The sequence below is a fragment of the Ostrinia nubilalis genome, chromosome 9 (assembly GCF_963855985.1).
Source record: "Ostrinia nubilalis chromosome 9, ilOstNubi1.1, whole genome shotgun sequence".
NCBI lineage: Eukaryota > Metazoa > Arthropoda > Insecta > Lepidoptera > Crambidae > Ostrinia > Ostrinia nubilalis.
The window spans coordinates 7,083,484-7,139,277 of record NC_087096.1 but is presented as its reverse complement, the minus strand read 5'-3'; the positions used below and the strand labels follow the sequence as shown (position 1 = coordinate 7,139,277).

At 36.0% G+C, this 55,794-nt stretch overlaps 3 protein-coding genes across 4 annotated transcripts; 1 reads left to right on the top strand and 2 right to left on the bottom strand.

The window, feature by feature from the left end:
• Positions 1 to 1,138: 1,138 nt before the first annotated feature.
• Positions 1,139 to 40,889, top strand: LOC135074520 (putative inorganic phosphate cotransporter). The gene is made up of 8 exons (XM_063968837.1): positions 1,139 to 1,373; positions 35,938 to 36,125; positions 37,130 to 37,369; positions 38,363 to 38,572; positions 38,838 to 39,002; positions 39,445 to 39,661; positions 40,087 to 40,325; positions 40,697 to 40,889. Exons 1-8 carry the CDS (start codon positions 1,244 to 1,246, stop codon positions 40,883 to 40,885), a joined length of 1,578 nt encoding a protein of 525 aa, XP_063824907.1. The 5' UTR covers positions 1,139 to 1,243; the 3' UTR covers positions 40,886 to 40,889.
• A 567-nt stretch (positions 40,890 to 41,456) lies between these two features.
• LOC135074519 (RAD50-interacting protein 1-like) lies at positions 41,457 to 44,224 on the bottom strand. Of its 2 annotated transcripts, none has more exons than XM_063968834.1 (3): positions 44,070 to 44,224; positions 43,012 to 43,139; positions 41,457 to 42,592 (listed from the first exon to the last, which is right to left on the bottom strand). In XM_063968834.1, the coding sequence occupies exons 1-3, from the start codon at positions 44,214 to 44,216 to the stop codon at positions 42,382 to 42,384; spliced, it is 486 nt and encodes a 161-aa protein (XP_063824904.1). In that variant the 5' UTR covers positions 44,217 to 44,224; the 3' UTR covers positions 41,457 to 42,381. The 2 variants fall into 2 exon arrangements, with proteins under 2 accessions (XP_063824904.1, XP_063824906.1); XM_063968836.1 differs by lacking the exon at positions 44,070 to 44,224 and adding an exon at positions 43,561 to 43,723.
• Positions 44,225 to 44,555: 331 nt separating this feature from the next.
• LOC135074829 (RAD50-interacting protein 1) lies at positions 44,556 to 51,781 on the bottom strand. Its single transcript, XM_063969211.1, has 13 exons — positions 51,569 to 51,781; positions 51,245 to 51,486; positions 50,824 to 50,979; positions 50,472 to 50,644; positions 50,179 to 50,393; positions 49,551 to 49,797; positions 48,669 to 48,846; positions 48,002 to 48,197; positions 47,516 to 47,648; positions 46,675 to 46,728; positions 46,337 to 46,467; positions 45,670 to 45,878; positions 44,556 to 44,754 (listed from the first exon to the last, which is right to left on the bottom strand). The coding sequence occupies exons 1-13, from the start codon at positions 51,698 to 51,700 to the stop codon at positions 44,556 to 44,558; spliced, it is 2,265 nt and encodes a 754-aa protein (XP_063825281.1). The 5' UTR covers positions 51,701 to 51,781.
• Between the last annotated feature and the right edge of the window lie 4,013 nt (positions 51,782 to 55,794).

The following is a 55,794-nucleotide window of genomic DNA, read 5'->3' as shown; positions in this document are numbered from 1 at the left end:
TAATGGCAACCAAACCTTTCTGGGAGGTTTATTTCTGCCAATGTCGAGTGAAAATTGACATAGTTATCAATAGAAAGTGGGTGTTTTAGTTCTATTGATTTTTCATGGATTCCGTGGAGTTAAGTATGAATCATGTATTTCCTCCGCCATTTTCCGCAGTTTGGCACCTCACGTCACATCATTTTACCGAAGTCAGCCCTATAGCTTCGGCGCAGTGCCGATCACTGACGTTTGTCAACAAAATGGTGCTTGACTCTTGAGGCAGGCTAATTTACACCATATTGTTAATGACATTGAGCATACATTTTTTTAAATACCTTTGCGAAGTAAAACTTCTGTACGTAGTACTTATTTTTATTCTGTGCTTTTACGCAAAAATCAATAACCTACTTTTAAACTGTTAATAATTGACATTTGTAAGGATTCCCAGTTCTTTCGTCGTACAGTAGATACGTATCAATTGTAGTGTTTTGGTTGTGAAGCAAGCAGTATTATCGCGTTTGTTGACAACCGATAATGTTCAGTGCTAAGTATTTTTCCGCTAGTAAATAAACGTTAAGGCTTACGGCCGTTACGGATGTAGGACATAGCTGGGAGATTCTGGTATTTTTCCAAATTAGAATTACAATTTTGACATGAGGCATCCTTTGTTTCTGTCACTTTTGACAAAATTTTGAATTTCGTCAGATTATAATCTGTTGTTTACAATCTCACGTGTTATATTATAAACTGACGGAGTTATAATTTCACGTTGGCATCTACAGTTTGGTCCATGCTAGGAGTAAAAAGCAATTAACAGTAAATTATGTAAATAATTAGGTAGGTAGGTACTGATGGAATTAGAGTACAGTCGATAGCACAACAACAGATAAGATGCTTTCTTGATATGCTGTCGTCTGTACCTATCCATATTTCTTTAGTGACATTATTTATTGTTTGTTTTTAAGGTGAAATTAATCACTATTTCTTGTTGATTTACAAACTATCACGTTAACCGGATTTATACAAAAAAATATCTCATTACAACGTAACTCGTAAATGTAGTTGTTTGCTTGAGAATTACCCAATTAATTATTGCTAGCATTTTATCAGTAAACACACAATTAATTTCATAAGTATAACTTCTCGGTCAGTCGCGAGTGCGGTTGGTGATACGGTGCCGTGGAATGTCTGCATATAAAAACATTAAAATTAAATACAAGACATCTTTGTTTATAAAAATATATTATAGAAAGAAACCAAAATGAATGTGCTGCAGAAAGTTTTGGCGGGAAAATCAATACTTAATGTAGTGCAGAAGACGGAGGCGGATCCTGTTGCTGAATGGACACCCCTGTTGAGAGAACAAAACGATGGAAGTTTTTCAAGAAGAGGTAGTGTTTAGTCTCTAAAATACCTATATATTTATTTATACCCGTAGGATTTAAACTCCTTAGACGACGTTTTTTATTTACACGAATCTCAATTCGAACATTAGATACAAAAAAACTTTAGTTTGACGAATAACAAAGAACATCAGATCTTAACATCTTTCTAGTTTAGTAGGTTTCATAAGGTAGAGCGCACTTAATTTTTCTTACTTAAGATTTTAGAGAACGGGCAGTAGCGCTTTCTGGAAAACATCAATCGTTTAAACTGCGATCTCCAATCCACCTGCCAAGCGAGGGGATTATGTCAAAACCCTCCACTATAGTGGAGGATGCTCATAGTCCAGCAGTGGACTGTAAAGAGCTGCTGATGATGAAAGATTTTAAGCGAAAAGTTCAGTTATTTATGTTTTCAGAAAATAGTATCCTATTAATAGTAGCTCATTCGGTAGGTATACTTTTATTTCTTACAAGACCATTAAAAACAAGTTACAAATACACTTAGGTATTTCAAAAAAACCATTATACATCGAAAATAAACCCAAATAAAGAAAAAAAAGTATATTACGAGTTTATGTAAGTATTTAATCATCCGTAACAACAAATAGTTTGGGTAAATAAATCTGTTATCACACCACTGATAATGATGCGCCACGCGATGTGCGTTAAAGATAGCTAAATAATGATTCAAGGTAAATTTTCAGGTGTATGATACTTAAGTTATGGGGTCAAGTGCACAGATGACACAGGTCGTTGTTCTTACGGCATATGGCTGAGCAAAACCATAGCTGAGCCACACGGAATTTTTTTTTGTTCTGAATGGACTACGACTGGACTGGCCTATTTTTAATATACTATTAAAGGAAGTTCGGTATTTGATCAGTGAGCCTTATTTTTGGCAAATGCAAATAATTGCACATTATGAAACATAAATTCCGCATTGTAGGTACTTGTTTTTTAATGTATTTGTTATTGTCATTGTTTGTCTCATGACTCATAAATTATGTACTTTTGGTAAGTAAACAGATGACCTAACGGTAGATGTGCTTATTATCTACCTAAGGGAAAGTTACAAATAATGTAAAATATCGACTATAGTTCGTATTAAGTATTAAGAAATGACGAGCCTTGATTAGCGGGTTTTTGGAGTATACCAATCGTAAGGTTGATTTTGAGTGTTTCATATGCGAATAATCGAATAACCGATTTACAAAATCGAGTACCTAATAAAGTGCACTGAACTGAAGGAATTTAAATTAAACCTTAGCTAGCAATGACAGCCCGCATGACATTAAAATTTTATTAGATTTAGGTATATGAAAATGTTAATTTAACCGCTAATCACATCGTAACCAATAATCTTATTGACACAGTAACCCAGTTTAACAATTTGCAAATGAAGCATAATTCAACATTTTCTGCGACTACTAAATAAGCAATTTACCTTGAACTAAAGTTAAAGCCCTTCGTATTAAGCAAGTAAAATACTGAGGTAAAATATGTAAACATTGTGCGATAACATATACACAAGTGACAGTATTAACGATGAGAGAAGTGTGCCAAGCGCAAAAGTTCCATCGCAAACGAATGCAGGCTTCATTTAAGGCGAAGACATCAATCACTGAAGAAATAAAAGGATTAATGAGAGAAAACAGTTAAAATAATCGATGTATCTGTTACAGTCATAACACATAATTAATCGGTAAAAACTACTTTTAACTATAAAATCAGTCAAAAGAGATTTTAACTGATTCACACCGTCAAAACAACTTTTGAATGAATTTTCCAGTCAAAAATGGTTTTGACCGATTATTAGTTTTGACTGTAACATATTCATCAAAACATACTCAACATCAAATAAACTGCACCTTCCGCGACGCGAACTTTAAACATTTTCTTCTGACACAGTCATGGTGCCCCAACAATATTGGTGTTATTTGAAAGCACAATAAATATCCTTAAAGAAAAACACATTTAATTTCTTAATAAATGATTAACATAATTATACCATAAATGTGACTTGAAAAAGGACCTCACTTTGGGCTCACCTCTGGGATCAATTAGACCTATGGTTATAAAACCAAATAATGATCACACGTGTCTTCTTTAACAGATGGATAGCGATTAATCCCAACTTAACAGTTTCATAGCCATAAAAATTGACTCAAGCGTAACTACCTATTTTTTGAACAAGTGACTCTGGATCCTTCTAAAGACACATTTTTGGGGTAAAAACCTTTACTTTAATGAAATAAAGTTTAGAACTAGGCTTTTAAATGGTGCCAATATTGGTGGGAAGTGTGGATGCATACGTTTGAAAGTGCTTGTCGCGGGAGGTGCGATTTATTTGATGTCGAGTGTATAAGTAACTATTATAAAATTACCAAAAACTTTCTATAAAGTGATTTATTTCAGTCACCTAACCATTTACCAGGTTGGTTTTAAATACTAATGATTCTCTTCTTAAATAAAAAAAAATATAAGTAAGTCGACGACACCTATCCAAAGTAATTTAATTAGGTACATCTGTGTAGTTTTTATGTTAGGTAAATTCTGAAAATTACAGTTAAAGTTTTGTTTTCCTTTACATTATCATAATAAATAAACACAGTACCAAATTATTAGGAATATTTTAATTAAATCTGAAAGATCTTAGCCTTATTAACTAGCAGATAAGAGGCCGGTGCACTTTCCATATAGAGTCGGGTCATTGGAGGATTTTTATTTTATTACTCGAATGTTACAATGTAAGGAATTAGGTAAGCTGGCTGGAATTTATGTAGTTATCGTTTTCAATAAAATATGAAGAAAATTTAAACTGTCTTAAAAAATGTAAGTGAGACAGTCAGATTTTAAGAAACTTGACCAAATTGACCAAGTCTGTAGAGTTAGTAACATACATACTAGGGTGGTCCTTATTCCTACGAAAAAAAAATTTTTTCTTATATTTTGCGGGGCACCACGTAATTTGAATATATACCATATGAAAGTCTTTCATTATTTTTTTTTTAATTTTTAAAAGACATTTAGGGGTCGCTACCAAGGTTTGAATTTTAAGTAAAAACACAAAATCTATATTTGTTAGATTCATTTATTTTTAGCCAAAGCCAAATAAAAATATTACAAAATTATTGTTGTTGCTATGAACTAAGATATTATGTACAATGTACATTATTTGAATCAATTATTTTTAAGAGATAAGTGTTTACTTGTTAGTATCTCGACGCGTCGGTACCATGGTCGGTACAGAAGAGGGGTTGAGGGGAGAAGGGGACAAGAAGCGATTGTCTATTCTATCTATGCGATGTTCATTTGCACCTAAAATGTGATATAAACACTTAAATAAAACATTTATGAAACCATGATTTAAGATCTTCAAAGCTTTTTGTAAATATTTTGACAGCTGGTAGCGACCTCTAAATCTTAACCAAAAAAAAAAAAAATGCTAATTTCATATTTAGAGGTATATAATCGAATGAGAAAGTGCCCCGGGGAGAATTCAAAAGTCCAAAAATAAGGACCACCCTAATACATACACGTCTCTGGTCCAAAAACTCGTTCGTCGTCATAAGTTGTGAGATCCTGTGTAGATAGAACCACGTCGTCGACCTACGTATAATTTTACAAAGCTAATATGGCATCTAAAATAGCAGGATGTTTTAGAATTTCCCTTTTAGAACCTTAAAGAGTTTTGATGTTCTGAGTAGTGGTACTGCATAAAAGCATTACTTCAATGAGGAAGCATTTAATTCAGCACTTAATCGATTAAACTTTATTTATTTTTATTATGTTCAACACTGATTATTAATAATGGTAATACTTATTCTTAATTACATTCTACACGGCGATATAGATGTTTAATGCATGAAATTAATTAATTGACATCGCAAAGAATGTTGTTAATAAGCGAGTCGTTTTCAAATACTCGTAGTTATATCTATTATGTTACTTGCTTAACAACATCTGTTTCAAACCAGCCAAGTGTAAAGGGATTAAAACAAATTAGAAAGATGTCTATAAATAAACCTTAATCGATGGTTCGTGCAATTACCATTGGAGTTACTAATGCCTAATTATTTTCAATCTTTCTACAATAGTCAGTCTTTGGCTATTCCTTAGGATGACATCTCTACATTTTAATCATTGTCCTCTCATTAAGTTTAAAAGGTTTATAGCTCTGTGTTTTATTATTAAAATGAAAGAAGAACTTGGGTTACTATCATTATATGGAACGTAATAAATATTACCTGAAAAATCTTGAAAATAACGCACGGAAATAGTCTCGCTTGAACAAACAAAAAAATATAATAAAACCATTTTTTCCCAAGCGATCTCACCGTGGCGAGGGACGGCACAATTTAATTTTAGAATGAGGAAATAAGTTTTTCCGCCGGCGCCAACAGTCGCCACCGGAGTACCGGATACCTAGTTGGTTACTAAACTGTGTGCTAACCTTGACACTTTCGCCAGGTTTTCAATCGATTTGATTTTCAATTACTAGACTATAGTATGACGTGTTCAATTTACAAATAACTACCTAGATATATTTCATACATTTTTTCTTTTAGAAATTTTCTTAATTCCGCTTTAAATCAAAATCTTATAAAAAATCAAATTCTTATAAAAGCGAAAGGTCTTGTAGTTTCTGAGATTTCGTGATGAGAGTCAGTGACCTTTCGCTTTTACACTTTTAGCACTTTTAGCACTTGCTAGGAGTCTCAAATTTTGAACGTAGGCGCTCAATAAGACGGGATTTTGCAAAATTCAACCCCTAAGGGGGTAAAACAGGATCCACATGTACGAAGTCGCGGGCGGCCGCTAGTACAGTGATAAAGGGGAAAACTGCTACTTTTGGTATAGTGTTTGTTACGAATCAGGAAAATTACACTTCTCTCAATACCTATTAAGTTAATCTTTGTTACCAGTTTCGATGTAAATAACATCCAGAGCGCAAGTCACTGCTTAAAACTTGAGTTAATGAATACCAACATTTTTTTCAGTGTACTAATCAATCGCTATTCGAATCGATTTCATTCGATCACTCGCGGAAATTGTTCGATCAGAGTTCGTTATCCGCGAACAAAAGAGCCTATTCACGAATACAAATGCCTCACCGCGAGGAATCCCCGTGTAATCGAGTTCACGTGTTGTTTACAAATTGACAGTTATTATGATTCTTGCAGTGGTACTTAGACCACAGTAGGCCACAGTAAGCCAGGAGTGAATAGGCACTGGGAACCTTTATACCATCCGAGACAACATTAACACATCTATCTACTTTTAACATTAGGTGAGTTGTTGTCAACGAAAAAATATTAACTATTTGAAATATACATAACGGATGCAAAGATATCAATGATATCGCTAAAATATTCGAACGAAAAACACATTAACTGGTGAAAATCATAGAGTCACGACTGGTCACAGGATCCTTTGGATACCATTCCGATGGCAACAACCAACAACTAACAACATCTCGCGATGTTTGCCTATCTATTTACCTTATTAAATGTAAATTATTCGTCTGACATACATAAATTATTCACGGAAATTTCAATTAACAGACGACTGCATACCAAGCTTAACAATGTACCATCTTATTTAGTTGTAATACGTACGATTTTGCATCGAAAATTTACAGTTTGATGTGTGGCAGGTTCTATAGTGTATTTGTATGCCTTTGTATATAAAATAAAGGAAGCCTTCCTAAGCTGGCTATCACGTCACATGTTTTGCAAAAGGTGAAATAATGCCACGATGATGACAATAAAGCAATTGTGATATTTCGCACGACACTATAAATAACTCAATTATTATTCCGTGATTAAATTGTGATCCGATTTTTATCACTAAAACCATGTTAGGTCCTTATTTTCTAAGATCATTTAGCTAAATAGCACAGATTCTTGAGCTCGCTTTTATTTCTGATTAGGTATCTTCTGATACTTAAAAATTTTCCTTACAAAACATTTTACGGGATACCTACTCTACTCGAACCAAAATTATACCTAACGCTTCGGGATAGTCTAAAAAGCTCAACTCATTATGTCATAGAATTTGGACTCCTGATCTTTGAAAATCAGTAGGTAAATAGAAGAAATTCCATGTTCCAAGTAGGTACGCTAGTAATTTACTCATCTTAGGATCATATTCTTCATCTTCAATAGCCAAACCAATCACACCTTATTTGTTATGCATAATTTTAAAATGCACGTAAACATATTGTAATTAGCGAAAACACATTAATAACTGTTAAAAATATTAAAATTCGACCACAAAAACCTTCGCCGAACCATAAATCGTACATGAAGTTTCTATTTTCGTAGACTAATTTGCTATTTTGGAAGTCAAGGCAATGAAGTTTTGCCGTAAAATTAATTCGAATCAGAAGAGTAAACTGTACAGTCAGCGTCAGAAAATTTGTGACATCCAAAGTAGGCAAAAAGTTGGCAACCGTCTTTGTTACAATGAGGATCATTTCGATTTTTAGCTGTGAATGCAGATTTATAGGGCTAAGAAATCCTTAATACACAGTCCAAAAATTTTTGTTCTACGACAAAAATTGACGAAGTTATGGCCAAATTACTAAAAAAGTTCACTGACCGCCCGGCGCGCCGCGGGGACGATGACGTCACTATATCCGATCCGAACGCTGCCGGCGTACTGCGTGGATAGAAAATATTTTTTTCTAGCCAAACTATCAGTTTTAGAGAAAAACTTGTAATGACATTTATTCATCAGAATAAAGTAAGCTATCGATAGGTAATTTTTAAAAATAGAAATTGTGAAAAATAACGCAATAAATCTATACGCTCATACGATTCTATGGAACGCAGAGACGCGATTGGGGTCTCCGCGGTGGTATATTTGGCGATTTATTCAAATAAAGTGTTCATAAGTGTTGTTATTAGAGTCATATCTTCTTCCAAGTAAAATATAAAAATGTATAAGTATTAATTTATTTACTTCTAACAATAAGGTAAAGCTGAGGCAGATACACTCTGCCTAGGCTACAAGACATTGCTATGAAGATCATTTCGATGTACACGCAATACCTACCTGTTATTTAGTTTTTCTGAGTTAAACCTACGTACCTACCTATCTATTCGCCGTTCCCATGGGCGGGCCTGCTGCTGCAGGAAAGGACAGCTGCTCCCTCCTGGTTATGACTTGACCCCCCCTCCCCCAGGCCAGAAGCTGGGTAAGGCTAGCCCCTTCCCCCAGTCCATAAGCATAAGCTAGGTATGACTCCCCCTCGGCCAGAAGCTGGGTATGACTTACCCCCCCCCCCCCCCCCCAGGCCAGAAACTGGGTATGACTTGCCTCTCCCCCCCTCCCACCAAGGCCAGAAGCTGGGTAAGGCTTGCCCCTCCCCCCAGGCTATAAGCTGGGTATGACTTATCCCCCCCCAGGCCAGAAACTGGGTATTAGCATCATATTATGTATTATTATTACTATGTTCAATACAAACAATCATTAAGTTACACTCACCCCAACCGCGTCTCCGCATTGCATCGAATCCTATGAAAATGTGGTTTTTGGACATAGCGATACTTATTTTTCACAATTTTTATTTTTAAAAATTACTGGTCGATAGGTTACTTTATTTTGATGAATAAATGTTATTAAAAGTTTTTTTCTAAAACTGATAGTTTAGCTGGAAAAAAATATTTTCCATCCCAATAGTACGCCGGCTGCGCTCGATTCGGATATAGTGACGTCACGCGGCCCTGCGTACGTTGACTTTTAGCGGCAAAAACGGCCTATGTTTATTACTTAATATCTTCGTAAGTAATGGTCCGATTTGGATAATTCAAAAAGATATATCTTTCTTATGTCTTAAAGATTAACGTAGATACTAGTTTTATTGAATTTTCTACAACAGTACTGATCCTCATTGGAATAAGGTTGTGTAGTCAACTTTTGGCCACTTTGGGTGTCACGAACTATTTGACGATGACTGTACGAGATAAATTGCGTCGCGAATCTTTCGCAATTTACCCGATCGTGGCCCAATTAGACATGGAAATGGTGTCGTAAATCTTAATCTCAAGTGGTGTAATGACAGCCAGGGTCTGAGATGTTTGTTCGAATTTTTATAAAAGGACACCGTCCAATTCTGATGCATAGTTCTTAGAACTTTTAAAAATTAAATGAAGCCAGATGTATTCACGATATTTTTACCTGTAAAGTCTGCGGCAATACTCTGAAGATTTTATTAACATTGACTCTAAAATTGTATAACCCCACTGATACGAATCTATCTTTTCAAGTACCCGCGAATCGAGACACAATAGAGATCAATTTTACTGCGGCCTCAAGGTATCTTCTGCTATTAATTTTAGTCTATCCACTGGCGCAGACTGTAGGTATTTTCTTAAGAATGCACTTATTGTCTTTTGCAGTGGAAAATAAAAAGGGTAACAAAGCAATAAATAAGCCCAATAGTGTGTATCGGACTGGTCGATTAAAGGGTCAGTAGTTCGTTCCTGGACATAATGTAATGAAGCAGTTTTTAACATAGCTTACTTGAAGGAGTTAATGGGCATATTAATGATAGCACTTAAAAATAGTAGTGACTGATACAAAAACCCATCTTAAAAATACTTCAACGGGTATTTACGTGAGTGCTCGTTTATTTAAGGATGGACGTATAAGGGACAGTGTTTTTGCTTTGGTGAGTCCCCCAAACGTAGTTCACAGGAAAATCGTATTAGTACATAATTGAAAAAGTTCCCAACACTTAAAGGTTTTATGGTATAAGTACACGCGCTACCAGAGCGTTGAAGAGAGAGAATTCCGTAGAATCTTTTATCTAACTCAATAATTAGGTAAGAACTGAAAACTACTTCTTATAACTCATAATATTTTAGTAATAAAGTATGTTTTCCCACCTCTCATCAGACCAGCCCAGCAACTTTACTATTTATATATGTTATAAAAAATTGCAATAAATGGTAGAGTCCCCATCTGTAGTAAAAAACGCTTAAATCTCACTTTCTGTTTCCTCTCATATTCTGTATTATTTAGTAACATGCGTGAGAGTTTTTTTACTTTTATTACATAGGATTTTTCCTATGTTTTTGTTTTCAGTTTACGTAGATCTGAAATTAAGTTGCTGTACGTCACTCGTCATTTTTTCAAATATTTACAAAATACGTGTGTATGTATAGGTGCGAGCAGGGGAATTATATAATGACGTAGCATGACGTAGGTATTTGTTTTCTTTCAGTGTTTTTCGTTGATTTGATCCACTTCCCGCAATGAAATTGACGTAAACTTTTGCATATTTTGGTGTTAATATTATTATTGATGTCTGTTTAAGTACGTGCAAAACTAATTGGTAAGTAAGTAATTTCTTGTAACTGAATAGCTCTTAGTTTTTTGATTACAATGATAATACTCCAAAATATGACGAACTTACACATGCATTTTTTCGTAACGAATCGACTTTGTGGCAAATCGAACAGCCCTTGAATTCACCTGAATGCACGCATACGCATTTTGAAGGCTTTTCATAAATCAATGTTTATTGAAGGATCTCTAACTGCTAGGTGTCACAAATTGGTGCTGATTCTGAGAACTGATATTGGTGTTTTCCGTCCGAATAACAACTACTAGAAACTCATACATTTGATTAACAATCAGATAAATGTTAAATCAATAAAACGCTCTTATAATAAATTACATACATAAAGTTAATTAATTATTTATGTTTATTATTTATTCGAATTACAAACTGCTACTATTTAATTAATTTGAATCAAAGATAACTATCTGGTTTAGACAACTTAAAAATAACATTAAATTATTTACGAGTTTACTGATTTATGAAGGTAGGTTTGTTTTTTATGGCAAAATTCTTTACATAAAATTCCTACTAATACATACATATTATAAATGCGAAAGTAACTCTTGTCTGTCTGTCACGCTTTCACACCTAAAGCACTGAACCGATTTTGATGAAAGGCATAGAGATAGTTCGAGTCTCGGGAAAGGACATAGGATAGTTATTATTCCGGTTTTTGAAACAGGGCCGCGCGCAATAAACTTTTTCTGTGACAGATAAAATTTTACGCGGGCGAAGCCGCGTGCGGAAAGCTAGTATGATATAAATTGGTTTAGCTTTGTTAATTTGTTTAGCCTACATCAAAATATTTTTATTTGTATTGTCATTATCATACTTAGGTAAATAAATTGGTTGATGAAATATGTGACATATGTGACAATAGTGGGGTGCGCAAGAGCAGCGCAATTTACAAGAATCTCAACGTATTAATTAAGGAAGCACTTACCTACATTTTCCCTATTTTGAACATAAGGAAAACATGAATTAAAATCTTTCGAAATCCCAAATACTCTTAATAGATTACGAAACTATACTGACAAAAATACATGCCTGTAAGATGTTATCGTAAGTGAACAACAATTTTGAAATACCAAATGTCAATTTTTATACTACATCAGAGGCCAATAAACTTATCAATACGGACGGACAACTTTTACTATGTCACTAACATTGAAATCACAAAAAATATACAAATTGTTTTTACAATTTCGATGATGCAATCATAACAAAAGTTATTGATACGGATGCTATATGAGGTGAACATACTCACTACCTATACAGATAGCATTTATAGGATAGGAAAAAGCTGGATAGATATTGTGGTCGACGAGCTCTACATATCCCGTACATATTCCCATGCCTCCTACGAGTATACACTTTAATCCATTTTTCCGTTAAAGTTGCAAAAGGACCAAAACATGGAGCTCTTAGAAGGCCTTTTAAGGTGTTACAAAATGCTTAGTTAAAAGGATTTATTTATTGAACCTACTCCTCAACCCGTCTGACTAGAGTCTGGAGAGTGTAAACCAAATCCTCCATTTTCCTCTCGTAAATTAGAGAGGATCGTGCTCCTGCAGCGAAGACTAATGACCTGATGATAATGAATATTGAACCTGAACCACTTTCCATAAGTTTCAATGATGGAATCAAATGATGATGATATTATGTTTATGACTTTAGTAACATTGATGCAAAATATTGCTAAAGGATGCAAAACACAGCACTGTCCAAACTGGCCATAAGAACACTCTCGTTACGTAATTTCAATAACAATTGTACCAGGATGTGTATAACTTGTTAGTGATTTATTTGACCTCTTTCGTAGAGGCAAATAATTGCAGAATGGATTGTGCTTCACATGTTGATCAAACAATCTATTTGCATTATGGTAATGCCTTAGCACAAATAGTTTGTTTGTGGTTAACATAAGTAAATGATAGCGGTTTTTAAACATAAGTGTAATGACATTTAGGAGTGTTTTACGTATTTACATAAGTAGGTTCTACGTAATGTTTTGTAAATTTTGTTTTTCTTTTACTAACAATGAAATTAACATTAATAGGAACCAAAAAAGCGAATGTAGGTACTGGTATTTTCAGTAATTTATTAAGTTTTCACGTCTAACCTCTGAACTAATTTGTGATGAAATTCGTCCTTTTCCAAGAACGTAAAAGGGGATGAAAATTGGGGAAGATTTATCCCATTTCATCACCATAAATGAAGTTACGGATATTCTTGGTACGGTTTAGTAAAAATATCAAGCGAGCCAAAACGGCGGACTAAAAGACAGAGCTGTAAACGACAAACCGTAAATGTGAGCTTGGTTCTGCTACTTATAGCTATTTATGTTTTACAAAAATAACTAACAAATCAAGTAAAATTGGAACGGTTACGTTTTGTGGACAAAAAACTAATATTATAATTAGAAAGTAGGCCATTACAATGCGTATTAAACTTCAAGTTCATTTATTTCGAAAGAGGCGATTTGGACCGGGTTAGCTGCGTGCGAACGATTAGTGCTGCTAACGTTATGTCAATTACGTTATTGTGTGGCGATATTAAGAACTAGTTCTGGTGCACGATACGACACGACCCTAATGTGGAGACATGCACTGGCGGAATGCCGCTAGATGTGACAGTTAAATAGTTTGCGTGTTTAACTAAAATATGTTTAATATCATTAAAGTGTGCTTATTTGGTCTTAATCACACTTAATTATTACGTTGGATATATTACAACCACATTTACTTTTCATCAAATAAACATGGTTATGATGAATAATATGGCCTGTATTATAAATAAGACAAAGCTCTACCTCGAATTAATCTCAATAACGAAATATTTTTTATAGTGTGTTTTATATTGAGACTCCACTAATCTAATACCGTGCATAGGTCACTAAGAAGTGCATAAAATCATTACTGGTGAAAGGAACTTCTGCTACAGATAACATAATGTTCTATTTGCTGATATTCAGTACATTAATAGTTTGCTATCGCTTCAATGTTATTTCGATCATATTACTTTTAATACCAAACTTGCGCATTTTATTTCAGAGCATTAATCACTGAGAAAATGTCGTACCTGACATGTCTACGTTGACCGATTTATAAGTTTTTGTGCACAATTGAATTGTGGCGATTATACACATTTTGCAACGAGTTAGTTTCACAACAATGTTGGGTAGGTACTGATTGTCTGCCGATTTCCTTTCTGCAGTCAACACAAGGTTGCTTTGACCCTGGCTGCAATACGTTTGGTTGACTCATCAGTGGACTGTCGTTTTAGAAATGGTATGCAAAATCGTCGGTCTCCGGAAGATGTCAATAAATATAGCCCGTTAAGGAAAACAATACTTTAGGAAAACATACGTTTATCGTACAGGTGTACTGCTGATTGCCGTATTAAGACTTATTAGCATTTACATATTTTGTTGTACAGAAATCTATGTCTTGAAGATTTCACCAAGGAAGGCTAAAGCAATAAGAATAAGTACGTATCATAATTTACCAAACCTTTGCGTTAGACTTAGAACTTACTTTGTAGATAAATACCGTATCTAATTCTATCGAAGAAAAAGGTAGAGATAAACGGGTATATAGTCTAGCCAAATCTAAAAATATGCAACTCAAAGGTGACTGACTGACTGACTGACATAGTGATCTATCAACGCACAGCCCAAACCACTGGACGGATCGGGCTGAAATTTAGCATGCAGGTAGATGTTATGACGTAGGCATCCGCTAAGAAAGGATTTTACGAAACTCCACCCCTAAGGGGGTAAAACGGGATACACGCGTATGAAGTTGCGGGCGGCCGCTAGTATAGCATAAGACGCTCCCCTGCTCGATGGACCGATGACCTCAAAAACAATAGCTGTCAGTAATAGTTGGATGAAAAAAACGGGATTGTAGTTTGGGGATTACGCCGGACATAGACCGCCGTAGACTGTCATGATGATGAGGATGATTTAAGATATCAATTCAAATACCTACTATTTCAACGAATGGCGCGTAAATCCCAATGTGGTTAAGTATTATTGAGTTAAGAGATCTTTCTATGAAATGTATGTATGTTATATCTAAGCACTTAAGTTATCTATACTAATATTATAAATGCGAAAGTAACTCTGTCTGTCTGTCTGTCTGTCTTGCTTTCACGCCTAAACCACTGAACCGATTTTGATGATATAGTTTTTATCCCGGTTTTTGAAACAGGGACGCGCGCGATAATGTTTTTCTGTGACAGACAAAATTCCACGCGGACGAAGCCGCGGGCGGAAAGCTAGTAGTAAATAAATAAATGTAGTTGATTAGCAAATAACAAACGTGAAGGTAAATAATAAAAGTTTTAGAGCTTTTTGCGGTGAGCATTAGAGACAAATAACTTCGGGTATTTCGTTGTGTTTCCATGTTTTTGCATCGAAGAACCGTTTATTAAACTTATAAACAAATTTTATTGTTTAAATTAGTGTTCTATTTATAGAATCGTTTTCCTCAGTTTTGTTTACCAAAGACCAGTTTACCAATGAAGGGTTGACAAAATACCTCTAACATGTATGATTAGCAAGTGTCAAGATATTTTCAAGTTAGCTCATTACGTGTGCAGATCGTGATCCACACGTGCGTTATTTGTATAAGACCACAGGCAGTCGTCTCAATGGTCTAGTGTTAAAAGAATGGACTCTCTCGACTCGGAGGTTCTGGGTTTGATTTTCGGGACAAAACTTTGTGTGAAATAACATTGTGTATTTGTTCCGAAAGTAGATATTTGACTGCAATCACCCCTGATGACCTGATGTTAAGTGAGATGCAGTCTAGGATGGTAACATAGCACATGCCGGCAAGTGCCTATTCACTTTAAGTTACACTTGTTTTCTGATCTGATACTTACCTGGACATGGCAGGCTTGGTTGTCTGAAAAGAAATAAAATTCCACTTTAAGCACGTTAAATTGGCCTTAGGGCGGTTTGTAGAGCTTGACACAATTTTTGTGACTTCAGTTATTCTTATTACCATTCAGATGGTAGAAAAAAATTTCACAAGGGGGCATTGTGATTAACGTCCGTATTCACAAACATTACTATGAGGTCTCACAGTGCGCGTGAAGGCACAGGGTGACACACGAACCAATCACAGAGCTCTATTCAACGCTGTGCGTTCGATTTCCTGCTGCACTTAAAGCAAGCATCGTTTGTGAATACGCGCCAAAATATCAAACTTCTCTCTTTTGTGCACCGGGTCAGATCAACAGCATGTTCTTTGTTAATCCTACTTAAAACAATATGCTTACCTAAATAAAGAGAACAAAAATGTATTTACAGGTATTGTTACTTTAGTGTCCATGTAAAGGTTCCACATTAAAACACATTGTTGAATTTGTCATGTACTGAACTAAATTCAGTTGAATTTATTTGAAAGGAAATGACAAAGAACCTATAGGAAATATTATGTAGAAAGGGTTGTAGAGTAAACGATATCTCCAAAATGATTTCACCACCTGTTTTTTGCTGACTCGAAAATCCAAGGGAGTCAATCAAAGAACTGAAACTAATTTAAAATATTTATGTGATAGGCCTAATACCTTAACGATATTTTAATCTAAGTAGTTCTCAACAAAAAGAAAAATCTATGAGAAAATCATATTTTCAATTGGGGGGCTGCAGTTCAAAAGACATGACGCATTCAGGTTCGATTCATAATTTGATACTCTACGTGACAACCCTTAAACATTTATCGACTACGATATCTGTAGCTGAATATTTATGGGATTGACATTGTAAGAATGGGAAATCGATTTCTACGGGTCCAATGGCGGCGTAGACCAAGATATGTAGCTTCGCAATTACCTGTACCTAGTAAGCCAGTGGAAGTTTCCGCGAGCCACTGTGTGGCCCTCTTGGTTAGGGTTACCATGCATTTTTCAATAGTCGGACAAAGTTAAGCTTTTGCTAAGCAAATGACACTTTAGTGCCAAATAAATATTTTTTCTTTCTTTCTTTCTTTCAAAATCTGCTACCAAATTACACATTGACAACTATTAGATTTTAGTGGACATTGTATGGTGTAAAAAATAAATATAAAAATTAATAGTGTGTTTATTGATTGAACCTATCTGTCAAAGCATTAACAACTTATGTACCTACTTATGTCGGCCGTTTGGTGTAGTGGTTCAGAACGGACTACTATGCCGAGAGGTCCCGGGTTCGATTCCCGGCCGGGCAGAAATTGAAATGATGAATTTTAATTTCTGTGACGGGTCTGGGTGTTTTCTATGTATAATATGTATTTACAAAAAAAAAGTATACAAGTATGTTTATCCCGTCGTCTAGTATCCATAGTACAAGCTTTGCTTAGTTTGGGACTAGAGGCGCAGTGTAAAATGTCCAAAGATATTTATTTATTATTATTATTCTCTTCAGCATTAAGAGCTATATAATTGTTGTGTTAAAATTAGCTTATTCGAGATCGTAAAGCTGCCTTTATCAAGATAATATTTGGTCAAGATGTTTACATACTACATGCTCTACACAGGGCATACTTGACAAAGCTCTCAATGTAAGTATCGGTTTGAGATAAATAATTAATTGTCATTGTTTACTAATGATGCTTTAAACTAAATTTTCTACTAAACTAAACGTTATAATGTCTGCTTCACTCTCAGTTAATTTTCAAATCGGAGCTATGCAACTAGGCAGGTTTGACCGCAATCGCACCTGATGTTAAAATTAAATGAGATCCTGTCTAGGATGTAGTTCACATATTGCTTTATAATATCGTTTTATATCGCCCATTCAATTGTCCTATTTTTAGTTTAAGAATTGGCCACTCTACTCGCGGGTTTCTCTCCACCCGCCATCTGCGCCTTAAAATGTTTATTCAACAAAAACACGTGCGCGTATACAAAATATACGCTAGCAACAACTAGAAAACTAATTAGTGCCCTCATTTGTGATTACATGCATTCAAAAATGCAATTCGACATGTCAATCCACCTTAGATGTGACGTTGATATGACGTTCCAAATTCAAGATTTAAAACAACAATTAATTTTGTTGTATTAATTAATATTGGGTAAAGTATTAAATTGCTTTATTACAATAACAATGTCCATAAATTCGGTTAATTTCTTTATACAAATCGGCAATTTCATACTTTAACACATAATATTTAGGTATTTTAAACTCTCTTTCGCACGTTTATCGAACTCTACATTATTTTCAAGGTTCTCTATTTTTTGTTTTGGCATAAAGTTTTGACATCCCATATTGAAATACACAGCCTAAAACCAATTTTTACAACCAATACTATGCAACAATGCAATGGAGATATTAATTTTGGAGATTTCATTACTAAGAAGATTAAGAAATTGCCAATATCATTTCGTGGTCAATTTATTAAACTGATTAAAAATTCAGTTATGACAATATAGAACAACTATTTACACCCGTATTCACAAAAGATGCTTGCTTAAGTGAAGATAGAGCTCTGTGATTGATTCGTATGTGACCCTGTCCGTCCACGCGCACTGTGAGACCTCATAGTAATGTTTGTGAATACGGGCGTAAAGTAGTTCGTTAGTTGTGTATCGTTAGAGCGTGCATTACTTTCCTACCAATTTGCATCTGTTGTATTATTAATCGTTATGCGCGTTGACATAACAGTTACTAAATCTGACATGACTCGTATTTATATACTAGCATCGAAAGTAGAATGCTTGCCAGTCGCATATCCGCCTGTCAGACGAATCAAATCCGATAGTTGCATTACCCGCAATTCGGCAAATTATTGCACGGCATAACAGTCTGTAAGTTGCGAATGGTAGGGGTCAAGTTGGCGTGGCATGGCATAATTCGGCCGTGCGGTGAACTTGACCGTTTGTTACATAAACAGACTGGTTTATTAATGTCGGATCGGTATGGCGCTTCCAGTGATTAATGATTAAGAATTTTGTTTGGTTTAATGTAAGTTTTTACCCTTAGGGGTCATCCATAAAGTACGTCACACGTAAAGACGAGGGGAGGGGGTTGACAAAGTGTGACATGATGTGACAAGGGGTGGGAGGGGTCCTAAGTTTCGTGACATCACATTTCAATTGTTTCAAATATTTAATATAATGTTGATTTCATATAAAAAAAATACTTAATTTAAATGGAAATAAAACTAATTTCGGAACTGCTGTTAATTTAATAATTTTTCGATGTGAAATTGCAAAACATGTGACGTCACACTAGGGAGGGGGGGGTCTCAGAAATGTGACCACCTGTGACAATGACGGAGGGGGGGTCAAAAAATCATGAAATTCGTGTGACGTACTTTATGGATGGCCCCTTAGTGGTGTGGACGCTTTGCGGTGTAAGCGCGCTGGTATATAGAGGCGAAGCTTGTGCGCGGGCGCCTAACTCTAGTCGGAGACCGCGCGCATAACAGATGCGCGCGCAAACACCGCGCATGCTTTTAACGAACGCTAAGTGCAACTTGTGATAACTCAGAACTTATATTATTTTAATTTACTCAATTTAAATTAAAAGACTTGTTTATAAATACGTGAAAGTAGAGTTTCGTAAAGACAAAGTGAAGTTTATGGTGCACTGTAAAAATAAACAGCGAAAATGTTGACCGGCTGGCAATTAATTCTTTCTAAATGTAAGTTATTATTTAATTTTGTGATTTTATTAGGTAAAATGTCTAAATATTTTGAATGAAAGCGACTTTATTTTAACTTATTTAATTAATTATAAGATAAGCACTAATAAAAACATATAAATAAACTACTAAGTTACCATTACGCTATTATTAGGTACCTAGTTATAACCTGAAGTGAATTATAATAACTGAAAGAAAAAGATCAGGATTGCTTAGTCACTTTATTCGCTTTTACTCATAAATTTATCTTTTACTTAAACTGTATTTACTACTGTCTAAATTGTTACTTATTAATAATAACGTTATAATTAGCAATTCGTAAAACGTAAAAACTGCACTAGCACTAAGTTTTCAATTTTACAGTGGAACTCTAATTCATCAAGTTTATCGTAACGTTCAGAAATACAAATATTTGTCAAACATTGAAGTGGGCAAATTCAGATTCGCTACCGTGTTTGGCCAACCTGCTTGAACTCTATTAAAGAGGTTCCGCATGGTCGGACATAACGAAAATCGTACCGTTTGATAATGAACTTGCGATTTAGGTTAATTTACATTTTAACTAATCTGCTTTTTAACGAGCTAGTTAGTTATGGTATGTTAAGTTAACTATGGCTTTGTATTTTATCTGAGGCAGCGATTTTAATGGACTTTCAGCTGTTTGGTGTTGTTGAGATAAAGAAAAAACAATTTTTATAGAACAGCAACAAATATTCAGTGATTAAAATTGTGTATGAAAGTTTTATAGTTCACTGAAATCGATTTTGTCGAACTGAAATCGAAATGAGTAGGTAGACGGATCACTTGATGGTAAATGAATCTCAGTAATAAAATCAATTTAACTTATTAACTTCGATCAGAATATTTTGTAGTTTTTGAATCATCACGTTATTATAGAGTTCTGTAAAAGTGCTTTTTAAAAACTTGGTTGCAAAAAATAAATAACAGTTAATAATATTTTTTCGGTGCTTGCTTAAACCCGCTTAAAAATATAGAGGTCTAAATCGTAATACTATTGATCTTACATTACCAAATCATCGACTATTATTCGTTTTTGAAAAGCCTATAAGACTTTGGTTTCAAGAAACATCGAATATACTTTTAACTAACGCTTCGCGTCTCGCTACAGATATTATTATGAACAAATTAATTAAGCAAAGTAATAAAACCATACAAAGTTTTGATTTATTCAGTGAGATCGGCGTTATAACAAACAAGTGAGTGGTGGAATGCATCTTAATTGCGTTCGGCTTTGCGAAATACATTAAAAATATCAGAAGTTATTTGAAGACAAGGTCTATGAGCTATTAAATCTAGTAGAATAGAATAGAATAGAAGAACCTTTATTTGATACGAAAACACAGATGAAAATAAACAAATAAAAGAAGAGAAAAGAGGCTGTGTTGCACCACCTAACTTTGACCGTAACTATAACGATAACCGGTGTATTTTATATTATGGAGTTTGACAGATTTTTGACGTTTGTCAAAGTTAAAATAAGATGGTGCAACCCAGCCTAAGTATTTTAAAATAGACAAAAGATTAAAATTGACAGAGTTATTGCAGTTGATTTGGAGAATCTATTATGATGTATTTCTATGGTCTATACAAAATGGAATTTTGTAATGCAGGTGGCATTACTGAACTTACATGGAAAATACTCTTGATACTATAGTAAGAAAGTTTTACTCAAACAAAACATGCCTTTTGAAAAGAAATAAAACTACATTCAGCGAAGATTTCCGAAAATTCGCTTACCACACTAGGGACAGACAAATTTTCTATGTACAGTATTAAGAGTAGGTGTAGGTACAAACTTTCCCTTCGAGAGGCATTATAAAATTCCATCCTGTATAACCCTTATCTGGCAACTAATTGCATCTGAATGAGTTTGTTTCGGCGCAGAACCTTCTAAGTAGCACATTCTATAGTTGTTTCGTAACGTATAGCTTGTAGAGCCCAAAAGATATGGAGACATGAAGAGTTGCATCCTATAGTTCATTCAAAATAGTTTATCTTGGGGGACACGTCACCTTTTACTACATCCATTAGTGGTTACAGGAGCCGTATTAAAAATTCCTAACGCCCAGTTTTCAATGTAGAGACAAGATTTAATATAATTGGTTATTTATAAAAGAGCTCTCCTCCCGATTTCATGGAAACTGCGCCATAGAATTTTCTTGAACTTTAGTCGATATTAAATTAAACGCACCTAAAATTGCATCATGATTTCGAACAATACGGTCTAATTACTGACATATACGCATTCTTCAAAATTGTTTGTTCAAGTGTGTATCGTCACGAGCGTGAGGAATGATTAAAAATCACAAACAAAAGCAATACGATGGCTTCTTATTTGTACACCATATTTGAGGCAAAGTATTATTTAATTCTCTTACAAACAGCGTAGGTAAATCGAAATCATTTTGCCGGTAACAAATAAGTAGTTCGAAATTACCGCACATATCGCAGTAACGACACATAAAGCTCTCGGTGACTGTCACAACACAGAAACAGTACATAATATTATAGTACCCTTTAAATCTACATCTACATATTTGTCAAAATTTTAAAAGGCGCGCAAAGAAAGTACCTACATAATTTCTAACAATGGACGCAACGGGAAAATAGCGGAAAATTCACGTACAGTCTATCAAAATTAAATTTATAAGCATGAAACCTACTTACCGCTTCCATTACCTACTTTAATCTCTCTTATCTCTACTTTACCCTCAGATTGAAATGAAACCTGTACCCTATTTTTAAGGTCAGGTGCTATTGGATCAAATCAGGGATTTAAATAAAATGTAGAGGATTTGACTACTGTTTAACAAAGTTTGACTGCTAAAACCTCCGCCTACACTCGGGCCGCGCTTTGCGTGAGTGATGCAATGAACTAAGTACGCGCTTCAAAAACTTATGCAGGTATTTAAAATTCAGTAATAAAACATTCAGTCATCCATAATAATATAAATAAATTCATACATTTGATAGTATTCTTTGTGAATACCGTCCTTCAAGCAGTGCGTTCCAGTTCGCTGCCGTCTGTTCTTAGAAAGGAGTATTTCCTTGTGCTCGCATTTTATTTTCTTGCTTTATAGTTATTTCGTGCATTCGCGTTTCAATTTATTTAAATTAAGATCGATTGTTTATGTCGATCGTTAGCCTGTACCTACTTACCGTTCTCTTCGTGTCGAGTCTATTTAAAGATTAAAAGATCTAATAATAAAAAGTTTTTACTCAAGTAAATCAAATGAGAGTAATGAATCCAAATAAATCATGAATTTTAATTCATGACATTAGATCGCTGGCACAAAATGTTTAGCGGATTTTATACATTTTTGACCTAACCCATTTAAACTCCGGACAGTCGGACCGAAAGTTATGAAACTCAAAATAATTATAGTTTTATTTACGCATCGATGCTATCATACAAAATGTGACCTTCACGTTTTTGCGCATATATTGAAAGTGTTAATATTCATTTTATCATTCAGATGGAAAAAGTCAAATCATTCATACATAATTCAGAGAGTTTTTTAATAGTACGGGCTTATCTTTTACCTATCAATTGAATTTGCACTCATGGCAAGATTTCTTGCATCTTTAGATCAATCATGTAAGTCCTACTTACGTTATGTATTTAGGAGAAGAGTTATTACATCTCAACATCAGTCAATCACTCAATATGTAATACTGCCCCATTAGCCTTCAATATCAAGACTTGATTTCTCTAGGTATACCTATTACGTAGAGCTTTTTACGTGTCATTATATCACGCACCCTCACTTTTATCTAGTAGGTACTCACTGGCTTTATTTTGATTATATTTTGTGCAATGATAGATTCAATTGTAAAGTTTAAAATGAAGAGAGAGATAATTTTATCACACACAAATTAATAAGTGCTGAAAATGATACATACAAATTATCAAACGTCTGCTGCTTCTTATTTGTATTGCTATAGTTTTGTCTCGTTTTTTTACTTTTCACTAAAATTGTAGCATAATTAATTAAGTACAGTTACCCTGAAAAACATTATACGAGTAAGATAGCAAAAGCTAAAGTTAACCCATATAGGCACGTCCCATTGTGGAGCTATAGGTACTCTACTGCGTGATAAACGTTGAAAGATAGAACTAATAACTAACTAAACGAAAGAAAAAGACTAGAACACTAGAGCATTTTAAGCCTGAGTTGCATCAACTTACTTTAACCGTAATTAAAACAAAAACCCATGTTTTTTGACAGATTTTTGACGTACTTATTACGTTAAAGTCCCATTGTGCAACTCGCAGCCAAGTTTTGATGTTTTGTGTGATCGGAAATGTTTTCATTTTTACCTTCTGGTTCGGAGTCACGCTATAAACTTGTCTATTGTTTTAACTAAAACCTTCCGCGTGGTTTTCCATTGATTGGATCTTTAATGTTGATTGTGTTCTATTTGAAACCACTTGTCTTATTAACACAGGACTACTTTATAGACAAGATTTAATTTTGCAACATAATCGTCAAGACATAAAAATAAACAGTCTTGGTTGAGTAAAAGGCATAAAAATATACTGCATTACAAGCGTAAAATAAGAATAAGGAATTAAAGAGAAATAATGTCAGTTATTTGCTTTCATTGATGAATCTATAAGTAAATCTATTTAGTATCTGATCTCTACATTTTGGGATGACTGTTCCGTTTTTTGTGTTTAGGAAAATGCATACATTTACTAAACTATTGCGTGGAAATTTTGAAAAACAATCGTCTGCTGTGGACCTTGGTACAGCAGTGAGCGCCTTTTTGTTGAAACGAGTAAATAGACATCTATGGCTGTGCATGTGCATACGTATGTTAATCAATTTATTACCTACCTACTTAGTCAATGATTGACCTATTTAGACGATAAATTCAATCAAAATTGGTAGACCACTTTAGTAAGGACTACATAATGTATATCTGAATCAAAACTAGTAGACTATATTCGCGTCCGACTGTACCTAACGCACGTTCGTTGCACCGCGCGACAATGGTTCATAAATTGCAAATTGGCGGCGGTTCATTATATCCCACAGCCGCTAATTGCTTCCACGTTGGGTCGAGAATGGCTGAGCACGTGACGACTATCGCATTAGTGTCAAACATTCAAATAGGCGTAGTCGGTTATTATTGCATTAACGTGTTTGCGGATCTGGGAATTGTGCATTGGCTGTAACATACAGGGTGTTCAAGAAATGTCTATAAAATAATGTGAGGATTGTAATACTTAGAGCAAGAGCGCGTGCACCCAGGATATTATGTAAACTGAGTTATTGAAGTTTTGTTGTAACATTCATCATTAACTTATACTTTATAGGATGCATGTTGTTAGGTTACAATTTAGTCTATAAGCTTACGTGCTATACAATTTGTGAAACCTTAATTGTAATCTGTTTTACGTATTTAATAAATAAATATAGAGCAAATCCAAAATAAACCAAACTTCATAATCATGGACAATCGTCCCACGTTCTTACTTAATAATTTTGGATTTATTTATCCCTGTTCACTAAAAGCGAAATTCCAACTTTATTATCATTTATCGAATTTTATTGTTATCATTTGACACGTATATAATTAAATAAATTTAATATTGCTTTGATTGTTTTTTCAGGGCAAAAGATGTTTCAATTAATAAAGATTCAAGAGCTCCTTTTCCTTGATGTAAACATTTTTGTTTATTACTTTTTTCCGTCCTCAATATAACGACATGCTGTGTTTTTAATTGAAACTAACCACGCCGGAAAATCATCACTTTTCTTACAGGAAAATGACACTTTTTTTCAATTATTTATCTGTTTTTTTCTATGCCAACCCTGTATGATTATGAACTCTATTACGTTTGTTGTGTTACTTATAGTTTAGCTTACCAATAAAATATAAAATAGATGCTATAAATATTGCTAATAAAACGTAAACGTATTTAGCAATGTGTAGTATTATATTGCCAGTAATAATATATTCATTGTGATGCAAATATCAATAAAGACATTAAGATAACTGTGTGTATTTCATAGAATTACTCAACTAAAGCTATAAAAATCTATTTTTTTACATAAAAAGTCACTGTACTCTCTGACATTTACGTTTTTAACACTGCAATTAAACATTGGCAAGTTAGATTTTTTGAAAATCACAACCAATTTTTATGCAGCTTTTTATACACAACCTTTATTAATGAACAAGGACTTTTATAAGCTCGTTTCGAGAAAATTTGGATTGCCTTTTTATTAGAGACGAGTGAAAAATATTAGTTATTTGGAAAAATGCTTATTGTTACTTAAGTACAAATCATAATATTAATTAAGTAAGGTGTACATTGTAAAGATAATTGAAATTTCTAAGTTAGAGGGCAAGGACTTACACAAGAAGCTATCTAGCGAGTACATTGTGAAAATCTGTCGTACATCGCCGCCCACTTTGTGATAAATGCGAAAGGAGCCTCTAGGGCCGACAAGTACTTTCGAATTTTCCACGATAAGAGGTAAAAGTACCCAAACTTTGAACAAACAAAGAACTGTCATCAAAGCCTTCATAACTTTTAAACTTCTTCAAACATTACGTTTCAAGTCTTTTTCATGTAAATATGTGTTGCGGTTAACTCAATAGTGTGTAATATTTATTCGATACTTTATATTTAATTTCATCAGTTTTTTAACATCAGCACAATTATAAACCCAAGGACCATGCCATGCATCGGCAATAGCTAATGTTTAACGAAATTTTAATTAATTATCTCAAGTAAATAACTTCTAATTCAATCTCAAGACTTTATGGACCGCTGTAAAAGGACACAATATAAAAAAAAATTGGGATTATTTTAAAGGCCTACTCAACAACTGCGCTTACACTCGTATTCACAAACGATGTTTGCGTAAGTGAAGCAGCAACGCTATGCTAAGTCGAATGCGCAGCGTTGAATAGAGCTCTGTGTTTCACTCCGCCACTCAAGTATTGTCTATAAATAGGTTTTTGGGACCCTGTGCGTCCACGCGCACTGTGAGACCTCACAGTTTGTGATACGGGTGTCAGTCAGTTTTGGTATGGAGCTTAATAAAACTAGCAAGTGGCAACCCTAAGGCTGACTGTTGATTTACAGCATTACGGTGAAAGGAGCCTCGCCCGGCCGCTCTCCCGCCTACTGCGTACCGCGCAAATAACTAACTAATGTTCGATCGCATTGCTCCTGTAACTCACTTGATGAGCTTGTAACCACGTAAAAACGTCTTTATTTAGCAATATAGTGGCCGGTTTATTTCAATCTATTAGGTGAGGAATGAGCAAGCATAGCCTGAAAGCGCGGGCAAAACAAAGCACAATCAAAGATTTAACTCTTGCGTTTAGAAGAAGGATAGCAACTTAGATACGCAACACAAAATCCAATTGAGAGCCAAAAGAACCAAGTTCATCTGCATCTTGTTGCAATTTTATTTTATGCATAACAAGGCAGGTTTTTGACCACAATCGCACCTGTTTACAAAGACACGGTCTTGACTCCAGAATACCCACGTCATCTTCAGTAGGTATCAGGTCTACGGCAGATTCATTTAAGAAATGTTTCAAGCCGTTGCTACTTTAGCTTCCCAGTATTCCTAAGTCATATTGTGTCTAATTTAGTTTAGTATAGAGAGAATCTATCTATCTCCCAAAAGACAGAAGCATTAGATATGATTAGCATAAAACACATGCAATTGTTTTAGGGACACACGAAGCCTTAATACGCATAGTAAACACATGTCGAGAGCTTTGATGATCTCTACAAATACAAACATAAAAGATACACACCGGCCAAGTAAACATTCGAGTTACGACATTAGTTCCCGCTGCCAGCCTGTCTGGCCCGTCAAGACTTCCACCGATGAAGGTCGTCGGACCACGTTCGCGATTCACTAGAAATCTTTTCACCATAAACGCATGAACGAGTTTCTTGCAATTAAGTTCTGTATCAGAAAATTGTCGAGATAAAATCATTTGCTACTCCTCGATATGGGCTTAGGTGCAATTAAAAAGTCAATCGGAACATTCCTGTAGGTCTTTTACATAGAGCTTCGGGAGTCGTTTGGTAGGAGGCAGTCGGACGATGTTGCATATTTTCACGTTAGCCTTTTTTATTAGGGCTTATTTATTCATGAATCCGTCTTCTCATCAAAAAGTCATTTACATTATTTTTAGGTTACCTATGTGCCATGACTGAAAAAGCGTTAAGAGGGGAGGAAGTTGAAGTAAGACTTGATCAATCGGCAACATTTTGAATTTTCGAAAAACTTCCACGAAGAGATTTGTTCTCCAAATATTTTTATGTTTGCCTTTCAACTTCTACAGAGTCGCGTCGCAGTGTTTATAAATTATGCGCGAAAAGTAAATAGTGCAGTTTAAGGCAAGGGCCTTATGGTTCGACTTTCTCATAAACAATATGTGAGGTGAATGTGCGTATTTCGGCTTTTGATGTCCAAACGGGAACTGTAACGGACACCCGTGCTCATACTCTTTAGAATTCAGGGAGCATCACCAAACGGAAGTTATAAACAATATCAATGGGCTCGGTGGGTCATAACGTTCTATTATTCGAGACATTCGGTGGCACAACAATGGTGTATAAGATGGTGGGACAAATTGAAGTAAATGAACATCAATTATCAGATTTAAAATTTGATTCTGCTCTGAAATAAAACTGACTGCTGCTGGTAAAGTCAGCGTCAAATAGTTATTGACAATCAAAGTGTTAAAAAAGTTGACAATATAACCTTATTCCAATTGTAACAAAAACGTGTTGCTAACTTTTTGGCGACATTGGTTGTCACGAACTATTTCACGCTAACTGTACGTCTCGTTCCCATCGCTTTGGTCGGAATGCAGTTAGTAACTTTTGGGTTAAAGTATGCAATTCAACCTGATATTAAACAAGCTATTGCTTCAACTAACTTGTTCCATATATTAATGGACTCTAATTCTTCGTTTGGAATGTTGGCCTTATAATTACTTATTGCTTCAATTAAGTAAGTATTTTTGCTTGCCCAGATATACAAATCGGCTAAACACGACCATGCAACCTTTAGGCCCAGCCCAGTTTCCACCAAAGCGGAGAGAAGAAAAAACGAAAGATGTGTTTTGAATAACCAATTTATTATTTCCACATCATCTCTTCTTCGCTCAGATTCAGTTCGGAAATCTGATTGGTAAAATCTCCTCTCCACTCCGCTATGCTTCGGGCCTATGCTAATTTGAATTAAAGACTTAACTTATCCAAAACATTTTCGTGTTAAGTTTGATTGTAATAAAGTTCATTACTTAGGTACACATGAATTATTTATGCAGACTTAACTAAAATATTAAACTGTAGTTAAGATGAACTGTGGATGAACGAAGACAACGCGAAAACGAAATCTTTGGAAAGTGCATGTCAGTTACGTCATAGCCAATTCCAGTCAGGTGTATGTTAACGCGTCGCTTAGAAGCAATTTACAATTAGTGTGTCAATAGAAACAGCACATTAACACTGCGAGATAATTACTACGGCTTAACTACCAGTTAAGTCGAAGATGTGGCGTCACAAACAGGATTTTTCCGCAAATGGTGGAAAGCCTTTAAAGGGCATGGTTATGAATTCTATTGTTTGATTCATAGTTAACATTGAGGTGAATAATTAATTTGACGTTTTGCTAGTTTCTGTTCTCCAAATTGTTAACATTTTGCGATTTGTTAAAGGTTCACAGTTTGCAAAATGTTGGTTTTGCGAAATGCACATCATGTGCCCCTTGTGAGAAATGCACCTACTACGAAATTCACATTTTGAGGCGAATGTTCATTTTGCAAAGTGCATATTTATTCTACATCGGACTCTTTGATGCACATGTCACTATCCTGACAGTCAATCAGTCTTTCATAGGGACCATAATTCTAAAAAGTTAAATGAGACCATTATCAAGTTCCGCATAAAACTCAATTTATTGCAGTTACAACAAAATAATTTGCCCGACGTCATGGCATTCCTACACTCCCTGGTTCGCCACGCTTGGCTGGTCCGGAACGCATTCAGAAAGAATAACACCCATTACCTAGGCAGAACGAGTATGTCCTTTTAAGGCGATTAGAGTCCTCAATCCGCGCCAAATGGGCATTTTGTAAAGCCTACTCCTCTTTTACTGCTGGACAGAAATAGTTGAAAAAAATATATGCTATACAACAGTTCAAGGACTACATTTGTGACGTTTGAATTTTCGCTACGTCTCTTTGTTTTTGATTAAAAAAATAAATACGGGACATCGATTTTTTACTTAAATTCCCTACTCCTCCAAAACGGCTATGTTAATTTAAAAGATTTTTGCACGAAAAGATTAGGAATTCTTTAGTCTTTAAATGACACGTTGCGTTTTTCAATCGAACATTACTTTCATTCATAAATTTTACTTTTGATAAATTCCGAACGTTTTGCTGTTGAGGGGGCCTTCGCGGGGTGCGGGCGGCAGTCGGCCGCTGGCCTTCAGACGGGGAGGTTGTGTCACTCGCTGCAAACTGACATTAGCGATCAAAATGATTTTTTTCTTTGGCTGAGTTGCACCACCTGACGTGACCTAACTTTGACCGTAGCTTTGGCGATAACCGGTGTTTTTTGTATGGAGTTAGACAGACTTTTGACGCTTGTCAAAGTTGAAGTAAGATGGTGCAACCCAGCTTTTGTTCCACAATAGATTTTATGTCAGAATTGTTCATAGAGTACGTGCAGTCAGACGATACAATTGAATTATGACGCGCTCAGACGCTATTTTCTACCTGAATAAAATCTATTAGTGTAAAAAAACTATAATTGACTCCAAAACAACTGCACTAGATAAATACAAGTAGAAAAATTATTACGTTATTTATTTACTAGGCCTTTGCAATCAGTATCCAAATTAGGAGCTAGTCAGAATCTGTAACTTAATCGATTTACGTGAAGAAAACAATTTATATTTTTCATACTTATTAGAATTAGATTTTCAATATGTTTCTTCGCGAAAATACCACAATTAAAAATAACACCTGTAACGCCCCTGGGTCTGCGGGTGTCTATGGGCGACGGTAATCATTTATCAATAGGTGATCCGTTTGCTCGTTTGCCTCCTGTCACATTAAAAAAAATTAAGATAAAGTGGTATTAAATTGTTCTATAGAGCTTATTAAAAAATTTGGATACTGATTACAAAATTAGCCATTTTCGGAGTCGGTGGCAGCCTACCTTTTGGTGAAAACTGAAATCCTCTTATAAGGTGATGAATTTTAGGAGCATGTCATGAAACCAAAATTATTAGCATACAAGAGCTTGTTTTAAAAAAAAACTTTTTATTTATGATGGGGAATTTACTGCGGCGTAGTAGCAGAGATTTTCCGTTTGTAGATCGTAATAATTTCGAAGAATAGGGATGTTTCGTGGATAAAGCAAGAAAGTAGCAAGAGTTTGAATTAGTCCGTCGGTGAACTTACCAAAAAAAAAAACTCTAAATGTATTTTTCACTTTTTTAAACTTATGAAAATTTAAAGAGATGAAGCGCACCTAAGTTCATAAGATGAGGCACATGACGTCAAGGCATGCTTTAAAATGTGGCGATTTGTGTCGTCACGCGGAATTTCATCGCATCATATCTTCGTAATTACTTGTTTAATTGACAAATAAAAATATCCTGTGTCCAATATTTTTTGATAATGTAAAATTGACGGACCAAAAGTCTTTTTTTAAGAAACTAGCCTATTCCTATGGCCACATTCCAGCTCCATCATCAGACCCTGCAGTTTACCTTAGAGAATTGAAGACTCATGATTTTCAAAGTAGCGTACTTACATAACATTAGGTACTTGCTTATACAGGGTGTCCCAAAAACAATGGATAACCCTTCAACCATCGATAGGCCTCGCCATGGTCTCCCTAACGTCCAATTTTGACCCCAGTAAAAATATCACCGTTTTCAAGATTTTTAAGTTTTTGTGCATTTTTAGAAAATTGTAATCAAATTATTTAGGTATAATAATAAATAAATAACAAATCAAACGAGCCTAAACTCGATGGAATCGTTTAATCCCGGAGTTGCTATGGGGCCACTGGCATTCCAGCTCTACCATCAGATCAGCTCCATGTCATCACAATATTGCATTGTCACCCGAATTACATGTATATCCGAAATTTTAACTCAATCAATTGATGAAGGATTTCTAATAAAAAGACAAATACATTTTCAGTTTATTCTTCATAAGTGACACAGAGAGAATGACAATAGACAAAAGCAGAAACATTTGCTTTTTTAGGCCACAGACAATACTAGGTACTAATGCGTTCCAATAGGGATGATGACTGGGTAATGAAATCGAAATTCTATTTAGTCCGTCAGACAGATAATTAGAAAATATTAGACTCATATTTTTTAATTTTTTCCATAATCGAATAATTACAGTATTATATTGAGTTGAAATGTCGCGTGACGTCACATTTGAGTAAAAATTCTACTCAAGCGTGGCGTATCGCGCCATTTCAACTCGATGTAGCACTGTTATTATTTAATTATGAATGAAAATAAAAAATATGAGTCTAATATTTTCTAATTATCTGTCTGACGGTCAAATAATTGAAATTTTGTCATCTAGCCTAGTTGTCGTCAGGAAGTTGGTCTAACTAATTCAGCTTGCAAGATTCCACCCGAACAAACATTTATGTAATTACCTACATATATCATAAATTGCAAGCTAAATAAAAGCTTGTAATAAAGTCGGGTTTGTTCAAATTTCGAGAACGACTGAACCGACAAAAGCATTAGAATATTTACGAAAAATAAAATTAAATTTTATCCCGTACAAAATGTTCATGGATTTTGTTATTTTTATTAAATACCTTTACGCCTGAGTTAAATGACACCGACATCAAGGTTCATCAATTTAAGTTTAAAATAATAGGCAGTAATGTATGAAGAAAGAGCTTCTATTCTGTATCTACCTATGCCCGTGTATTTTTGATCGGTGTCAAATCGGAGTTTTTGGTGCGGGGTACGCGGGTGTTGCTCGCGGCGTGAAGGTCAAACGCCCAAGGTCATTGAGGACTCTAATCGCCTTAAGTCACTATATCGTACATATGAATGAAGCAGATTAGCAATTACTGTCCACATTTGTTTCGTGAAGTTTTGATTGAGGTCATCATTTTAATAACGCATAGTTAGATACCGGAATGTTCATAATGTTCTTACATTGAATTGGATCTTTGAGAATGTGTAAAGTCATCCATGTTCTCAGCAGCAGGTGGTAGAAATTGTATAGTTTGTGCTGGCTTTGATAAAAAAATATTTTTGCACATTTTACTAAATGCGTACTTTGGATTTAAGTATAAAAACTATTGTGATAGATATTATGCTTAAAGCTATTTATTTCTGTTTTTAGATTGAATCTAGATCACGAGCTAGACGTACTTAATATTCATGTTCTTTTGAATTATAAATAGCGACAATTAACATAAGTTGAACGAAAGATCAAACCTAAATAAATCAATATTGAGTTCATGACAACCGTTACAATAATATCTATGTGGAATGCGCAATTTTTAACGGTGCCGTAATTTTTGCTGACATGTGACTCGGATCAGCTAACGGTAATTGATTACAGATTATAAATACAGTACATAATTCGATCGATCTATAATGATCTGTTTAGCATAGATCCATTTATGCATGCAATGCCACGAGCACGACATAAATCTTGATGAGCTAAATCCATAAATTCTAGATTAATGTTTTTTCTACAAATGCGTTTCATTCATAGATTTCAATTTACAAACGACTTTCCGTGATACGTCTGTTGTAATCGATCAATCAATCGCACGATACGAATATCTGAATGGAAATGAAATTCAAAATCGATTGAGTAAGTTTTATGAATGAACGAAAAAACTGACGGTGCGTGTGCAAAATACTAGAGTTGGAGAAAAGCGTGACAAAATTAACGACACGGTGCATTTATAGTATAGTCCTTATCAAAATTGTTTTAGTTCAAACTATTTCATTTAATATTTTGTAGATATAGCCCATATCGCAGGTTTCTGTCCCTATGTTAGATGCATACTTATAACCCTATGGGAAAACTAATTTATTCTATCGTAGGTCATAATTTTGTACATTTCCGCAGGCAGACACCCCTTAGTAACCGCTGATTTTGCGAATTAACAGGGTGTCAACAAGTCCAATACGAGTAGTAAGCCAAACTTGATAAAGAAATCTAAAAATAAAACCTACAGGAAGAGGCGTTATTTACGTAGCCAGTTTCTGAAGGCATCCGCTTTCAGTTCCGATGGCCTTTACGGTGTGTAGATTCGAGGCTCAGCGTTAGTTGGTTGTTCATCATTAAAATTAGTTATGTCTGTATGTCTAATGGGGCGGATATGATAATGGACAACAAATACCGGGAGTGCAAGAACACGAAACCAACGAAACCGTCTTCGACACTAGTTTCGTCATCAGATTCCATTATAAGTATCGATAGTGATTAGAAGCGCAAAAATATTATGAAAATCCTTCGCAGGAACATATGTAAATACAAAAAAATGCATTTGTTTTAGAGGGTATTTGTTTTTGTTAGTATAACACCCAGGGGAATACTCCGGAATTTCGTGCAAACCAATAGTTTTCATACGTCATGTAGACATAATTAGAGGTACTTACTGCACTCATGCACATCCTGATAGGTGTAAGGGACAGGTGTATGAAATTGATGGCTTCATATTTACAATTTGTATGTCAGTTCAGCTGACTCCTGGAAATATCACTACAAATTCTCATTTTTTCAACACTACGCATTTCACTTCAACCTGAAAATAAAACATTACTATTGTCAGACACACTTTGTAAATAGGCTAGTTGCCTAAAAAAATTTTTTTAGTCCGTAATGTTTAATATCAAAAAATATTGGACACGTATAATTTTATTTGTCAATCTAACAAATAATTACATAGTTATGGTGCGTTGAAGTTGCGCACGACGTCACAACGTGCGGCATTTTTAAGCAAGCGTTGACGTCACGGGCCTCTTCTTATGAACTTTGGGGCGCTTTATCTCTTTAAATTTTCATTAGTTTGAAAAAGTGAAAAATACGAGTAGAGTATTTTTTGATAAGTTAACTGACGGACTAATTAAAACTCTTGCTTTTTGACCCAGGCAACATCCCCATTACATAAAGAAACTAATTAACAGAATTCGAGACAATTTTTCAACCTTATTCAGTTTCCAGTTCTTGCCCAGCTTACACATTATACACTTACAATTATAAATAACAGGTCTTACCGGGTCTGACGCAGAATGTACACTTCGCAAAATGAGCATTTCCCGAAATGTGCACTTTTCCATACTAATAATACAAACAAACTCTTCAGCCTTTACATTTGTATAGAAAAGTGCGCATTTTTTAAAGTGCTCATTTTGCGAAATTCGCATTCTGCGTCAGACCCGTCTTACCTAATGCAATAGTCAATAAGAAGTGTCCTTGAGTTACATAGACCTTGAGATTTATGATGATGACTAGAAGCTAAATATAACGTTTTGTAACTATCACATAAAGGTGAAATCCATTAGCTCGGATGCAATCACGCTGCACAATGCAATAAAATAATATCTATGTAATTGGACTGGCTAGGAAGCGCGTAATTAATTTGTCAGTCTGAAGTTAAATAGCCTATCACTAATAGCCAATAATTGTAGATATTCTTTAATTAAGTCACATGCAATTAGTTCTAAGTGAAAAGGATACAGATCATCAGAAATTATATCTAATTGAAGAGTTTTTTTAAATTCAAACGTACAAAAATCAAAACTTTTACCTTCAAATACTAGACATCAACGCGTGCGCATGTTATGAAATATTAATTTTAATATTAAATTCAAAATTGGCTATTTTAGAACTAGAGATAGTTGAATGCTTAAGTAATCACTTTCTGTCAAATGCTAATTTCACATAAATGAAAAGAGATCAAACAGTGTTTTGATCCGAAACATTTTTAATAATAAGACGGTTCGATTAGTATCTTTAAAATATTTCATCACCGATGGATGTAAATATAAAATTATTTAAAATAGGTGCACTTTAAATATAGGAAACTGACGCGCACAGATTAAATTACCATAATCAAATTTTTCATTATGACCTGCATCTATCGAAATACAACAATTTAATGATATAGGAAGGAGAAATAATATAGTCCTCATTAATCTTGCAAACTTAAAACGTGAACGAATAAACTAATGACAGGAAGACGGACATGGAAGTCTATAAACAATATATGAATAAGTTTGCAAATTAGAATTAATTGTTTTGACTACTATAAGTTAGTTTGCATATCAATAATTGTACATACTTGCATATGCGTTACAATAACAAATGCATCCAGAGATTTTCGCTAAATTGCGCAATTGGGCTATAGCTAGTTCAATGCACGGGGAGTGTTGACTCATTTCTTTTATCTTCTTTTTTAATAACCATTTTGGAACTTCTGTATAAATTCCTAGCATAAGAACTTTTTCTGTTATTTATTATACGTTTTCTATTTCAGTATTTATAATACCACAACGATGGGTCATGGCGATCATGGGTTTCTTGGCCGTGGCGAACGCGTACACTATGCGAGTGTGCTTGAACATCGCTATCACGCAAATGGTGCGGCGGCGGGCACACACCATCGGTGTGGACGATGGAGCCTGCCCTGGGGACATTGATGAGGTTGCAGCTGCTAATGCTACGGTTAGTTACCTATATTTTGACATTAGTTACGTGTAAGACGCGTACACCATGCGAGTGTGCTTGAACATCGCTATCACGCAAATGGTGCGGCGGCGGGCACACGCGGTCGGTGTGACATTGATGAGGTTGTAGCTGCTAATGCTACGGTAAGTTACCTATATTTTGACACTAGTTACGTGTAAGACGCGTACAGCCGTACACCATGCGAGTGTGCTTGAACATCGCTATCACGCAAATGGTACCGCGGCGGGCACACGCGGTCGGTGTGGACGATAGAGCCTGCCCTGGGGACTGATGCTACGGTAAGCTACATGTTGACACACAAGGAGTGTTGACGTTGCGAGTGTGCTTGAACATCGGTATCACGCAAATGGTGCAGCAGCGGGCACACGCGAGATGTGTACACAATGCGAGTACATGCTAGATATCACGAAACTACTTTGACGACGTTACAGATTGTCACTCTTTTGCGCTACTTAACAGGGTGTTAGGTAAATGGGTATATGAGCCGACACTAGCCCATGTTAACATGGGCATATAAATGGTATGGTGAAGTCAGAAATTTGATATCATCATTTTATTTCTTTTTATTTTCATACAAAATAAATTTTATAAAATCCGATTTGTATGAAAAATTAAATAATTAAAATGAAGATATCAATTTTCTGACTTCACCATACCATTTATATGACCATGTTAACATGGGCTAGTGTCGGCTCATATACCCATTTACCTAGCACCCTGTATACTGAGTCATCTTCTGCGGAAACGTCTTTTTTTATTGGTCCATAAATGGCAAGTTTTATTAATTAAAATCTTTACATATAATTATAATGCAGCTAATTTTATAAATTCCTAACACTTCCTACTTCAAAACGAAACGAATGTCCACTGTACCTATTGCAATTTTTTGCGTTCATTCTTATTGTATCGTGGCCCACGCCTGACTAACAAATCTCTACTAAAACCAAAGAATTATTTACCTACTTACTTTCTCTCTACAGGAGATAAGCGGCTTCGACTGGAGTGAAGAGACTCAAGGCATCATCCTCAGCTCATTCTACTACGGGTACATTGTCACGCACTTACCCGGGGGCATGCTGGCAGAGAGATTCGGAGGGAAATACTCACTCGGTTTCGGAGTATTGAGCACTGCTGTGTTTACGCTGCTCACTCCGTGGACCGTCAGTATGGGTGGGGCCACTGGACTGATCATACTGAGGGTGTTGGAAGGACTTGGAGAGGTATACTAATGATATACTCAAATGGATAACACTTAAAACTAACAAGCACTAGAACTTGAAATAAGTTGGCTCAAAAATAACAAATAAGTCTCCAGTCAAGCAAACTGATATTTACATTATACCTCCTCGTTTAAGCAGAGCAATGATGTAATGGCAGCCAGTACTGAGACGGCTTCATTTACAGGCATCATTCCTCGCTTTGCGACATGAAAGTTTTAATTATTTTTTGGCTTTTAAACAAGTATCAAGAATATGTTATGTACTTTGAGAAGACTACAATATTGTATTTATATAAGTATTCTTAACATAATGTGGTCAAAGTTGCGGTTTCTGGTTAGCTTATAAATAGATAAGTCAAGATTGTATGTAACAATTACTTTTGTCTATGTGAGATAGAATCAATAAAATGGTTTTAATCACGTCAACTACAAATAAACGTGAATTCAAAGAATGTGAATTCAATTTGGCCAATGAACCTAAACGTTTATCAAAATCCGATCACATCGTTTGCAGAAGGACACATTTTTACCATAATAGGGAGGACAATAGCCGACCATAAGAATGGACATTGTATGATCATGACCAAAAACTCAGATCGATCTCGATTTAATCTAGATTGTTATATGAATACTAATCGATTTCAAGTGGAGCCTTGAAATCGATTGCAGTTGTCTACATGATAAAACGATGACCACAACATGTGGTAGCGAGTCAAGTAATTAGATTACTAGTTTAATTAGTTTAAACAAATATTATACAGGGCGTCTCAAAACTCTACGTCAAGCGGACACCGGTAAAACAAGCGGACACCGGTAAAACACTCCATATTCTAAAATATCTCAGAGCTGCCTTGAGTTAGTCTGTCACCCGGTGCCCATTTGACGTTGAATTTTGGAACATTCTGTATAAGAAAACACTACCCACCTTTCTGCAGTCCAGTAACCTTTACTTGTGACTTACTTGATACAGTAGTAAAAGCTCTTTCTTTTTCAGGGCACAACATTCCCAGCCCTGAACACTCTTCTAGCCCGATGGGCGCCAGTCTCCGAGAGAGGACGCATGGGTTCCTTAGTATTCGGAGGGGCTCAGATAGGCAATATCGCTGGGACTTACCTCTCTGGTCTGGTCATGAAGGAGACTGGGGAATGGCAGTCGGTGTTCTACCTCTTTGGTGCACTTGGAATCTTGTGGTTCATTTTATGGGTAAGTTATTTCTTTCGACAATATAAAAATTTGAATTCTACCTTCTGTTTTTTTTTTCTGAGACTTCGACAGTGGCCCCAAAGTGAAAGTGAAAGTTGTTACATTTGAGAAGTGGTTTCGCCCCCTTTAAGAGAAATGTGTGCTACATCTTTTACACCCTGTATAATAAGGCGTTAATGAAAACCACATCTCTAGAAGATAAAATCAAAATTATAATACAAAGATGTATCAGCAAATATTAAACCAAATTTCTTTTTTTTTTCAGGCGATCCTCTGTTACAATGACCCCGAATCTCATCCTTTCATTTCGGACAAAGAAAAGAAATATCTAGAAGAGGCTCTCGGAAGACATCACAACAGCCAGCCATCTTCTATACCATGGAAGGCCATCTTCATGTCTGTTCCTCTTTGGGCTCTTGTGTGTGCTCAGGTGAGAATAACTTTATGAATAAACGAGAGTTTAATCCGATATTTAGTGTAATATTTATTAATGATTAAGGCAATTCATACATGTAAGGGCATAATTATATTAGTGCTCTTTATTTATTAGATCACGGCTGAACAAGATTTTCTTTAGATGATAATTTTCTAACTTGTTTCTGTCAATAATTTAATAAATTTTATATTTAAAATCATAATATTAAAGCTTAGACCTCATTTTAATTCAATATAATTACGTCGGGCTTTATTCCATGTACTTTTGTGTTATTGAGTCTCCATTAGATTATCAGCACAGCCTGATCACCGATAAACTGATGCATTTTTATGCGATTTGGTCTTGGTCTTTGGTCTGGCTATACCGGAGTTGCAGCGGTTGAACGGTACTACGTTATTAACTGCAGCAGTCTCATTTACCCATATATTTTTTTCAGATCGGCCACGACTACGGCTACTTCACGATGGTGACCGACTTGCCCAAGTACATGACTGGTGTTCTGAAATTCGACATCCACCGCACTGGAACCTTGGCCGCTCTACCCTATGCTGTCATGTGGGTCAGTTCCATCATATTCGGCTGGCTCTGCGACAAGATCGTCAAGAGGAATTGGCTCACTGTCACCAATGCTAGGAAGACTTTTACTACTATCGGTAAGGATAATTTAGAAGTCTATAGTAGAAAATAAATTAATAACGTGCGGATTTATAGAACTTTTGACCACTATTAGAGCAGATAAATGACTACGTACGCACCGTTTTTAATCTTATTGTTGTTGAAGTTGAAAACAGTGTGATGTAAAAGATAGATGCTAATGTTAATCGCTTAAACATTTAGAGGTAAATGGATGGGTCTTACAATGTCATATTATCTTATCTAGTTTCGGTCCTTCTAAAGTTACGGATGGGTGTTACTTGTCCTTTTACTTTGTTTTGCTTCTATCCCACCTGAAAGTTCAACAGAGCAAATTCAAGCATGGCGTCTTCAAAATGCCAATAAAAATAAATTCTGTCATTAAATGATACCCCGCATATTATATGTTCTTTACGCCCAATACTTATGTATCTTTCAATTCCAGCGTCAGTAGGCCCTGGCATCTGCATGATCCTGGCATCCTACTCCGGCTGCAACACCGAAGCTGTGGTGATCCTGTTCACCGCATCCATGGGTCTCATGGGCGCCTTCTACCCTGGCATGAAGGTCAACGCGTTAGATCTGAGTGGCAACTACGCTGGCACCATCATGGCGATAGTCAATGGCATCGGAGCGATCACTGGCATCATTGCGCCGTACTTGGTCGGACTTTTGACGCCAGATGTAAGTTTGTAAACCTAAATCAATTTATTAATTTAGGCGATAATAATCCAAGGGTGTGCGCTAGTTCTGAGTAGTAAGTTATAAGTGCGTGCGCTACAAATTACAAAGTCATACTTTTAAAAATAAGCAATAATAAACTCTTGTTCTGATGTAACATTTACTTCTTTTTCTTGATATTCTTCTATCATTTCAAGCAGTACCTTGCAATTTACATCTACTTAGCATTACAAGCCGTAATGAACAAGCAATTGAAGCAGCAGCCAAAAAAAGCCAATGAAGAAATCTTATTTCTATAAACAAAAAATATGTAGAGATTACTTGTGTATAAATAAACCTTATAATATAACTTACCTGACTAATATTTTTCACAGAGCACACTAGTCCAATGGAGATTAGTCTTCTGGATAGCGCTCGCCGTTTTTATCGTGACAAACTTGGTATTCGTCGCGTGGGCGTCCGGTGACGAACAGTGGTGGAACAACACAACGGAGGACCCAAAGAAACAGCAAGAAGTAGAGGCTGCCAACAACAAGTCCGTCAACGCTGAAGTCAAGTTGTAGACAAAGACAAAAGACGATACAGGGTTACAATATGAAAAAATACACGCGTGACGAGGACAGAGAGATTGTTAAAACAGAAATGCAAGGCTCTCGCAGATGGTCGCGTTATGTAATGTAGTACAAAAACTAAGTATTTGATGCATTGAACAATTAGATGTTAATATTGGCGATTCCATGAATCCACAGCCAGTGCTTTGTGATAGTAATGTTATGGAGAATTCTCAAAAGTGTGAAGTTACATGTATATTTATTTGGGTGTAATTTATACTTTGAGGTTATGTAACCTTAAGGCAATTTGTCAATTGCGATTTGACAATATTTTTATATTTATTGTTTTGCCGACTAGACTGTACAATTAGATTTGATGTAGTAAAACTAAGATCTTAATAGGAAAGTATTATTTTTTATTACTGTATATCTGTAAATACTTCACTGATGTTCCCTTCAAAGATAGACAAGAAATGAGATTACTATTCGTTCGTTATTAAAGTTAAATTAACTGTAAAATTTATGTTCAGTAGCATTTATAAACTTTGTTCACGTAATTTTGACTTAAAAATAAAACATGGAGGGCTGTGAACAATTTTATTTGTAAGTATTTTGCGAATACACTTCATTTCAATATGCACTAGTGCCATTTGAATGATTTTAAGTAATATTTTGATACTGGTAACACTGAATTTGCTATGTAGATTGAGTGTGGAACATTAATTTTCCTAATCTTTATAATATAATACTGATAGTGTATAGACATTTAGTACGATTAAATTGATGATTACACGGCTATGATGACGATTATAGTTATGTTTTCTTATAAATAAGTTACATATTTTTTATTATAAAATGTAATTTGTTAAATAAAAACTTTTATAACGAAAAAAAAACTTTTATTTTAAAAAACGTGAAACAAAAAATCATAAATAATAAACAAAACGATAAAAAAATATAAAATGTATATAATTATATTACATACAATTATGTACTTACATGTAATAAATATCATAAAGAGTAAAATCTTATAAATATGGTTACGAAGGAGGAGGTCTTATCCAAATTGGGTCTTCTAAGTCACAATAAGGTAGCCATAGATAAGGCAATCCTTACCATAGACAAGTCTTTGGAGCACCGATGTTCAATTCAGTCATTTCAATTTTAATATAGCAGACAACTTTTCATGGAATGTATAAAACGCACATTTTTAAATCCCAATAATATTTTTTTTTTTTCAATTCATTTAATATGCGAAATATCCGCTTATGAATATTTTGATCATTGATTTAGATTTGTCGCTATTTTGTTATGGATAACAAAAAAGTAAATCATTTCTGCTGCAGAGTGAAGGCACATGTGGCAGCATTTGTTTTAAAAATGTCACCGTTATTCAAAAGTCGTCTAACTACATTCACTATTCCAACATTCTATCTACGCTCACCTGAACTCAGCGCTCCTTAACTTTTGCTTAGAGACCGAATTTAGAAGCCGCCCCCTTCGAAACTTCAGAACATTTCCATGACCACGCTCGGCGCCGTCGGGTCACATAGATCAGTCCTTTGGCTGAGAATCTGTTTCGCTTCGTTAAGCTGTATATTGTGTATGCCTTGGTTATTCAAACTCTCGGCTCCGATTTGAGTGTGTTTGGACAAGTTGTTTTTAAGGCGACGCGCATCGTCGTAATCCATATTGAGGAGTTTGCATGCGTCGAGGAGTCTGGAAAGGTTAAATCGAGAATAAATAACAAAAATATTAACTGTTTAACAGTTCATTATTATGTAGTCCACGCCCAATGTTGTACTATCATTACATGTTTGTGGAGAGTAAAAAAGTTTTTCAATTCATACATTTTTGTAACACACCTTCTAAGGGAAAGGCTGGGTTGCACCATCTTACTTTAACTTTAACAAACGTCAAAAGTCTAATGAAACTCCATACAAAAAACACCGGTTATCGTTATAGTCACGGTTAAAAAGAGATGGTGCAACTCAGCCTTAGAATATACACATCGTTGATACACAACTTGATAGGTTGTCGTTCTAATTCGTAAGAACAGAAAGGAAAAGTTTATTGTCTCTTTGCAAAGCACAGATTTGTGAAATAATAATAACTATATATTTATAGTAAGAACTCACTTTGGCAAGTGGTTGCAGTGCGACGCGCTTTTGTTAGGCGGCGCAAAAGCTGGCACGAGATTCCTCTTAACGTCGTGAGTAAACTGCAACGTGCCTCCAGTGTTGAACCACCTTTCTAGTACCACCTCCTGTAACAATTTAAGATGGTAGCTTTAAAATATGTCAGTAGCACAAGCATCTAAAGGCTTAAAAATTACCTCATAAAGCTTAAATAATAGTTTATCGTTCACCGTCATCCACGCTGTGTACAAAGTGCGAGCAAAGCTCGCGAGCATCTATTGAGGAGCTCGCTTCGGTTCGCCGTTGTTCGTCGTGTATTCGCGAGCCGAACTATTCTCGCTTCGGTTCACCATTGTTTCTCTCTTGCGTCACACTCGTTTAAGGATCAATGACCACAATCCGCTACTAAGTATACGCAGCTTCTCCGCCGCCAGCGCTTGTTCCCTATTCGCGAGAAGAACAAGGCTCGCTGTGGTTCGCCATTATTTCTCCCTTGCGTCACATAATTATGCCACTCCACCGTTTGAGGGTTAATTACTTTACACTCACCTCGAAGATGTACTGGTCGACGTCATTAGCCAGGCGCGCGCGTAATCGGGCGGCCAGCGCGGGTGCTAAGCGTGCCGAGGCTGCCGCCAACCGCGCGCATAGCGCTGCCAGCGGTCGGCATAGCGGCGCTGACACGCTTAACGCCATCTCTTCTACTACTAGACACGCGTGTCTAGTAGTAGAAGAGATGGCGATGGATGATGAAGATGGATGTACGACAAAATTCGATACTCAAACTTCGAATTAAACGATAATGTGACAATTTTGATGCTCAAAATAAGTTTCGTGCCACCATTTCTCATACCAAGTTCACTTTACGACACGTCCACAAGGGCGCTGTTGTAGTTTTCGTACTAAATGTTTAGATGGCGATTCGAATACGCGAACGATTCAAACTCGAAAGTTTTTCGTGCTAGCCGTATGGAAGCCGAACAATGTTCGCTTTGGTTCGCTATTGTTTCTTCACAATCCACCATTCAATGGGGTCAATGACCTATAAGAAGCCTCACCTCGAAGATGTACTGATCGACGTCATTAGCCAGCCGCGCGCGTAATCGGGCGGCCAGCGCGGGTGCTAAGCGCGCCGAGGCTGCCGCCAACCGCGCGCATAGCGCCGCCAGCGGCCGGCATAGCGGCGCCGACACGCTTAGCGCCATCTCTTCTACTACTACACACGCGTGTCTAGTAGTAGAAGAGATGGCGATGGATGATGAAGATGGATGTACGACAAAATTCGATACTCAAACTTCGAATTAAACGATAATGTGACAATTTTGATGCTCAAAATAAGTTTCGTGCCACCATTTCTCATACCAAGTTCACTTTACGACACGTTCACAAGGGCGCTGTTGTAGTTTTCGTACTAAATGTTTTGATGGGCGATTCGAATACGCGAACGATTCGAACTCGAAAGTTTTTCGTGCTAGCCGTATGGAAGCCGAACAATGTTCGCTTTGGTTCGCTATTGTTTCTTCACAATCCACCATTCAATGGGGTCAATGACCTGTAAGAAGCCTCACCTCGAAAATGTACTGGTCGACGTCATTAGCCAGGCGCGCGCGTAATCGGGCGGCCAACGCGGGTGCTAAGCGCGCCGAGGCTGCCCCCAACCGCGCGCAAAGCGCTGCCAGCGGTCGGCATAGCGGCGCAGATACGCTTAACGCCATCTCTTCTACTACTAGACACGCGTGCCAGCTGGGAATAAAGATACATAAATTTAATTCCGAGCATAGCCCTCTCCATAGCAGTTTCTTTACGAGATCGAATCAGAAATGAGGAGATCCGTAAACGAACTAAAGTCGCTGACATAGCCCGACGGATCAGCAAGCTGAAGTGGCAGTGGGCTGGGCACATAGTACGCAGAACTGACGGCCGATGGGGCAGCAAGGTTCTGGAATGGAGGCCACGTACCGGAAAACGCAGCGTGGGACGTCCACCCACAAGGTGGACCGACGACCTGATAAAGGTAGCGGGAAGGCGCTGGATGCAGGCCGCTACCAACCGTGCGATGTGGAAGTCATTGGGGGAGGCCTGTGTTCAGCAGTGGACGTCCTGTGGCTGAAATGATGATGATGATGAAATTTAATTCATTCGGGACACCAACAGTAACAACATAAGCACAATATTGATGTGGGTAGAAGATACCAATTAACACAAGTGACAATTCGAGTAATGAGAACTTTTACTTATGTAAATCACAGAAAGGTTGAAGAACGGTGCCCAACTGTCTAGAATAAACAAAAGAGCGTCATTGTCTACAGCAACGTAGCGTACTAAAGTATTTGTCGTAATGTCTCGTTCTCCCGCCAAAATATGTCAAAGTCAGACGGGTTCACCCATGACATTGGGTTTGTTTACATTTGGTATCGCTTCTCGTTGGCCGTACTTTACACGTCACTATGCTAATTATTTTATTCGACTTACAACAACAAGCGTTTAATGACGAATACGCGTCTAGTACGCTACGCTGCCGGATACTGAGGCTTATACGAGAAGGCATGCCCACTTAAAAGTTTGACTGTCAATCAATTAATTAAAAAAACATTTTCAACTGTCACCGCCAAAAGCACGTTTCAAATCCCTACTTTCGACTATGAAATAAACACTCACGCCAACTTCTTATAATCCCTCAACCCTGCCTTAAACTCCAGCAGTATATGTTCAGACAAGTCCGCCAGACCGCTGTCTCGAAGCCGAGCTAGCAAACTCGGGGCTTCGCCGAAAACGCCGGCATCCTCAGCGTCCGGATTCTCTGGCATTGTCGTGGTTATCACCATGCTTGCTATGGGAGATGACGAACGGCCGGTGAAATCGGGGATCTGGAAAAAAGGGGATGACGGTGTGAATGCGGCATGTTATTGTTCGTATCGTTACCAAAGGTCAGTTACTAACGTGGATTAAAAGATGTTTCTAAAGAATTAAATGTGATTTCTTAATTACATCGAAGGTACGTAATTTTGCAATGAATAGAGAATACGAAACTGTAATTTCTTGAAGTAACAAAAAAACGACGATTGTAAAGTACTTTGATCATATTCGTTGAATAATTTTCGCTTTTTATTTGATTTGAAGTAAATATTTTTTGCTAAATCAATTTTGAAAATACAACTGAGACGTCAAAAATAAAGATTGTTACATAAACTCCGTAAAAAATACCGTTTTAACAGTTCATAAAAAGTATCTCAATAGCTGGTGATATCCCATCCCCTATTTCCATAAAATTCATATTTATTTATACATACAATCACTTCACAATGTTACAACTTTTTTTACTTACTTGTATTTCAACTGGCGGCAAGTCACTCATCAGTGAGTATGATTTCTCTACAAATTTCATTGCTAGCTTCTTGGCATGAAGTTCGACTTCCTTCAACGTGGGCCTCTTTTTGGCTAGATCGTCAAGGTCAACTGGAAGAAAAATAAACTATATGTAAGTAATTTTAAGGTTCTCATTACCTAAATGACATTTGTATGTCACAGTGTGTGCCGGTGACATCAATCTCATAGAAATACGGAGTCTTCTCTTGGTCATTTGAAAGTAGATACTCTTTTAACTATAAAATTTAAAAAAATAACATTTAAAGCAAAAAATAAAATAAAAAGGAAAAAACCTACCTTTGTCTTCTGGTACGTTAGAGGGTCGCCTTCCTGCAGTGGAGTCTAAATCACCTGATGATGATGAATTTAAAAATTAAATCATAACGTAACAAAAACTTAAAAACATAAAAGCGTTGCCTCATTTCAATATTTAACCTATTAGGCCCGATTTCCACCTAAGTGGAGAGTAGAGATGTGACCATTTAGATTATGTTATTTCCACATGACAGCTCAGCTTCGGTTCAAAAGTCAGGGCCCCGATTGCGCTAATTTGTAATGGCCAATTTATTTGCGTTTCATTTCTAGTCCACACTGAATTCACGCTCCAATTTCATTCCAGCTGATGTGCAATTCGGTATCGCGGTAAAGTTCACATGCAAACAAAGACGAAACAACGGATTTAAGCACTTTCCATTAAAAGTCCGAACACCTCATATTTTTTTCACTAAAACATAGCATAATTATGTTAAGTAGTTTTCTGTCAGCTTGTACAAAAAGACACAGTTGCATTCCGTTTACGTTACAACTTCGTTTGAACTAGCTGTCAAAGCGACACCGCGATACGGATTTATACAAATAGCTGAATTTCGTATGTTGCCTAGTCGCATTGCAGTTGAAAATTTAGCGCAATTGGGGCCCTGATTGGTTATTCAAACGCATCTCTTCTCTCCGCTTTAGTTGATCACCAGGCCTTGTTCTACTGAAACTAGTGACATGGCTCGAGAATATTTACTGCTGTAAAGTAATTCTCTGTCTTGCCCAAGGTCATCTGGTACAGAATGCCACATGGTATTAAGTTCGCCTTTACCGCTTATTTTTTTGTGTGTGCAATAAAGTTTTTAAATAAATAAATATAAACCTGTAACGTTGGATGCCTCGCTCTCTTCTTCAGCGCTCGAGTTCTCTGCTTGTTCTTGAGCCTCGTTATCCAGGTGTTGCAGCTGTGTGAAGTGGTTGAACTGCCGCCGGTAGTAGTGCAGTTGGAGGTAATGCTGCAAAATGTAAAATATTGTAAGTAACACCTGCATATTTTGTTCTTTTATGGCTCATTGAGTAAGCTCATGGGTATTCTCAGCGTCTACTAGATTTTTTTGGCAGGATTCCCAGTGTTTGGACACTTAAGGGCGAAACATTATGGAAGGAGATGAAATGGAAAGTTCAATTTTGACCAAGACTTTGCACTTACGAAAAGTAAAGGTAGTAACTCTTGGGGTCGTAAGACCGAGCCGACATATTATGGGCGTCTAAGATATTTGAATCGGACCAATGGCAAAAAACATAATACGATCAAGAAAACTTGCGCGACTTAAATTGAAGCCGAGAAAAAGAAATTGCATTAAATTACCAAGGAATGCGCCCACTGAATCAGTGTAGTTCTGGTGTGATGCGTGGCATTGATGACAGCTGTCAACGGATGCGGCGACGAATCAGCTGTCAAGAAAGTCTCAGGGCGCAGTGAAGAGACCGCAGCGTTTAACAGCTGCGTCAAACGCACGCGCCACTCTTCCACCAGTTCCAATTGAAGTTCGAGGAATTGTAATCTGGAAAATAATGGACGACCCTATTAATTTTTTGAGATTCATGTGAATAGATACTTCGCGCCCTATTATTTTGCAATTTTGATTCGTTTGTGAACAGTTTTCCTTTTCAAACAAAAGACATATACTACTGGACCAATGGTTCGTCCCAAGATTGACTAATAATTTAAAATCAAGCAATATGGTAACTATGCTTTTTCTGCAATTAGAGTAGCCGGTCGACAGTCGTATTTAAAAACTGTTACCTACATAAGATGTATGACTTATGGTCCTATGTCCTCTAGATGGGGCAGAGGGCGTCCACAACATTCCTCCATCGAGATCTTGAGCTTCGCGTTTGATCTCGCTCTTAGCTCACATAAGATGTATGTTCACCTATATCTAGTTGCTATACAAGTTCTAAAGAGTTACGAGTGGGTGATGTGTTTTTGTTTGTTCCTATTTATTTACTTACTACTATGTTTATTTACTTACCGGTGTCCCGGCTGAGGCAGCACAACGTATCGGTCCTCGATAGTCTTCAGCAGCGCTATGAACCAGTCGGCGCCCCGCGGGACCCAAACCATGGCCCCGACGGCGGACCCGATGCCCGCCGCCACCGCCTCGCTCCATTGCTCGCTGCTTAGTGTCTCATCCATTTTTGCTAGCGCGTCTATGTGTGTAGATTAGAGTTGGAATTACTACTGGCATGATATAGATCGTTTCACGAAGACGCGCCCCACTAATTTTTGGTCGAGGGAAGCGCGGGGAGTTTGATCCGAGCAATCCGAGCGTCATTATTGTAGCGTGCGTGTGCACTCATGGATAATTTAGTGTGTACCGATAACGCTCAAATATTAGCGGAAGAATGGTGGGGCGCGTCTTCGTGGATGAAACGATCTATAAATAGTACATTGTCATAATATAGATGTCTGTCTGATATAGCAAGTTTGCAGTACGCAGTAATGGTTCAAAAGTATGTCTCCAGACTGCAAAACTGAGTCCTTAGCTAGCAAAGGTTTGTGTGATTTTGTGCTTATGTTACATTACACTGAACTATGTATGAGTATGTACTAATGGAACCACTCAGTCAAATGGGAGAACCATGTATGACATCAGCAATAGCAAGTAGGAAATAAATTACATAAATGAAATAAATTATATAATATTATGCATGATTTAAAAGTTATTGAAATTAATGTGAATTAATTTTACTTGAATGTCTTATAAGAATATAAAAGTACCTAGTTAACTGTTTCATCAAGAAGTGACATTGCCTTAAAAATATTAAAAACAGCTTTACATAAAACCCAACAGTTAATGATCCAATTCCTAGAAATTGCTATTCCTGAAAGCCTTTTAAAACAATTTACTCACATTTCTTCTCAACAGCCAGCCATTTCACAAAGATCTCAGCTTTAGTCAGCACTGCTAACACATTATTGGTTTCATTGTCCGTAATAAGCATCAGCTCTCTATGGAAACCAAGGGTTTCGTCAACAGCATGGGCGAAAGCCGCGTCAGCATCGAGTAAATCTCCTTTAGCGTTCTGAGCGTGGTACAAGCCAAGTACTGTGTGGAGACGCTCAGCAGCTAAAGCTATAAGACCGTCGTTGAATTCGTCCTGTAAACGCAAAGTAATTTACATATTAAGGTGAGAAGAGAAGTAAACATATTAATGATGTATGTATTCCCAAGCTTATACTGGCTTAGGTAAAAATTATAACACTAAAGTCCGTTTTCACCCTCAATCCCTAATTTTTAAGTGACCCCTTTAAAAAAATAAAGCAAATAGGGCTCACTTAAAAATTAGGGATTGATGGTGAAACGGTCATAAATTACTGTGGGAATACAAGTAATTACAGCAGCAGCAGCAGCAGCAGACGTGTCATCGTGATACTAGTGATATCGTGATATTTCATAGATCTGCATGCTCTTGGTTTTCAATATTTTTAACAGATGGATAATGACAAAAAAACTATTGAAGATAATAAAAATATCATACCACAGTCTTTATCTTCTTCAACTCAAGTTTATCAGCAACAGGCTGGACGTTGTTCCGCACAAAGTTCTGATGATGTTTTATCCAGTTGAGGGTTTGGGTTAGGAACCACTCGGGGCGGTCGATTCGAGCAGTCTGTCGACTCCCAGTGAAGTGGAAAGCAAACCTTTTCTTAAAAGGGCGTAATAGGATTCTCACTGGGAGACAAGGGTCTTGCTCTGGAAAAGAAGATAAAGACAAAAATATTGTTAAGTAAAGGAATTATAAAAAAAGGTAAGATATATTTTTGTTTTTACCTTGTCCAAATTCTCCAGATACACTAGCTACGGAAACACTCTCAGGTTCTTCGATGAGGAACAAATAGCGTGTAAGATTATTGAATCTAATTAATATCTCTTTCGGTGGGGGTGAGTTTTGAGCACCAGCTGCTAAGGGCCACTTGATCAGCTTTAGAGTGTCTTCATAGCTCCTAAAATTGTTAAAATAATTACCTTCATTCACAAGCTTATCAAAGAAAAATGCATTTATTTGGTGATTAACAATAAGACACAAAATGGGCAGGCAGTTCCATAACAATATTTAAAACAACTTTTCTGGTCATTAGGATAAAAAAAGAAGAAAAAATATTTAGGTATAAAATAAACTTACTTTGTCATTTTATCTTTGAGAATATTGTGCCAGTAATGTGTGTATTCTTTGACATAGGTAGCCCGGTGACCGCTTTGATATAGAATACACATTTCTTTGAGCTCTGCATACCAGAGCACTAGCTGCTCATCGTCATTGCATTGTTTCATTTGACGGCTGCAAATTTACAATGTTTAAAACTATACCTACACATGAAATACATATTTAACTGGGAAAATTATGTTCATATAATCAATGAAGCAAAATGAAGATGAAATAATTGTGTGCGCTTTTCTTCAAATACAAGAATCTTCATAAAATTATAGATTTTAAGATAATGAGTATAGTATACAGAAGTTATAAATTATGGTCCGATTATATTCAAATTTTGAATAGCGAAACTATTATGAAATATTATTTACTGAAGGAAAATGTTACGTACCTGATGTCATCTATTTTCACAAATGATTTCAGATAAACTAGTACATGTTCTAATCGGTTTATCGCGGTGAACCTTTTGTCCAGTTCTGTGCGCAAAGGTTCTGTTCGTTCAAGAAAGTCTTTTACTTTTAATTTGAGAGTTTCACTTCTATTCTTAAGATTTGCTATCTGTGTGGAATTCGACTCAGCTTTCGCAACAGCGAGAGATATCTTGTTCGGCACCTCATTGTTAACCAATCTTAACTGAAATTCAAACGTTCATATTGTAAACATAATCATAATCCTTCGTGAAATAAAAAAAATAATCCTGAAATTTTTCACTTACACTGCTCTGCAAAGCTGTTCTCCTTTCTAACAAATCCCGTTCAAGCGATAATGCTTCGCTCAAATCATTAATATCACCACCTATTTTTATGTTAATATCATCAATTAACATCAGCTTCAGGTCTTCATTCATCTTGTTAGTTTTTAAAATTTATTGAAAAAACAATCCCCTACAGCTGGCTTCTTCAGGGCATTTTTGACAATTTTGACACAGCAAAACCACAGCAAAACTGATTTTTTAATTTACGTCAAAAACGTCATCGTCAGCTCCCAAAGACATTGTAATTAATGATTAAACATAAAATACGGAACTTGTGGTAACGATAACGATAACGAACATGTATGTCGGCGCCGGACACAGATGCTGCAAATTATTATTGATGATTAATAGTACCAATCTTAATATTATGTTATCTGTATAAATCTGTAGAGCAGAAGGTTTGTGATTCCTAAACGTAACACCCGACTGATGCGCAGAAAAAGATATAGTTATAGATATCGATGACATTGACAGTGGGGCGCCACCGTCAATACCGGATCGCTGGTTCAGATTTTTGCCATGTTTGGAAACCTTATAGTTGAACGATGGTAGCGCCCCCCTGTCATTGAGTTTGGTGGGACAGTTCAGCGTGGGTCATCTATAACCAGAGATAACTGTCAATCAGTTGTGTCATGTCAAGTGTGAGCAGGCGGCTGCGAGGTTATCTTTGAAAGCGTGTTGAGTTTGGTGGAACGTTAAATTGTAGGAAAAGTGATTGTCAACCATCCAAGATATTATCTCCTTGCCCGTTAACCCACGCCAATGGAGATTCCACCCCTAGAGTTCCTTCTGATAGAGACCCAGTGCCTTTATGTAAATCATTGCTAAGATTGTAATTATATGATGTGATACAATACAATGTGATGTTTACCACTTTTTTGCCTAGTTTTCTTGCTTTTCTTTTCTTGTATGTTGATGGCCTTAACTCTCGTTGCGTGATCGAACAAACTATTTTATCTAAGAACTTATCCTTTTTATCACTCTTTGGATTTATCAAGCCGAAATGATAGAAACCAAAGCGACTCAAAGCGTAGACAAAAAAAAACTATATCTGTGAAGTGTAAAAAAAAAGACTGTCAGCAGGGTGTGGAAACTTCCATAGTTTTTTTTTTGGCGGGAAGCTCTCGAGGCGGGAGGTTCAACTTTTTCTTTGCGAGTTTAATAAAATTTAATTAAATAGTTAATCTAACAGTAAATTAACGGCTGTAGTGGCGAGATGAGTTCTGACAGTGGGGGTAAAGACCCCAAGCATAATACTAAGAAGAGAAAAGTAGATGAAGTACAAGATGATGAGTCTATACATGCACCATACTACAAGAAGAACCATATACGTTGTTATCCTGATAATTCTCCAGGTTGTATATTTCCTGTATACATACAAAGTACAAATGACACTGTAAAGTTTGGAAACAAGGACCCTATCTACCTAAATAGCATTTTTAGTCGGTACAACAAGGGAGTCAAAGAAATAAAACGAGTGAATGCAATGCGGTATGCTGTTATTTTTGATAATGCAAAGAATGCTAATGCGTTACTGTTTAACTCAACATTCTTGTCTTCTCATGACATCAAAGCCTTCATCCCTGCGGCAACATCAGAATGCATAGGAGTTATACGATACATTCCCACAGATCTTAGCTGCAAACATCTATTTGACAAACTTCTCAGTTCACAGGAGATCCTGGCAGTCAGAAGGTTCACGAAGCGCACTCCTGAAGGTATCATCCCATTGCAAACTGTATCTCTGACCTTTGCAGGTAATGTACTCCCCGAGCATGTTAACTATGGTCTAAGCATTGTACCTGTAACTGAATACATTAAGCCTGTAATGCAGTGTTATAAATGTATGGCATTTGGTCATACTACTAAATTTTGTAAAAGGAACATCGTATGCTCCATATGTTCACAACCTCACTCATACAAAGAATGTACTAACGCAAACAAACCTCTATGTGTCAATTGTAAAGGCGAGCATATTGCTGTGGCAAGGATTTGTCCAGTTAAACAACAGAAAATTGAAGAAAACAAATATAAAATAATGAACAAAACTACTTTGGGTTCTTTCTTCCCAACTTTAAACAAATCTTTTGCCAAAGCAGTAGGTTCCCGACCTCAACAACAAAATGTTAAAGACACGAAAGAGATTAAAAATAAAAACTTGTTGACTGATGTTATCAATAATGATCTAATTATTAAAGCTATTGTTGATACTTTATTAACTTTTTGTGACAAAGAAAACAGCTTGCCAATTAATTCCTCTAATATTAAAGAAATGTTTTTAAAGAAAGTTTCTCAAAATGGATAGTATAGGTGTACCAGAATCTCATGGCAAATAGGGAAAATAAACTTTGTTGAGAGCAATACTGGGGAAATTGGAATAAACGATCTTGATACTTTTTAATTTTTTAACTTTTATGACTAATATTAATGAACATGAAGTACGAATATACATTTTAGGTAGGTATGTATGTGTATGAAGAATTTTCCTATGTTAAAAACCTGAGGTGGAATTGTGTAAAGCAATCGTGATCATTTGACAGTTCATAACGTACGATAAAGTCAGATAAACAAAGCGTTTGACAGAATAATCGTACGTTATGAACTGTCAAATGATTACGATTGCTTTACACAATTACACCTCAGGTTTTTAACATAGGAAAATGTCTTGGAAATTAAATAAATCGTCTGTGAGAAAAGAAATGTCTGAGAAATTAATTACATATTTAAATTACCTACATATTTTCGCGTGGAACTGAAACATTGGCGGTGCCGTTCTTTTTGTATATGGCCAGGTCTGGGTTATTTAAAAAAAAGGTTACAAAATTTTACTAAGAAAGAATCTTGAGTGACCCTAGCTGAAAAATTAAAAACTGCTAGATTTAAAAAAAAAATGAACTGGCTGGATCAGGGGTGCTTTACTGTTTGTACTCCGAATGACTGTGTAAAGACACCGATCAAAATGGCGTGAATAGTTATGCGCAACTTTAGGGCCCTGTAACTTATTTATTTGTAGAGATATTTTCATGATTATTACACAATTATTATTAGTTCTACTTATATTTATTTCAAGTTTATTTCAATGAAAAAAATTGGAAACTTCTCCATTATTCAATCTTGCTTTATGAAATCTTTTTCAATTTTCTTTACATGGTCATAACATCTGCACCAATTTGTGAGATATACCTGAAAACCCCGATAAAGCAGCTATTAAGTAAGAATAATATAAAAAAACACAACCCTCCTTCTGACACAGTTGGGTAATAAACTAAATGTATCAAAACATTTCAGTCCAACTTACTGTCAACTCGACGACGCGCTTTAGAATCAAAGATCGACTTTGAATTATGCCTTATTTTACAATTCACATTGAAAACAATATGCCTTGCTTGAACTTTTTCGACTTTTTCACAAAAATAACAAATAGTCAAGAAGAGATTACAAAAATTTTGCAGCGGCTGACAGATTTCATAATTTTCTTTGACAGGTGACAATTAAACCATAGACAATTGCCATATGAAAAACACACTTTTCCAATATTTTTGTTTGCCATGAGATTCTGGTACACCTATAAATCTTTAGTTATTGTTCAACACAATATTCAGAGTCTTAAGCCTAAGACTCCCTTCGTAAGTGAGCTTTTAATTACACTCAATATTGATATTTTAATTCTCAATGAAACTTGGTTAAAATCATCAGATTCAGTAAAATTTAGAGGTTATAAAATATTTAGAAATGACAGTGACACTGGTTACGGTGGTGTTGCCATTATTTGTAAAAACTCTCTTTTAACATAAGAAATTGTTACAGCAAGTAATGATAGAATCCAAACATTAGCCATTAGTGTAAAAGTAAATCGTAATAGTTCAATAACAGTTTTGGGTGCGTATTGTCCTCCACGTCCTGGTCGTTTTCCAGTAAATAATTTAAAAAATATTATTAGTTCTTTACCTTCTCCAGTTCTAGTAATGGGCGACTTCAATGCCCATCATACAGCATTTGGGTCTTCTACAAACAAGCCAAGAGGTATTCAGATTTATGATATGCTTGATGAAATTAATTTGTATATATTAAACGATGGTCAGCCTACCACACTAAGCCGTCCCAATCATTCGGCATCAGCAATCGACATTGCATTCGTATCTCCTTCATTAGCAGCTTCAGCAGAGTGGTCAGTTTATACAGAGGAT

Excerpts from the sequence above, each read along its gene's own strand:
- LOC135074520 (XM_063968837.1), top strand. The coding sequence starts at position 1,244 with ATGAATGTGCTGCAGAAAGTTTTGGCGGGAAAATCAATACTTAATGTA. Across the intron at positions 37,370-38,362 it reads TGTTGGAAGGACTTGGAGAG|GGCACAACATTCCCAGCCCT; the intron begins GTATACTAATGA and ends TTTCTTTTTCAG. Across the intron at positions 39,003-39,444 it reads GGGCTCTTGTGTGTGCTCAG|ATCGGCCACGACTACGGCTA; the intron begins GTGAGAATAACT and ends TATTTTTTTCAG.
- LOC135074519 (XM_063968834.1), bottom strand. The coding sequence starts at position 44,216 with ATGGCGCTAAGCGTGTCGGCGCCGCTATGCCGGCCGCTGGCGGCGCTA. Across the intron at positions 43,140-44,069 it reads TCGATCAGTACATCTTCGAG|GAGGTGGTACTAGAAAGGTG; the intron begins GTGAGGCTTCTT and ends AAATTGTTACAG. Across the intron at positions 42,593-43,011 it reads CACTGCAACCACTTGCCAAA|ACTCCTCGACGCATGCAAAC; the intron begins GTGAGTTCTTAC and ends TAACCTTTCCAG.
- LOC135074829 (XM_063969211.1), bottom strand. The coding sequence starts at position 51,700 with ATGAATGAAGACCTGAAGCTGATGTTAATTGATGATATTAACATAAAA. Across the intron at positions 48,847-49,550 it reads GCTGGCTGTTGAGAAGAAAT|ACGCGCTAGCAAAAATGGAT; the intron begins GTGAGTAAATTG and ends CTACACACATAG. Across the intron at positions 46,729-47,515 it reads CGAGGCATCCAACGTTACAG|GTGATTTAGACTCCACTGCA; the intron begins GTTTATATTTAT and ends CATCATCATCAG.